Source organism: Falco peregrinus, unplaced genomic scaffold (assembly GCF_023634155.1).
Source record: "Falco peregrinus isolate bFalPer1 unplaced genomic scaffold, bFalPer1.pri scaffold_24, whole genome shotgun sequence".
NCBI classification, from domain to species: domain Eukaryota; kingdom Metazoa; phylum Chordata; class Aves; order Falconiformes; family Falconidae; genus Falco; species Falco peregrinus.
The window spans coordinates 4,293,278-4,364,155 of record NW_026599593.1 but is presented as its reverse complement, the minus strand read 5'-3'; the positions used below and the strand labels follow the sequence as shown (position 1 = coordinate 4,364,155).

The following is a 70,878-nucleotide window of genomic DNA, read 5'->3' as shown; positions in this document are numbered from 1 at the left end:
GCAGAGATGGCCCCACCTCGCGCGCTGCTTCTGCCAGCCTGGGGAGCTTTGGTGCCAGGCGAAGGTGGGAGAGCAAACTGCCCCGTGCTCATGCCGACTGCTCCTGGTGCCTCTTTGCAGTGCGCTCCCCCCGTGTCCAGGCAGCTCCCCCAGGATGAAGGAGGCAGGCAGGCAGGAGCCGGCTTCTCCAGCCAAACCCACCTCTACACTCCCATCCTCAGACGACTGCCAGAAAGCGCTGCAGGTGCGTGCCTTGCTGTAGCTGCCGTGCTGCTGGGGACTCGGCAGAAGCCTCTTTGTGCAGAGAGCCAGCCTGAAAGGACCCCTGGACGTGCGCTCCTTGTCGGCTGTCTGTCACCTCCTTCAGATCTTCCTTGCCCCCTGGGTTGTCACAAAACACTTTCTCCTGGCCCAGGGGCTATGGGAGATGCCCAAGTCCTTTCTCGGCTGTTCACAGTGGAGGGCTTTGGTCGCAGCTGTGTTTGCCAGGAGCCTAGAATGACCCCAGAGCCCCCGATGTGTTAGGGGCAAAGCCCTGCCAACCGACCAGCTGAGGCAAGGGGCGGCAACACGGGTCAGACCCGAAGGACACCCGTTCCAGGCGCTGAGACTAATCCTGCCTTCTGCTGCCTTGCCATCCCCTCCAGGAGGTCTGGCAGCTGCCTGCAGAGTGGGAGCAAGTGAGGCCCAAGTGACAAGAGCAGCTCGAGCAAGCAAAGGCAGAGTGGGCGGCGTGGGGAGCCTGGTCTGCGGGGAAGGACCGACAGCAACCCCAGGTACGGGCAGCGATTGACACCGCTGAGAGCAGCAGCCACCCTCTCCTTCGGGGCACCCAGGGCGGCAGGTCTCCAGAGCGGGGGAGCAGGACAGACACCCAGCTGCAGGGCAGGGGTTTGCCTTCTCATGCACATGAGGGAGAGAGTGGCAGCAGGATGCAAGCGGCAAAATCGGCCGTGATAAGAAGCACGCAGTGCTGGGTCTCCCGGCTGCCAGGTCCTGCTGCAGGCTGCTTTCAAGAGGTCCTCTGGGAAACAGCACCTGTGGATGCCGTCTGCTTTGCTGAGAGCGTCTGCTCCTTGGCAGGCCCTCGGCACTGGAGGCACTCGGACTCCCCACCCTCCAGCCCAGCCCAGGAGAGAGGCGGTCGAGGAGAGGTGGAGAAAGGCTCCAACCCCTCTCCCAGCCGAGCAGAAGACCGCAGCAACCTCTAGGCCTGGGGGAAACCTGCATGAGGGAGGAAGTAGGCATTTCCTCCTCCCCTTAAGCTTTGAGTGTTGTTCTGTAGAAGGAAGAGAGTTGCCTTATTGCCCCAGGATGGGGTAGGGGAGCCCGGAGGCAGCGGTGCCTGAGCCTGGGACAGGGTTCTCCAGCCTGGAGGCCAAAGCTGTTGGTGGGACTCTTCCCTCCAGCCTCCTGCCTGGTCCCTGCAGGGGGCAGGGGACCCGTGCTGGGGCAGCAAACACTGCTGTAAAGCCTAAAGGTGTCCCCAGGGGCTGCTCCCAGCTCTGCCTGGGAGCTGCTGCCGTCAGATTCACCCACTAGCAAGCAGTTCCTGGTGCAGGAGTGACAACTGCAGGGAGGAGAACAGGTCTGGGTGTCTAATACCAAGGTCTCCAACATCAGCTGAGCAGCGTTTATTTTGATGGTTTGGGTTTTTTTTTCTCCCCAGGAGTTTCCATAGTACCCCAAAGCCATTTTCTGTCAGAAAAGGTGCAGGCACGTGCACGAGACACGGGTGTTTCTCCGTGTTGTAACTGGGAGCAAAGGCGGCTTTTCTTTTTGTTCCAGCTGGAAGGGGAGCACAGAGCGTCAGCCCCAGGGAGGCAGCCCTGCTCCCTCGTCCTGGCTGTGGGTGTGAGCCCGTGCACGCTCCACCTCTGGAGGAAAGGCACTGAAGAAGAGCAGCCTGGGAGGGACCTCCCAGAGCCGGCTGGGGAGAGGGCTGGTCACCCCGCGGCCCATGGCGACTGCCGGGAGCAGCTCGGCGTGGCCAGTGGCCTCTGGGCACGGGCCTGCGGGCCTCCCCTGCGTTGCTGTAGGCGGGCACCGGAGCGTCCCCAGGCCTGGGCGCCCTGTGTGGGAGCCATGCGTGGGGACAAGGCCCCGGGCGGTGGCAGCCAGAGCTGCTGCACGCACACAGGACTGAGCTCTGCAGAGGCTGCTGGCACCGGGGGGATGTGGGAGGTGCGGGCTCGGGCCTGCTGGGGCGTCTGTGAGGGGCAAGCAGGGGCTGCCCCACGCCGGGCACAGCCGCGCACAGCCAGTCCCCGCCAGGCTCCACAGCATCCACAGCCAGGGCTTTGTGATGCAGGCGGCGCAGCGTGCCCAGAGGTCATTGTGATGCGGGTCCCCACGGTGACCCCGCGGGTATTTAAGGAGCCAGAGCCCTGGGTGCCCACTCCCAGGAGAGCCACTCCCTCAGGAGGCAGCATCTCCCCTGGGTGACCATGGCCGGTCGTCGGCAGGCGCCGCCGAAGATGCCCACGCATGAGGAGGCAAACGCCCCCCCCCAGCCCAACAGCAGGCTGCATCACGAGGTACTGTAGTCAGGCACAGTGTCCAGGGCATGTGTGACAGGGAGATGGCTTGTACTGTCCGTGTCATCCCGCTGACAGCCCCTCCATCCCCTGCCTGTGCTCTTCTTCTCCCCGTGTAAGTGGCCTCCCAGCACAGAGGTGACGCACAGCCCTCCTCTGGCTGCAGAGACCATAAACCTAACCGACCCGACACATGGCACTGCATATTCTGCCACTAAATCATGTCCCTAAGCGCCTGTGTTTCCCCCGGCACCCAGTTACAGATGCTTAGGTCTCCTTTTGCCCTTAATGTTTTTATAGGGTGCGCCAAGGTTCTTGTCTGAGGAGGAAAACTGGGAACATGATGATATAGAGCTGTGCCGAGCGGGAATCATCATCTACAGCATCTGGGTCAACCCGTCATTCCTGGAGTTCTGCCAGGAGCCCCGTGGTGGTTTTCAGGAGAGGCAGCCAGATAACACGTGGCCCTGCTCCGAGCCCAGGGATGAGCCCGAGGATGAGCCAGGTACATCCTTGCGTGTAGCGCTGGCCCGGCAAGGGAAGGCTTAGCCCAGGTGTCCCAGCAATGTGCACCCAGGCCAAAGCAGAAGGACTGCGTGCATGGGGGCTGGCCGTTCCCTGGCCACCACTCCCTGGGGAAAGCTCTCGGTGGCGGGGAGCAGGCAGGATCTTGCCCGGTACCTGCCCAGCCCCCTGCCTACACTTGTCTTCCTTCCACAGGCATGGCTGCCCTCCCGCATGCCCCAGCTCGACAGCGACGGCCCTCCCTCTTCCGCAGGGCGCTCAGGGCTCTGCGCAAGGCTTTCTGCTGTACTTGCATCAGGCCACAGCGAGAGCAGCAGCGCCGTGCTGGCAGAAGGGTCCCCAGAGATGGCAGCTGGCCCTGATCCTGTGCGGTACCCAGAGGGTGTGGCACAGGGAGGCACGCGAGGCATGGGTGCATGGACGGCGCCCAACACGTTCAGCTGCCACGAGGACATTGTGCTGCCAGACTCCTCTCCACCCTGGACACTTTCTGAGGTCAATAAAAGCTGAGCACACTCCCCCAGTGGTTGTCTGTGCCTGGTCCATCCTGGGAGAAAGACGTGTGCAGGCAAGTTCTGAGTGGGGAAGTTCTGGCCGCAAGAGGAGACAACTTGGTGGAGTGTGCATGTGTGATGCACTGTGAGCGTGCAAGTACTCTGCTGTATGTAATGTGTACCCTCGAGTAACTTGGTGAGCACTCCCCCGTGCTCCCAGCGCTGTCATAAAGAATGCCCGCCTTCTGAAACTTCACATCAAGTCTGAGAGGGTTTTTCACCGTGACCGCCTTTACGGGATCATTTTCTGGTGACCCAGGTGAGACTCCGCTATTGAGCGTCGGTGGAGCTGCGGATCACAGCAATTCCAGCCGGCAGTGAGGGACTCTTGGGGAAGACCTCTGATTCCCGGACCAATGACTCCAAAGCAACGTTCCCCCGGTAAGATGTCAGGCATTCCTGGTGGTCTGGGATACCTGCCCCTAAGCAGAGGCAAAAGCCCTGCTGGGTTGGGTTATTGAGGGCTCTCCTGGAAACAATGTGTCTGGTAAAATTTCTGCCTGGCATACTCAAGTATATTAATGTTGTGTGTGTGTGTGTGTGTGTGTCTAGTAGAGTGCACTCTGAACATCTGAAAATACTTCTACACATGTGTATGATAAAATGTTCAGGACACTAAAAGGAAACGGGCCCTGGTCAGTGTACACGGCCGTGGTATTTTACAGCAGTCTCCCCTGGGATGTGTTTTGGGACACTGGGAAGAATCAAGGGGTAGTTCTGAGGGAAATGTAACTAAAAGCACCCTAGTGCAATACTGTACTCAGGGGTGGTCTCTGTATAAACTGGGTGACGGGGGAAAATGGCAGTTTGCATTATTGTATGATGTTACCGCTGATGTTGTTTTGAAGGCAGGAAAGGAAAAGGGACAGAGTTTGATACGCTGATCTTTCTTCCACTGTAAAGACCCATTCTGAATGGCAAAACCAGTGTGGTATAAATTTACCTCCCTGAGATCCTTTTCTCTTGGCTTTGGGAAAGGATAAGAAGAGGTCATTGAAAAGGGTCTGCTCTGCTTGTAGTATCAGACAGAGGCGTTTAAAATTGTAACGACTACAAGAAAGAAGGAGGTTTAGAGACAATGGTTTAGAGTTAATGGTTGAAGCCCAGCAGAGACGGGGAGAGAGTTCTGATGCTGATATTAGTGATGTGAGCAGGGTAAGAGAAAGTGGTGGCAGGCGAGCTGACGAGGCTGGTGGCAGGGAAAGTGGCTGTGAAGAGGGAGAAGGTTTTAGCCCAGCCGCAGGGTGGGAGCGGGCCAGACCAGGGGAAGCGATACAGACTCCCCTGTGCCAGGCTGTGGGAAACGAAGGACCCATTATGGTGAGGGTCCCATTTTCAGTAACGGAGTTGAAGAATTGCAAAGCAACCGCAGGAAATTACCGAGACGACCCTGAGAAGGCGGCTGGTGTTTTTGAAATAATGGTGGTTAAAACACAGGATGATCCAGAGTGTAAGGATATAGCGGCAGTACTGCAGGTTTTATTTGATAGTAGTGAGAAGGAGATGATTTGTCAAGCCGCTAGAATACATGTGGAAGCTGAGGTTAAAACAGGAACTGTGGAGCATCATTTCCCCTCTGTTGGTCCAAACTGGGACCTGCATGTTAACGGACCCAGGCAACTTTGGACTCGGTATCAGAAAGGGATTCTATTTGGCATTCAAAATGCTGTGGCTAAGGCAATAACCATGTCCGAATGGTACGAGGCTAGGCACGATAGCCAAGAGCCCCCCCCAGATCTGCAGAACAGAATGAAGGAGGTAGCCTGCAACTCTACAAGTATTGACCCTGAATCTTAAGAGGGATGAGATCAATCAGCCCCTCTATTGGTGGGCCAATCCTGCGATGGTATTGGAAGAAAATTACAAAAGCTACAAGGAAGTGATTGCTCGAGATAGGGGAAAGCTGTTGGGTGTTGCTTGGATTGCATATTGACACAGAGAGAGTCAAAAGGAAAGAGTAAATTGTCGCTTGTTGGCGGTATCAGAGTAAAATGGTAGGGTGAGGGGAAGGTCCTGAGGACAGGGCAGAGCCCCCAGAGGGGGACTGCGGCCCAGCCCTCGTTTGGGTGATAATCAGTGTGCACAGTGCAAAAGGGATGGGCGTTCGGAAGAAGACCATCTGCTTAAGGATTGGAGTCCCTCTGCCCCCTTGCTCCCAGTAAGCGAGGAATGAGGGGGAGCGGAGGAGTGCAGGAGCGGTCTGCAAACTAGGACCATGCGCGGCAATCGGTTAGCTGAGGGGAATGTGCTCGAGCTTGTCTAGACAGCAATTAACATGATGAGGCATGTTTGCAGAGCACAGGGGAGTGGGAGACGGATGGCGCCAAGGATGGCGCCAAGGAAAGGTAACACCTTGCTGTTAATTGATGAAAGTGTCCTTTGTAGTTAACCACCAATCAGGGATTGCCTAGTATGTAATTCTTAGCTTAAAGAACCAATCTGTTTAAAGCACGCAGCTTCTGAAAACATATATAAACTCGTGATTGTGTACACTAAATCGACATTTGCTTGCATCAAGCCGCGTCCCGTCTCTTCATTCGCCGCAGAGGAGTCTCTCCCCAGAGAAACCTCTGTTTAAAGTGGAGCTGGGAAGTGAAGAAGTTGAGCTTTGGGTAGATCCTGGGGCTACTTTCTCTGTTCAGAAGACTTTAGAGGGGAACTAAGCAATAAGAATATAAGCATTGCTGGTACGACAGAGACCCATGAAACTTGGCCATTTTTGAAACCTTTAACAATGAAGCTGGGAAAACAGTGGGTTACTCATCAGTTTTTATACTAGCCAAATTCTCCAGAAGCGTTGTTTAGGGAGAGATCTACTCCAAAAAATTGGAAGCAGAAATCTGATTTTAAAACGAGGAAATAGAAATCTGAATTCCAGAAACTTTTTGTGTCGAGAGGCAGCAGCTTTGTTATTACAGGCTATGCTGCCTTGAAAGGAGAAAGATACGCCCGGAGGTCAGAGATGCTGTGATTCCTATTGTACGAGCCGGAGAGGTTCCTGGAAAATCCCACAGGTCAAAACCTGTAAGGACTGACTTAAAGCCTGGATCATCCCCGCTGAGAATGAAACAGTGTCGCCCGAAGCTGGAAGCTAGGAGTGGGTCGGTAGCGATAATTCAGAAATTCTTGAAGTACAGCCTGTTGGTGGGGTGTGTGTCGAAACCCAACACCCCTGTTTTGCCAGTGAAAAAGGCCAAGGGTTAAGATTGCTGTTTGGTGCAGGATTTAAGAGCAGTAAATCACATACCTCAAGGTATTTATCCTGCAGTAGCACATCCATACGGATACTAAACCACCCTTACAGGGGAACAGGGATGGTTTACAGTTTTTGATGTGAAGGATGCCTTTTTCTGTGTTCCCCTGGGCACTGACAGTCAGAAGCCTTTTGCTTTTGAATGCACAAACCCAGAAAGAGGAAGGAAAAGGCAATACACTTGGGCGGTTATACCACAAGGCTTTCAAAATACCCCAACAATCTTTGGGAATCAATTGGCAAAGCAGTTTGACATTTGGAGAACAGAAAATGATCAGGGAAGAGTTCTGCGATCCTAGGATGATATTCTGGTTGCAGCAGGGACTTGGGAGCTGTGTCTTTCCCTGACGATAAGCCTTCTAAATGTCTTGAGAATTAGTGGATATGGAATTATCCAGGAGTCACTTCCACGTTTGGTGTTTGAAGTGCTGGAAGGCCAGAGACAGTTGGGATCTCAACAGAAGGAGGCTATTCGCTGCCTCGTGGAACCTCAAACTCTCGAGGAACTATGAAGATTTCTCGGCATGGTGGGATGGTGTCGGCTTTGGGTAGGCAATTGTGTTTTATGTGTGAAAGCTCAGCACGAGCTACTGAAAACCTCCTGCCATGGGTCTATTGGCGGGACAGAGGAGGGTAAAGCCACTTTCAAGCGTCTGAAGTGAGCTCTGGTGGAGGCCCCCACGTGGGGATTACCTGACGTGACAAAGACCTTTGCACTTTTTAAGTGTGAGAGGAAAGGCATTGCCTTCGGAGTTCTGGCACATTGTTTAGGGCCTCAGGGGCGGGCTGTAGCTTGCTCCTGCAAAGAGCTGGATGGGGTGAGCTCAGGATGGCCTGGATGCCCTAAAGCAGGAGAAGCACCTGTGCTACTGATGCAGGAGGCCCCTAAGTTCACCATGGGGCAGGAGGTGACCATCCATGTACCACCCATGGTCGTCACGGCACTAGAAGATAAAGGAGGGCATTGGTTGGCCCCTAGCATAATGTTAAACTCTCAAGTGTCATGTGGGGAGGGGGTCCTCCCATTTTGGGATGGGGAGGGGTCTGTTTCTGGGGCTCCGTTTCCTTGACAGTGCAGATCTGAGGGCTGCCCTGCTGCTAAGGACTTCCATCGAGGGGGAGCTTCTGCGTGACAACTGCATGAGAGTGACCTGCTGGAGGGTCCCCTTGGGGGGTCCTGATGTCCCAGGAGTGCTCTGTGGGGGGTCCTTCTGCTTCCAAGCTGTCCCTAATGTCACTAGGGTGTCCCTGGGGGGGTCCTAATGTCCCCGGGAGTGTCCCTGGTGTCCCACGGATGTCTCCAGGGACGTCCTAGTGTTCTCAGGTGTCCCTATAGGCATTTGGGTGTCCCAGTGTGTCTTGGGGGGGTCCTGGTGTCCCAGGGGGAGTTCCTAATGCCCCTACAGTTTCCCTGGATGCAGGTCGTGTGTTTCCAGGGGGGTCCTAAATGTTCCAGTGTTGTCACTGAGGTGGTCCTGGCATCCCCAGGCCATTCTAGATGTCCCAGTGGTGTGTCTCAATGGGTCCTTGTGTATCACAATGTGTCCCTGGTGGGGGTCATTAATGTCACAGTGGTGTCCCTGGAGGGGTCCTGATGTCCCCAGGCCATTCTAGATGTCCCAGTGGTGTCTGTCAGTGGGTGCATGTGACCTAATGTGTCCTTCTGGGGGTCCTTAACGTTCTAGCGGTGTCCTCGGGGGAGTCCCTGATGTCCTAATGGTGTCCCTGGGGGGTTCGTGGGTGGGGGTGGGGGGCGGTCCTGGTGTCCCAGTGTGTCCCTGGGACATTCTGGGGTGTCCCTGGGCGTGGTCCTGGTGTCCCCATGGAGGGGAGTGGGTAGTCCGTTATGTCCAGGATGGGGTTCCTGGGAAGTTCATAATTTTACAGTGGTGTCCCTGGAGGGGTCCTGATGTCCTAAAAGCTATTCTAATGATGTCCCAGTGGTGTCTCCCAGTATGTCCTTGTGTGGCAAGGTGTCCCTGTGGGGGTCCTTAATGTCCTAGTGGTGTCACTGGGGCGGTCCTGGTGTCCCTGATGTCCCAGTGATGTCCCCAGGAATGTCCTTGTGTCCCCAGTATGTCCCTTGTGCACTTCTGGTCCTGTGGGGGTCCTGGTGTCCCGGGAGGAGTCCTTAATGCCCCTATATTGTCCCTGGGGTAGGGCTTGTGTTAAAGGGGGGTCCTTAATGTCCCAGTGCTGTCCCTGGTAGGGGTCCTGGTGTCCCCGGGCAAGGTGAGGGGGTGGTCCCTGATGTCCCAGGGGGCGTCCCTGGGAAATTCCTAAATGTCACAGTGGTGTCCCTGGAGGGGTCCGGATATTACCAGGCCATTCTATATATCGCCGTGGTGTCTCCCCATGTGTTCTTGTGTCCCAGTGTGTCCCGGTGGGTGTCTTTAATGTCCCAGTGACATCCCTTTGGGAGTCCTGGTGTCCCCCCGGAAGTCCCTAACATCATAATATTGTCCCTGCCTGTGTGCTGGTGTCCCCAGTGTGTCACTGCAGAGCTCCTGTTTCCCTGGGGATGTCCTCAGTGAGCACAGCCTCTCCTGCCTGATCTCTGCCTGCCCTCACCCTCGCTGCACTCTGCGACCGAGACCTGCAGCCGCTGAAAAGCTCACCCTCACCCAGCCCGACGGCCAAGGCCGAGAAAGGTGGAGCGCTGCTGCTCCTCCCAGGGAGGATTCACAGCGGGCCTCTCTCAGGGAAGTCCCTCAGCAGCTCTCCTGCTCTTGCTTCGTGGTCAACCAGGGGCGAAAGCGTGCCCAGATCTAGTCTGAGAAAGCTTTTGGCACGTGATAGAGTTTCGCTCTTCCCTGTGGTCAGCCTTTGCGTCGTTTTCCTGGGCAGGGGGTCCTGGTCACAGGACTCGGGACCTTTGCTACGGTCCAAGAGCGATTCCAAGGTGAGGAAGAGGTGTACGCGGTTTGAAGACCTGTCTCCCAGCTGGACATTGGTGAGTTAACTCTGCGGGAGCTTGTGTTCCCCACAGAGGTTATCCCTGGTGAGAAGGCAACAGACACCATCCACTTTCCCGCGCCCTGTTTGGGACTGGGGTGCATGCTCTCTGCCCTTCAGAAAGGGCGCAGAGAAGCTGGGATTTCAGAATTTCTCTGGAGAGAATTCCCTCCAAAGTTAGGCGGACAGCTTGAGCTCCTCCCAAAATCACCACTCCCCAAGAGCCGTTTCCATGAACGACCTTTTCTCTGGCATTCCGTTTCTAATTTTACATGGAAATTCAGCCCGCTCTGCCAGTGACGATGTTCCACCTGTCTGGTGTTGGGGGAAGATTGCTAATAAAACCCATGCATGGCTGCATGGCCACGAGGAAGAGGGGTGCCGTGCCTCACACGAGAGTCGTGAGGATTAGTGCTGGGAAGCTGCAGAGGGTAGGGGTCACCCTTCAAGCCCGTGTCATCGTTTCCTGCCCAGGTTTCGCTTTACGGTGGTCAGCAGAGCAGTGGCCAAGGCTTTGTCCGCCTGGGCCAAGAAGGCTGCAGCAAAGTCCAGGCTCAGACAAGGTGTGGGAACAGGTCTCCGCTGCCCAGCTGAGGCCCTGCCCCGCGCTGGGTGACCACAGCTCCGTCAAAAGGCACTCCCCAGGGGGCTGCTCTGCTGAGTTTCCTCCTTTGCCAGGTGCAGAGGCGCATCGTGGCAAGCTGCTGCAGAGACGGAGGAAGCTTTCCCTTGCTGCACTGCCAAGTCAGGGGCCAGGCACAAGACAGAAAGACTTGGGCAAGAAGACTTCTGAGAGGTGAGACCCTGGTGGGAAGGGATGAAAGGGATCCTGCACCCGTGGAGGAGAGACCTCCCCTCCGGACACTCCGGCTGCAGGGACGCGGCAAGGTCCCTGACACGTGCCGCATGGCTCTTATGTGCTTGTTTCCCCTGTTGTGGGCCCCTCCCTGGGGAAGGTGGCGGATGCTGAGTGCACCCCACGTCCCTGTGGTTCCCTCACGCAAGAGCTGAGGTGCAGACCTCCCCCGTCCATCTGAGGGGGCTCAGGAAAGGCTCCCCGCTGCCAGCAGAAATGGCCCCACCTCGCGCGCTGCTTCTGCCAGCCTGGGGAGCTTTGGTGCCAGGCGAAGGTGGGAGAGCAAACTGCCCCGTGCTCATGCCGACTGCTCCTGGTGCCTCTTTGCAGTGCGCTCCCCCCGTGTCCAGGCAGCTCCCCCAGGATGAAGGAGGCAGGCAGGCAGGAGCCGGCTTCTCCAGCCAAACCCACCTCTACACTCCCATCCTCAGACGACTGCCAGAAAGCGCTGCAGGTGCGTGCCTTGCTGTAGCTGCCGTGCTGCTGGGGACTCGGCAGAAGCCTCTTTGTGCAGAGAGCCAGCCTGAAAGGACCCCTGGACGTGCGCTCCTTGTCGGCTGTCTGTCACCTCCTTCAGATCTTCCTTGCCCCCTGGGTTGTCACAAAACACTTTCTCCTGGCCCAGGGGCTATGGGAGATGCCCAAGTCCTTTCTCGGCTGTTCACAGTGGAGGGCTTTGGTCGCAGCTGTGTTTGCCAGGAGCCTAGAATGACCCCAGAGCCCCCGATGTGTTAGGGGCAAAGCCCTGCCAACCGACCAGCTGAGGCAAGGGGCGGCAACACGGGTCAGACCCGAAGGACACCCGTTCCAGGCGCTGAGACTAATCCTGCCTTCTGCTGCCTTGCCATCCCCTCCAGGAGGTCTGGCAGCTGCCTGCAGAGTGGGAGCAAGTGAGGCCCAAGTGACAAGAGCAGCTCGAGCAAGCAAAGGCAGAGTGGGCGGCGTGGGGAGCCTGGTCTGCGGGGAAGGACCGACAGCAACCCCAGGTACGGGCAGCGATTGACACCGCTGAGAGCAGCAGCCACCCTCTCCTTCGGGGCACCCAGGGCGGCAGGTCTCCAGAGCGGGGGAGCAGGACAGACACCCAGCTGCAGGGCAGGGGTTTGCCTTCTCATGCACATGAGGGAGAGAGTGGCAGCAGGATGCAAGCGGCAAAATCGGCCGTGATAAGAAGCACGCAGTGCTGGGTCTCCCGGCTGCCAGGTCCTGCTGCAGGCTGCTTTCAAGAGGTCCTCTGGGAAACAGCACCTGTGGATGCCGTCTGCTTTGCTGAGAGCGTCTGCTCCTTGGCAGGCCCTCGGCACTGGAGGTGCTTGGACTCCCCACCCTCCAGCCCAGCCCAGGAGAGAGGCGGTCGAGGAGAGGTGGAGAAAGGCTCCAACCCCTCTCCCAGCCGAGCAGAAGACCGCAGCAACCTCTAGGCCTGGGGGAAACCTGCATGAGGGAGGAAGTAGGCATTTCCTCCTCCCCTTAAGCTTTGAGTGTTGTTCTGTAGAAGGAAGAGAGTTGCCTTATTGCCCCAGGATGGGGTAGGGGAGCCCGGAGGCAGCGGTGCCTGAGCCTGGGACAGGGTTCTCCAGCCTGGAGGCCAAAGCTGTTGGTGGGACTCTTCCCTCCAGCCTCCTGCCTGGTCCCTGCAGGGGGCAGGGGACCCGTGCTGGGGCAGCAAACACTGCTGTAAAGCCTAAAGGTGTCCCCAGGGGCTGCTCCCAGCTCTGCCTGGGAGCTGCTGCCGTCAGATTCACCCACTAGCAAGCAGTTCCTGGTGCAGGAGTGACAACTGCAGGGAGGAGAACAGGTCTGGGTGTCTAATACCAAGGTCTCCAACATCAGCTGAGCAGCGTTTATTTTGATGGTTTGGGTTTTTTTTTCTCCCCAGGAGTTTCCATAGTACCCCAAAGCCATTTTCTGTCAGAAAAGGTGCAGGCACGTGCACGAGACACGGGTGTTTCTCCGTGTTGTAACTGGGAGCAAAGGCGGCTTTTCTTTTTGTTCCAGCTGGAAGGGGAGCACAGAGCGTCAGCCCCAGGGAGGCAGCCCTGCTCCCTCGTCCTGGCTGTGGGTGTGAGCCCGTGCACGCTCCACCTCTGGAGGAAAGGCACTGAAGAAGAGCAGCCTGGGAGGGACCTCCCAGAGCCGGCTGGGGAGAGGGCTGGTCACCCCGCGGCCCATGGCGACTGCCGGGAGCAGCTCGGCGTGGCCAGTGGCCTCTGGGCACGGGCCTGCGGGCCTCCCCTGCGTTGCTGTAGGCGGGCACCGGAGCGTCCCCAGGCCTGGGCGCCCTGTGTGGGAGCCATGCGTGGGGACAAGGCCCCGGGCGGTGGCAGCCAGAGCTGCTGCACGCACACAGGACTGAGCTCTGCAGAGGCTGCTGGCACCGGGGGGATGTGGGAGGTGCGGGCTCGGGCCTGCTGGGGCGTCTGTGAGGGGCAAGCAGGGGCTGCCCCACGCCGGGCACAGCCGCGCACAGCCAGTCCCCGCCAGGCTCCACAGCATCCACAGCCAGGGCTTTGTGATGCAGGCGGCGCAGCGTGCCCAGAGGTCATTGTGATGCGGGTCCCCACGGTGACCCCGCGGGTATTTAAGGAGCCAGAGCCCTGGGTGCCCACTCCCAGGAGAGCCACTCCCTCAGGAGGCAGCATCTCCCCTGGGTGACCATGGCCGGTCGTCGGCAGGCGCCGCCGAAGATGCCCACGCATGAGGAGGCAAACGCCCCCCCCCAGCCCAACAGCAGGCTGCCGGGCCTGCAGAACCGGCGCCAGGTGAGGGACGGGGCAGGAGGGGGAGGCCGGTGGTGGGACGGGGCCACGCGGAGCTGCCTTAGTGCCAGGGCCGGGCTTGCCGCCACTGTGGGGGCCGCTGTGCCAAGGCAGCCGCCTCCAGTCCTTGACTTCTCCTCCTCCTGCCCGCAGATGGGCCACAGGCGGCCGCTGGCAGCGCCGCAGGACAGCCAGGGACAGGCTTCGTCCCCCCATGGGAACAGGCTGCGACGGCTCCCCTGCCCACAGAGCTCGCAGGCCGCTGGGAGCCGACGCGCACAGGTAGGGAGCCCGAGGGAGCCCGGGACAAACGTCTTCCCGAGTCCAGGCGCTGCCGACAGGCAGGCGGGAGCTGCAGGAGGGGACGGGAGGGCCTGGTCACCTAGCAAGCTGAGCCCCCCAAGCCGTGCCTGCAGGCTGCCCGGGCATGCTGGGGATGCTCCCAGGAGTCACTGTGGGCCATGGCCGGAGCAGTGCGCTCCCCAGCCAGCTCTGGGAGCCGAGCGGCAACTCCCTGTGGGGCCGAGTGCTGCCCTGGGGGCTGGCAGGGGAGCCAGCACAGGGGCTTTTCCAGCTGGGACACGGGGGCACGGGCGAAGGGCCACAGTCACGCAGCCTCTCTCCTCGCCTTCTCTTGCAGACGGACAGCCCAGCGTGCAGGGTGGCAATGCCCTCCATCAGGGTGAGGCGGGAGGAGACAGCCCGTCTGCCAGCAAGGCAGGCAGCAGCACCACAGAAGGTGCACGCAGCTCGGGCACCAGGAGCTGCCAGCACTTGCTGCAAGCTCCTGCCTCTGCCAGCAGCAGCCTCTGCAGCTTCTGCCCAGGGCAGGGGAAAGGCCAGCAGCACTGCAACCAGCAGACACCGACAGCTTGTCCCATCTACTCGGGGCATCCCTGGTGAGCAGGGGAAAGCCACCAGTGCGCAGAGCAGGAGGCATGCCCCACACAGCCCTGCAGCCAATGCCGCAGCTGGGAAGGAGACAAAGAGGTGCCTTTTGAGGAAGGACCCGGACAAGGTTTGCACTGGGAGCCACCGACCCAGCCAGCAGACAGCGGCACAGTGGCACTGGGAACACAGGCTGGGTGCGGCGAAGATGGCAAGAACAGAGGAGGTCCGGGCGGCCCAGAGTGGCGAGGCCTCTGCAGGTCAGCACGTGCGTGACGCACGTAAAAGCACCGGTGCTGCTGGCAGACTTTCTGTGCCAGTTTCCCTGGGCAGGCGGGATGTGGCTTCAGGGCAGCAGGGACAAGTGGAAGAGCGCCACCCCAAAACACAGCTGTCTCTCATAAAGACCAAGTGCAAAGGCAAGTCGCTGCGGGAGCACCAAGAGGCTCTTAAGGAGCATGTGGCCATGCCGTCAGTGAAGACGGAGGATCAGATGGCCACCATCACCACAGCCAGCAGACACCAACAGCTTGACTCATCTACTCGGGGCATCCCTGGTGAGCAGGGGAAAGCCACCAGTGCGCAGAGCAGGAGCCATGCCCCACGCAGCCCTGCAGCCAATGCCACAGCTGTCTGCCAGCCCACCCGCACCCGCTGCCTCCAGAACCAACTGCAGCAGGAGATGGCACTGTCCACCCAACCCATCCTGCAGCGGTTCAAGCGCGAGCTGCCTGCCTCCCCCTGCACGGCCCAGCCCGAGGGCTCTCCTGGCCACCAGGGCCATCAGGGGACGCAGAGCTCCTGCTCCTCTGGCAGAAACAGGCCCCACACCTTGGCGGCCCTGCAGGAAAGGCCAACAGAAAGCCACAGTGCTGGGCCACAAGCCACGTGCCAGGCTGTGAGAGGTGCTCAGCTCCGGGTGATGGAGCGGGAGGACTTGATGCTGCCTGGCAGCGCATGCAGCCATCTCCTGGAGCAGAGCAGACGCCTGCAGCGTCTTCTGAAAGACCTGGAGAGGCAACAGAGTGCCCTTGAGATGGAGAGCCACCTCCTGGGAAAGGACGGTTCTCCAAGAGCGTGCAAGGAGGCAGGGAGACTGCAGCAGAAGAATGCTCAACTAGCTGCCCTCACCTTGCGGCTGGGAGAGCGAGCCAGGCAGCTGCAGGTGACCATCCATCGCCTGGTCAATGCTCGCGGGCCACTGCCCATCCAGCGTTCCGCTGAGCACCTGTGCCCGCCATTGCTTCCTCAGCCGAGGGGTGGAGAAATGGGAGAGCCCAGCAGAGCTCTGCTGGCACGGGACAAGCGGCATGACTTGGCACAGAAGGCAGCTGAGGGGCTGGAGGCCCGAGCAGCCGCAGATGAAGAGGGATCCTCTGATGTGAGCACCCCCGGGCAAGCTTGTGAGGAGTTGCAGGTGCAGCTCGCCAAGGTGACAAATGAAAACACCCACCTGGCTGAAGAAAACGCTCGCCTGCGTGGGCAGATGGCTTTGACAGAACAGGTTCAGGCTGAAAATGCCAACCTGAAAGGGCAGCTAGCGCGACTGGCAGAGGAGCGAGACTCTGCCATCCAAGCAACCATCTGTCTTTTTACCCAACTGGAAGCGGCCAAGCGCGAGCTGACAGCCATGAGGGACAGGGCAGAAAGGAGTCGACAGCTGGAGAGGGAACATGAGGAGACAAAGCTGGCCCACAGGGAGCACAGAGAACCCCTGCGAGCGTTTCCAGCCCCGCTGAAGGAACTGAGTGATCGGTTTGAGAAGCTAAAGAAATGCTGCCAGCAGCTGTTTCAGGAACTGGAATGGCTGGGAGGAGAAAGATCCAACAGCACCGTTTCCGAGCCGCAGCAGGCTAACCTGGGAGCAGACAAGGAGTCCGTCCTGCTGGAGGCTATGAGAAAACAACCGGCAGAGCTTCGAGCATTCATCGCTCGTTACAGCTATGATCCTTTCGATGGTCCCAACGAGCGGCCTGAGCTGGAGCTTCCGCTAGTTGCTGGACAATACGTTTACATCTTTGGAGACGTGGATGGAGACGGTTGGTACGTGGGAGAGCTGACCGACGGCACAAGGGGATTGATCCCCTCTAATCTCGTTGAGGAAGTTCCAGGTGACGGGCGACCTGATGACACCACAGTCTCCCCAGAGACAAGTGATTGGTGGCAGGGCATAGATGACGTCTGTCCTGTCTTCTCATAGAGCTTCTCATTAAACCTCTTTTAATGACCTCCCTGTGTAATCTCACTCCCTGTCCTGTTTGTCTGTGAGCTGAAGGGACTCTGTGCCTGCTATGGGGGACGTGGCGGGGGTGGACTGAGTGCCAGCTACTGGAGTCAAGGCCAGGCCGTAGGCAGCTCTGGCTTGTGGTGCCAGCTACTGGTGTGCGTCCCAGTGCAGCCAGTGGAGTGAGGGGGGGTCCGAGTGCAGCTACTGGAGCCAGTGGGGATCTCAGCCATCAGGCACTAGGGGTGCGTCCTGAGAAACCACAGGGTATTTGCACTACAGTAGCATGTGCAGTAAAGAAAACTGGTCTTGCAGTTTGATCCAACGCTGCATCTGCAAACAAAACGAGGCGGAGGCATGAGGAACATGGATGGAAACCTTACCTGCCACACCAAAGTTACGCCACGGAAACTCTTCCCTTTTTGTCACCTTCCTCGGGTTTGGTAAATCTTTTGCCGAGTCTGAAGCAAAGGCCCATTGCCTCTTCTTCCTGTTTCTAACGGCTAACGTCTGGGTTTCACAGGCTGCTTTGTTGTGCGGCACCGCTTACACCCCAGAGTTGCCTTCATAAATGCATCCTTGTACTAGGAAAGGAAAATCGCCTGTCATGCCAGTCATACCACTGTACTACCCTACCCGCAGGGCAACAGACCGCCCTGCTTGTAAGAGGATTTAATACAGGAAATAATCCTCAAGTATCTGGGTGTTTTAACAGTTTAATCACGTGCTTGCAGTCTGACTGCTGACACAATCTAACAAGAAAAAATATTAAGGGGGCTAAATCTGTGTTTCAAAAAAAGTGGGGTTTCTCTTTCCCTTCCTGAGAAAACTTGCTCCCTCTACGTTTCTGCCCTGTCATTTCATCTAGCAGCTTTGAAGAAGGGTTTCCCGGCCAGCTATTTTGATGTCATGGCGAGCTCTGAGATGTTTGAGTTTGTTCCTTTCACGCCCCCAGAACTTGGAGTCCTGTGGCTACAACAGCATCTCTGCTGCTGTACAAAAGCAGGGCCCTTGCCAGGTCCTCACGATAACGCACTTGATGGGCAAGGTGAACACGTTATTTTACACAGCTTCAGAAATCTCACTGGATTGTTGCCTGCGAAAAGCCACTTTCCTTTTGGCATTTGAGACACCTTTGAACACTGACCATAGAGCCCTGTGGCAACCTCTAGGCCTGGGGGAAACCTGCATTAGGGAGGAAATGCCTTAAGAGGAAACTCCCCTTAAGCTTTGAGTGTTGTTCTGTAGAAGGAAGAGAGTTGCCTTATTGCCCCAGGATGGGGTAGGGGAGCCCGGAGGCAGCGGTGCCTGAGCCTGGGACAGGGTTCTCCAGCCTGGAGGCCAAAGCTGTTGGTGGGACTCTTCCCTCCAGCCTCCTGCCTGGTCCCTGCAGGGGGCAGGGGACCCGTGCTGGGGCAGCAAACACTGCTGTAAAGCCTAAAGGTGTCCCCAGGGGCTGCTCCCAGCTCTGCCTGGGAGCTGCTGCCGTCAGATTCACCCACTAGCAAGCAGTTCCTGGTGCAGGAGTGACAACTGCAGGGAGGAGAACAGGTCTGGGTGTCTAATACCAAGGTCTCCAACATCAGCTGAGCAGCGTTTATTTTAATGGTTTGGGTTTTTTTTTCTCCCCAGGAGTTTCCATAGTACCCCAAAGCCATTTTCTGTCAGAAAAGGTGCAGGCACGTGCACGAGACACGGGTGTTTCTCCGTGTTGTAACTGGGAACAAAGGCGGCTTTTCTTTTCATTCCACTTGACACTGGGTAAGACAAACCTTTGATCTGACCCAGCAGAGCTGTTTTGATGCTCTTGTACGAACACTGGAGGAATTTGCTCCCCCTCTGCTCCTATAGAGAGGAACAGAGCGGTCTCTGCGCACGCCCACTATTCTGTCACAAGCTTGCTCTAAAACACATGGTACCAACAGCCGCTGAAAGCCTGAGTGCTTCCGGATTCAGGGATGAGGAAGAAAACTGTGCTGGAGCCTGATGTGAGGAGTACAGGCACAGAAGCCTCCTCTGGAGAGTTCTGCACCATAGCATGACCCCAGGTTCTGGACAAGCAAGGGGTTAAGTTAACCTTCCCTCTCCCGAGTTTGGGAGGAGGAGACTAGTTAAAGAGTAGTTCTAACAGAAAGAGGGAATCTGTCAAACAAAACGCTCAACAGTCCCTGAATTGCTCTTCAATTGCTCAAAAAACGAGGCCAGTTATTTAACCAGTTACAGTCCAGGACCAACATCAGGATTCTCACAAATATACAAAACCTCCCTCCCAAACAACTACGTGGTTCATGCGCTTAATTCCCCCAGTTCTTGACAAGGAGGTTCGGGTCACGGACTCCAAAGGCCTTCAACAAGGGACAACCTGTCATTCTAAAAATGCAATTCAAAAATTCTCGAAACTGACAACATTTAAAGTGCGGTCAACGCTTAATATATTGAGTGGGCACCAATTAAGGAGTGCTGCCAACTCTATGCACTAGCACAGGGATGTGCTCTTCCCTACACAGTACGGAGCAGAACAGTCTAGTCTAGGCTTGAGCTATGCAGAGGCTTGATCAGAATACACAGCCCTTTCTAGAAAGATACCCAAGAGGAAGATGACTAATCTTTATAACGCTGGCTGAAAGCAACAATGGGAGGTTTGCACCAGCTGATGATTTCCGATCTAGAAACTTCAGTGAAGGCGTCAAGCTACCGATAGAGCAATAAAACAGTAGCCTCAATGCATACACAAAAATGAGATTTTGAGTGCCTACATGCAAGGTAGGTCTCATGCAGCAGAAACAGATGCAGTCAAACTCCTGAGCTTACTTTGTTTTCAAAATAAGACCAAAAAAAAGCAGAGCATGCATTTGCTGCCTTAACAGAGTAACATCTAGAATGCCCCTCACTCCTCATGAGACTTACAATTTTACATACCGGGAAGACCAGCTACAGGTAGACTGAAGTACAATTACAACTTGTTGTACACCACAAGGTATAAGCCAATGAAGATGCTTTATACCAGTCAAATGTCAATAAACTATACTTTCCACAGAAAACAGAGCTTAACAACTATTTACCAGAAACAATCTAAGCGTGTATCTAAATTTAAGCAAAAATCTGCCTCCAGTGGCAATTCTCAAAATACTCTTCTTTGTTGGAGATTAAAGATGGTATGTTACAACCTAAAAAAGCATCCACTTCATCACCACGAATACACCTGCACTACGCATGTTTCCCATGCAAATGAACACCCTAACTTGGCCAACAGGCTGACACATGTCATGCTCATTAACATGGGATACTTTTTCATTCCGTCTTCTTTTTTATATCTTGCTTTAACAAGCAAACCCTTCACTGTCCATTAAAAGCTTAATTAAAGAAGCCTTCGGTTCTTAAGCAGGCAACAATATTGAAAAGCTATCGGTCCAGACCCTAGCATTACTATCAAATATAGTTAGCTCAAGAAAGATGTTGGTTTACCTCCCTTTACCCCTTACCTGCTCTGGACTGAACAATTCTTCCTGAAAAATCATGAGGGAGAACTCAGCTGCGCGGTGATGTGGTTCTTTGCTCCGTTCTTCATCTGCTTCCTGTGTGGTCAGAAGTTCTTGTAGTATTTTAGCAGCAGCAGCAGTTTCTATAGACAGAGTGGTATCGGCAGCACAAAGAATGTCAGAAGGCTGTAATGGAGACAAATTCAGTGTTCGATCTGCTGCCACCAGAAATGACGTGTCTGAAGTTACAGGAGCGAGACATTCCAGCTGGCTTTCCTCAGTTGAAGAAGGTGTGTAACTATTAACAGGCAGTGCCTGATTTCCATTAAGCTCCAGGATTGAATTCTGGCTCTCTACAGGTGCCACTCCCACCTTTTCAGCTTTGCATGATGAATGCACCTCAGCGGCAACCTGAAACATGGCTTCAAGACTGACTTCTGCCTTCTTGTTTTCTTCAGATGTATTACATAGCCAGTCAGACGGCATCAGTTCAGCTTCATAAGATGACTGCATTGGAGGATTCTGGAAAAAACAAAATACAGTGAACTTTTGTATAAAAAATTACCATGACAGGATGTGTATTGATTCTGTCTATCCATTTATCCAAAAGCTTGAAAGATTGTCTGTTATTCTCAGTTAAAATAGCAAGTTTAACCAGAAGAAAAAAAAACCTGCTACTTTGTCTTGGTTTTCATTAACCACCTTACTCTTGGCACGCTTCCTTTCTTCTATTCATGGTCTATCCTGGAGAGAAGGTTACTTACCAGGAGCTGGTGTATGCCTGCAGATGCATTGTCTGCACACCCTTTGCACCGCAGGTGTTAAATATACCCAAGCATTCAAATCAGAGACTTCTGGTCTTAGTAGGACCTGTGGGGGTACATTAGAACCACCCTCTTCACGTGCCACATACGTAATAGAAAATGAGAGAGAAAATCCACCCGCCTTCAGTTCCTTCTGAAACTCAAGCATTCCTGTTGTTGTAGTATAAATAAATCAGTATAAACCACAACATTTTTAAGCAAAAGAAAAAGGTCCATATGCTGTAAATGTGCATATGGACAACACAACTTGAGGAACTCACTGCTTCTTAACCAATAATATAATTTTCCTCCTCAAGTGATTGTCCCTATATAGGCACATCTACACAAGGGGTGCCCCCCAGGGATGCCCCAGTCCCAGGAGGAGTGGGAGTTCAAATACCGATGACAGCAAATACTGTAAAACTGCCCTGCCTGTCACAGCCTCACATCTGGACTCTCCTGTCATGACAGGGTCCCACAAAGGCACAACTCAAAGTCTGCATCAATCTGCATAAAAACCTGACAGAATTTCAGGTCAGAAACCCTTCTTGTAGAACCTACAGAGACTGCCTTTGCCATCACAGATCAGGTCTGAACACTACTAAAATTTTTCACTGTAATGACATCACAGGATGACAGGACACAATCAGCAATCCAGTGATGATTTTTTTAGTAGAATTCATATCTATCGAATAACCTTTAAAACAGAACAAAGACAATGAAAGAGTTTTTCAAAAGCAGCAAGTCCCACCCAAGTGAAATAATAGATGACATTTTAACAGCCAGTGTCTGTACTGCTACTTCTTCCGGAGGTGACTCTGTCAAAGGACACTAGAAGGGTCATTTCTTCTGACAAATACAAGTCATACAATGATGTTGAACAGAAACTCAGGTCTATTTAAAATACAGCCTTCTTTTGGAAGAGATCCAGTATGAAGGATTAGTCCTTAGTGCCTGACTATCCTTAGACCTTCTAGCTGAGGTCATGGTTAATGAAAAGCTACTTCCAGAGACGAGTAAATTAGAGAACAGGAAGCTGCAGGATCACCTACTAGGAAAGCCGTATCAGATCAAATGCCAGTGAAGGACTTGGCCTCTCCCTGATGGAGATACCACAAAGAGATGAGATCCCGTCTTCTGGGTGTGTGAAGGCAAGTCCTGGCGTGGATTCGTGTAGATGTGCCAGTTTGTAGATAGCCACAAACTGTGGAGGGTGGGGGGAAACGGAGGGGGAAATAAAACCTGGAATTTGAGAAATTTCGGTTAAGCTAAATCTTTTCATTAAAGGCTAAGCCACCTTTATGTTTTTATGAGATAGGTTCAAACACTATTCCTCTCATTTGATTTTTTTTTCAGTTCTATTTTTTTAAAATGTTAACAAGGTGTTTCATTTCTGTTGCACTGCTTGTTTACTGTCGTAAGTAGTCAGGATTTTAAGATCTGGGTTACCAAACCGTCCAGGAATAAGATCATCCCTGCCAAAACCCAACCAACCAACCCACCCACCCACCCATACTGAATCTGGTAAACCAGTGAGACTGGTTTATTTTGTAATCAAGTGATTAAGTGAGACTGACAATTGTGGCAGAAATAATTTAGAAAAAAGAAAGGAGCCAAGACTTTTGTACTTTCTAGTTTTCAGTGCATAAAAAAATACAACATAAAGAAGCTAGGCAAGAAAAAAAATTTAGATACAAAAATAGTATGAGCAGAATGAAATATTCTACACCAGGAGTCCTCAAACTATGGCCTGTGGACTGGATATGGCCCCCCGGGGTCCTCAACCCGCTCCCCCGTATTTACAGAAGCCCCACACCACCACCACCCCCCCGCTGGGGGTTGGGGGGGGAAACCAAGCAGCCGCAGATGACTGCCGGCCACCTAATCCGCGCGCCGGCCCCCTGTTTAGAAAGTTTGAGGACCCCTGTTCTGCGCAATACGTTTGACTGATCTTTAAGGTTTAAAACCTTAACCTGGAAAAACATGAGACCAAGGCCTAGGATACTACTTCTTAACAAGGTCTCAGTGCTTTAATACCATTGTACAAGTTTTGCTTAATTGAAAAAACAAAAATGAAACTTAGCCTCACACCGACTAGTATTGGACAAATGTTTTTCTCCTCGCCCTTTCACCTCAACAGAAAGGCTATCCAGAAAGTCACCAGGGGACACGCAAAATCTGGAGGAAGGACACGAATAGCAAACAGAAACTCCTTTTGCTTTAAAGGTCCATCTTCCTTCTAGACTGGACACTTTCTAATTCTCACTTGAGATATGCACATGGCAGAGTATTGTAGAAAAATATTTGAAAGTCTCACTTTAAAATCCATTTTTGAAAAGCAAATGCAGAACTTTTTTTCCATACCTGTTGGATAGCAGGCTTGTGAGTACGGCACTGAAGATGCAGAGCTGCTACAATTTGCAATGGATGCGGCAACGCTTTGAGTCCCTTGCTGAAGTGGCGGAAGAGAAGCCACAGGCTGGAGCGTGTACGTGGCTCCCGTTGGAAGCGTCTGGAGTACCGGAAAGGCAGCCCCTTTATCTGGAAAAGCTGGGGAAGCCCCTTGCCCTGGCAGCAACCCAAGTGGTCCCTGCTGGATTCCAAGTGGAAGGGACTGGAGTCGGATCTAATCTTTGTGCTGGTGAAGTGCTGGGGGCTCGGCACGAGGTTGCCGTGTAGGAGTAAGGAGGGAAAACACCTTGACCGTAAAGTTGATGAAACTGTCCTCCAGTCAGCAGTCCTGCAGTGGGTACAAAATAAAGTGAAACAAGTGTTAAGGAAAGGAGTTTTCACAGGCAAAGAAAGGCAATATGAGGAGCCAAGGCTCTACAACATGATTTGGGAAGGCTACCTTTGCTCCAGCATACTTAACCCAGAAAGGAGACTGTACTCTTAGACCCGAGCATGCAGGAACTGCTGTGTGGCACACGAGTGAAGCACCAACACGGAGGTGTCTGCGTAGCATTCAATCTCCTTCAACTGGCAGTAACGAGTTACCCATATTTAGAAATGTGCCATACATCGGAAAGTGTAGTAACTTACTAAACCAAACAAAAGCAATTTTGAAAGTACTGTGTCTTAAATCAGACAATACATTTTTAAAAAGGGACATCATAAAGCAAGATTTTACCAAACTCCTCTACTGACAGCTCACAAACAGCTAAGGGAAGGGCAATGTCAAAATCCTCCAAAGGACTTTGCAAGTACTTTATGACAAGTCATTATTTGTTCAAGAAAAAAAATTCAAAGCCAGTTTTTCCTCAGTCAGCTCAACTAGTTCAGTGCAGACTAAAATATCCCAGACTTTGCCATTTTGTTATTTCCTAGATAGTCTTTTCATTCTTCTCTATTATTTTACAGTTTCCTCTCTCAGACAGTTACTGTTTCATGAAATGGTATTTGCTTTTATACCATGACAGCCCAATTTCTGTTTTGGTGGCTTTCTTGAAACACTGACAGTAACACCCCGAACGCCTGTGCTCATTGATTTCTCCAAGAACTACTGCATTTGTGACTCCCCTGCAGGATTGCATTTAGCCATGAGAATTACGAGTTTCAGGATGGTTCACGTCAATAGGGTTGATCTAGAAGCCAGGCTTTCTCAGACCTGTAGTTTCCAATTCTCACTCAAAAGGATTTTTTTTTAAAAATAGCCTCACATTTACCTCTGGCACTCCTCTGACGGAAGCTAATTCAAGAAATCAGTAACATACAGTCATTATTCTGCAAGTTCACATTTAACCATTAAGAATCACTAAATAAATACCAGCTGACCCTGAAGATTTGCTAAGACTTAACGTATAGGACTGTTTATTCCCTGTTCAGTACTTTCACCATTTATAAACAGGGAAGGAACAGGGGTATGAAAATCCTTTTGTTTATATTTTACCTTTGGATAGGGACATGAAGACTATCTAGTTCTAACACATAAACAAGACACCACAGGATGCCAAGTTACCCACCTCCAGTTGCTGTCCAGGAATTGCTCCTGAATGTTTAACACAGCGTTACATGCTGCAAGACACTGGGAACAGACTGACGCTTTGCAAACACAAGTATCTCTTATCTATCAAATCACCTCACATTTACAGCAAAGACGTGTCCCTAAATAGTCAGTACAGAGCGCACAGTGCATTGTCAGCCTGTCAGAACTTGACCGCATAGAAACCCCAATGTTTTCCTTGTTCTGTCTTTCTAGAAAACGAGACTCCTAGAGCAAAAACTCTGAAACTGCAGCCATCAAAACAGAGGACAAAAAATGAACAGGTCATCTCTTTCTAATAATTTCCTTTACCAGTGGTCTGCATTACATCAGACAAACCACATGTCATTGAAGTCTGCAATGACTCATCTTAGCGTTAACAACGTTCACATCAAATCATTAATTTAAATGCTTCCTAGCCTCCCTACCGAAATAAGTTCCATCCCTTCTCCGATGCTTCATTTTGTTGTCTTGGTATTGCACGTGCAGTTCCACACACATCACGGAAAACACCACTTGAATTAGATGACAGTTCCTACCCTGACACAGTAACCAAGAGCATGGTGATACCCTACTCTGCTCTAAATGCCAGCCAGTGCTGCAGAGAGCAGTACCGTCAGCTGCTTCTCCCCTTCTCCTGGTTGCACAGTCCTGCCGCTCCTCCTACACCGCGCCTTACAGCTCTGCACCCATGGGGTGCATCACCCGGGTCCAAGAGCCAGCCACAAAAAGGCTGTTAAAGTCTTCTCTGATCATTGCACTGAACCAACACGTTGCTGTATCAGCTGCAAGGAAGATGACAGTTAACACGCCACCAAGGGAATGGGAAGCCGGAGTGCTCTTCTGGCAGCAGCCCACAGTTAGAGCAGCCCAAGAGCACTGCAAAGCGAGATATTCACATCTGCCTTACACAGCGCCAGCTACAAAGCTTTCGGGCCGATACAAAATCTGTGGAATAATCCTGAGGGCTCAGACTTGTCTTGGGAAAACTCAGATCCTCTCAAAGAGCGTTAGAAAGAAAGAAAACATGCTCTAGGGCTTTTCAGCAGTATTATTTTCTAATTAGCTCTCACCTACTCATGCAATCCGTTTTAAAAACTATGTAGCTTGTGAATTCTCTTTCAGGAGACAACTGACAAAAATCTTACTACCAGGCCTTGCCTCCTTTGCACAAAACTAACAGGATGCTCTAGTGATCACTTCACATGACTCACTGTCTCGCACACATTTAATGACAGCTTATTAAGCACGCCTACTGATGGGCATCCTTACCGACGGGCAAGAAGCAGTAACGTTCATCTGGTAGAGCTGTGCCAGCTCCACAGAGATCGGGCAAGGGTGTTCTTAGTGTAGTACGCAATGGAGACTGTACTATAGTCTACAGGCAGCCTGAAATACATGTGAACCATGCTACTCATGCTTACTGGCAGCAGATCTACCTGCATAAACGACAACAGCTTCCCTACACCAGGTGAACTGAGATGCCACCGGCAAGGACAGGTAACCCTTCTCCCTCAGGGGAGTGCTGATTTTCAAATCCCATGCCGGCGCCCAGCAGCTCGCACTCACAGCGCGGCTGGTTGATGACCAGCCCCCGGCCGGAGGCGCCCCAGCGAACGGAGCGGCAGCGCGGGCTGTTGACCAGCCGCCGCAGCCTGGCGGGGAAGGTGTCGGCACTGACGGGGCCGGGCTGCTGCGACGCGTCCGTGTCGGTAGGTGGCACCAACGCCGCGCTCAACCGCCGCCCCGCTCCTCCGCTTCCCCCGCGGCCCCCGGCCCTCAGCCCCGCCGCGGCGCTGGTCCGCGCAGCGCCCCGGTCCCTCGGCACGGCACGGCCGCCCCCGGCCACCCCCGCCTCAGCCCCGCGGCCCCCCTCAGCTCGCCGGTGCCCTCAGCCCCGCCAGTGCCCTCAGCTCCCCGGTGCCCTCAGCCCCGCCGCCCCCCTCAGCTCCCCGGTGCCCTCAGCCCCGCCGCCCCCCTCAGCTCCCCGGTGCCCTCAGCCCCCCCGTCCATTCAGCTCCCCAAGTCCCCTCAGCCGGGCCATGTCCCTCAGCCCCCACCATGTCCCGCAGCCATCCCGCTCCGCCCCGCCGGTCCCCTCACCCCGCCGGCCCTTCAGCTCCGCTGCCACCAGCATCTCCCGTAGCTTCCGTGAGCGACCGGGCGGCTGAGGCCCGGGGCCGAAAGTCGCCGCTCGGGGCGGCCCCGCCGCCAGCCCGGAGCCGTCCCGGCGGCAGCCTGGAGGTCCTTGAACCACGGCGCGGGCGGGCGCCGGGCCGTGGAAAGCGGCTGCAGGCGGGGCAGAGCGGGGAGCACGCGTTCCGCAGCCCCGCACCCCGCCATGGCTGCCCGCCGCACCGGGACCGCGCGCGGGAAAGGGGGCGGGGCCGCAGGGCCACGTGACACATCGCATCCCAGGGAGGGGCGGTCTCGGCAGGGGCGGGGCGGTCTCGGCAGGGGCGGGGCGATCTCGGGAGGGGCGGGGCGATCTCGGGAGGGGCGGGGCGATCTCGGGAGGGGAGGGCCGATCTTGGGAGGGGAGGGGCGATCTCGGGAGGGGAGGGGCGATCTCGGGAGGGGCGGGGCGATCTCGGGAGGGGAGGGGCGGGGCGGGGGCGGGTTCTGCTGAGCAGCCGGACCTGCCCGGGCCGCTGCGCTGTCGCGGGGTGCGGGCGGCGGGATGGAGGGGACAGAGCGGGGCGCGGGCGGCGGGGGCTGGGGAGCTGCTCCATGTGCCGGGGGTGCACCGGGCTGGTGCTTACCCCGCCGGGAGGAATGCTGCCGGCAGAGCAGGTGTTGCAAAGTGTCGGCTTAAAAACCACTGGCAGTTCACAAAAGGAAAAGCAAATTTGTAAGGAGCGCAGAGGAACGCGGAACAAATCGGGAATTGTGTCACATTTGCCCTAAAACCCCCCAGACCTGTGCAGTTCTGATCCCCACGCCAGAACAGATCAGGTGGGGTTAAAATGGGGCAGAGAAAATCAGCAGCGAGGGTAAGAACTAGCTTCAGCGGAAGGAAATACTGAAGAAGGAATCTTCAGAGGGGCGGTTATTGTGTAAAAACATAGGTAGTAAAGTTGTAGTTAGTGTAAAGGAGGCAAGCACGACGAATGGAGGTTTTCAAATAGGAGAAATCAAATCAGGTACTTAATCACAGGGACCAGGGAAACTAATTGCCACAGGATGTTTTGGGTACCACAATGTTACTTGGCTAAGGGAAGGTGTTGGGGGGTGTGCGTGTGTGTGAAGAAAAAAGCGAGAAAAAAAGAAAAAGAACAAGATTAGCTATATTCACAAAGACCAGAACTCTTAAGCGGCACCTTTGTCACTGCGAGTGCTTGCACTGTGCGCTGGCACAGCTCTGAGGCGGTGCCTGAGCTGCACTGGTGCAGATCTGCCCTCTCCTCTGCCTTGTGCTGTCAGCTGTGACTGCAGGCAGACTGCAGGAACCAGCAGAACCATCCTTAGCGCTGCAGAACAGGAATCTGCTATGAACTGAAAGGCAAAGAAGAGCAGGGAGCCGGGGAAGGAAGAGTGCGGTGATCTCTCTCTCTGCTTGCATCTTGCCCACAGGTCACCAGCAGTGGCGGAAGAAAATGACACTCCTCTGTCTTGGCTGCCCTCAAAGCAAGACAGTAGTGAGAAGACTGAGCACCTGTGTGTTTCGTGACCTCAAATACATTATCTTGGAGTTGTCGTAAGATTTCTTAGCAAGAAGGTACAAACCCAAACCTCTTCTTTAACTAAAGTCGTCCTTATTGCTTTGGTTTACAGCACAGCCCCTAACCACCAAGGCAAGTAAAAGCGCAGTAAGTACCAGAAAGGGGGCAAAATTGAATAAACTGATGGGAAACTGTTCCTATTTTTAAACTGAAAGTAATATCCCTCTGCTCTTCCGCATAGCTGAAGTGAGGAAAATGATGTTTGGGCGGGGTTGCTAACAGTTTCACACTTCAAATTAAACCAGAAGCAGAAATTTTGTCAATGTTGTCATCAAAGCTAAAATCCAGCACCACAGAAGGATGCTGCTTTACCCAAGGAATTAATGGCCTACGATTCTACTAAGCGCATGCTGTCGTCTTCCCAAAAGGCTTTGCATATTTTTCCCTTTGGTAATAATTTATTAAGAATTATGTTGCTCAGTGTAAACAGCTAAAACTTAAGTAAATCATACTGAATGCAAATCTGAAAAATCCAGAAAAATGTCCACTTCACAAAAAATTCTTCTCGGCATTCCTGAGGTTGTCTTTTGCATTAGTTCAGTGAAATGAATCTGGGTTTCTCTCCCCCTGTGCAGCGAGAGTGCCAGAAGACCATGACTACCTGATGGTGGGACAGGTGAGGTTTTTAGTGTATCATCCGTAACTCAGGGCAGAGCCAGCAATACGTAGTCCATAACTGAAATGCAGAGCATGATTCCCTAGAACCAACACACAGAAACATCGGTCCCTTTGGTACCACTGGCCATTCTTGACTTCAGCCACAAGAGCGGATTCATTTGCCACTTCTTGGTCAGTGGGTTAAATTTGGTGCTGAGGACTTTAATCGTTACTTTGCTGTCAAAGATTGTTATTAGCCAAAGGTGATGGGAGCTGCAAGAAGAAATAGCTTATTACTAATTTGTGTTATGGACTCAGTGCTTTCCTTCTTTTTCACCCATGTGAACTCAAATTGCTGTTAGCCCGCACGCCCCTATTTGCCATGTACCATGGCAGTTACTCTCTGGTGTGTGCCTCTCTCACAGCTGTGCCTTTCTCTGCAGCTAGCTTTCTTCCTCCTTCCCTGCTGCGGGACACCAGCGATGTGTCCATTGTACAGACGAGAAGGTGGGCCTTTGCCAGAAATTCATAATCCTCTTCTCCTGCCAGTGCTTAACCTCCATTCCAACCTTTTGTAATAACCTCCTAGTTTTCTGTGTTTCCCTTGCTTATACATATATATATAGTAAAAACCCCTACCAACTGAACGATGTAAATTACACATTTTGCAAACTGATTCTGCAGAGCTGAACAAAAATGGTATTGTTAGCTTGTCTACTGTATGTCAGGGCAAGGACGGCTGCATTTCCATGCGGTGTGCTGACCCTGACTACCATCCAAGGACATACTACTGTTAGTAAAGGCAGCACTTAATCCCTGGAAGGTCTTACCAGGTTAAGTGGAGGATTTTTCATCACCTGGAAAATTTAAATCGATGTGTGCTTTTGTTCAGCTACCAGTTAGTTGAGGAAGTGACCAGTTTACATTATCAAGCCTGTAATTTGAAGAAGGCCAGACACGCTACATACAGTCACCCTTCCTGGGCTGAAAAAGTCCACCTCTAAATGCATAAGAGGAATGTACATATATACTATAAAGCTGGAAAATAACTGCTCTTACCATGATTATATGCATGTTAGATCTGTGAGTGGTAAGAAGTGTTGCTGTAATTAGTTTCAGTTTTGTTAGGAAGATAACAAAGAACAGTTGAAAAACATTCCCTAGAGAATTACCATTTTGGAAGAAAAGTGATTTTTCTTACTTTTTTTTTTCTAGTTAAAGAAATAATCAGCTAGTACAGAAGGATGGATATTATTTTCTTATTGATGTATAGCAGTACAAACCTTTGAGCTCCAGACCTCTTGTAACACAGCTAAGGCAGAGTCTCATACTACTACATTTTAATTTGTTCTGAGTCAACATAAGTAAACGTTGAGTATTTCTATCCATGTCATCTTAGTTAGGAAGGAAAGAAGGACCTAGATGCTTTGCTAATAAGTCAGATAAGGCGAAACTCAAAACTGTTTTCAGATTTGACAAATTTTGACAAATAATCTCTATTTTTAATTACGGATGGGATTAGGTCCGGAAGCACAAGCACAGTACAGGACAACCAACTTTCCTACTCAGCTGACTCATCTGAAACTATGGAACATGACAATTTTAGAACGGAAGCCTAAGAACATATCATCAGCCCATTTTTCTCAGTTCTGTTTTAAGTGATCTTTGAAAAGCATAGTTAACCTCTGTTTCATGTGTTAATACCATATTAAATTGCCTTATTGCTTTGTGATGTAGAGAAACTTTGGTGTTGACTTCTCTGATTCATTTCAAGAATTTTTTTTTTCTTGTAAGCTTGAAAAAAGGATATTCCACTGAAATAAGTTGATTGCAAGCAGTTTCAGTAATTGAATCCCTAGATAGTTGTCTTTATGCTGGGAGGTTTTGTCCCACTTCTAATGGATTTTTAATGCTGACACAGTTTAATTTAAAACTGTTGCCATAAAACATGTTAGAATTCTCTATTTTTGTGGCAGGATCTTTTTTTTCTTTTAATTAAAAAAAAAAACTTTTTAAAAGCTGAGGTTTAAGATGATATTATTACACTAATAAATACTGTAAAATATATTTATGAAAAAGTCTTTAACTAGGCACGGCTTCACTTGGGCAGTGAACTCGGGGAGCTCCAGGACTACTGTAAGGAGCAGGTGGTGTTTGTCCTGAGCCCCTGAACAAGCGAGATGTGAGCAGCGCCATCCGGACAATTGATACTGTGCGCAGCTGTGTCATGGTGGTCACTCCACCGCGCTCGGGCGTCTGAGCGATGCCCCGGCGTGTGTGAACCTTATGCAGCATGAGATAGCGCGCGCCTGCACTTAGCCTAAACTTAGAAATTGACATACATACACCAGACATGTAAGGTATTTTTGGTTTTTGCCGAGTATAAACGCGGGCAAGCTGCGGGCCCGGGCGAGAAGCCTCACGGATGCGTGGACACACCATGTAGAAATTGTCCCAGTTCCCGAGAGACTCGTGGCACCGGCTGCAAGGGGGCTCCCAGCCGAAGGGCGGGCCTGGATGACGTTCAGGTGTTAATTGGTGATGTATCCTTCTCTTAGACTCTGTCATGCTTTGCAGTAACGATTTGATGCTTCGCTCCTGTTGCTCTTCTATCATATTGTGCATCGGAACCAGTACTCTTTCCTTTTATCATACTGCATGCCATTTTCCTGTATTACACTGCAATCTAATAAATGGCCTTCATTCTTATAGTTGACTTGGAATTCATTTGTGCTTGGTATGCAGTCAATCAGCAAAACAGAGAGCTCGTGGCATGGGTGCTGTGACCAGTCAGAGGAGCGCCCGGCTCCGCTGCTCTGGCCTGTGTGGAGCTGCTGGGGCGGGAGGTGGGGGGAGACATGTGGGGGTGCACGGCAGGGGGTACCCATGGGGAGGCAGATGCAGGAGGGGCCACAGAAGACACAGGAGGAAGCCTGTGGAAGGGGACGCTGTTGGGGCCGCATTCTGGGCTGGAGGTGCTCCGTGGCTCATGAGTCGAGATAAGGATGGAGCGATCACGCAGCAGGTACTATCGCGGGCAAAACAGACTCAGCTTGGGGAAATTAGTTCAGTTTACTACCACTCAAATCAGAGCAGGATAATGAGAAATAAACCCAAATCTGAAACACCTTCCTGCCAGCCCTCACTTCTCTCGGGCTTAACTTTACTCCCAATTTCCCTGTCTCCTCCCGCCGGGGGAGGGAGAAGGGCAGCTGCGGTCAGTTCATCACATGTTGTTTATGCTGCCGCTTCTTTCTCAGGGGGAGGACCCCTCACACCCTTCCCCAGCTCCAGTGGGGGTCCCTTGTGGGATCACAAGTCCTGCCAGCAAACCTGCTCCAGCGTGGGCTCCCCTCTCCACGGGTATGCAGGTCTTGTCGGAAGCCTGCTCCAGCGTGGACTTCCTGTGGGGTCACAGCCTCCTTCAGGCATCCTGCTCTGGCGTGGGGTCCTCCCAGGATGCAGGTGTACAGAATGTGGTGTCATGACAACGTGATGATGCAACAATGTGCGCTTGTTCTGTATAGCATCTTGCTGGGAGACCGGCCGTGGTGGCCACAGTTGGGTGCCTCTGGAGCAAGGGGTGCCAGCGCAGGATCAGAGCTCCAGGAGAGCTCTTGGAAGGAGCCATGGAGCACCGTCTCTCTGGTGGTGCGCGAAATGTAGATGCACAGCTGAGTGCACTGAGGAAGAGGGGAGAGGTGAGCAACCAGCCGATGGGGAGGGCTCAGCCTGGGAGCCTGGAACATGCAGGCCTGCCCCAGGGGCTCAGGAAGTGCCTGGGGAGCTGACAAGGATGGAAAGCTGGGTGGAAGCAGGGAGGGTCTGCAGGCAGCCTTGCCTCTCTGCCCAGCGTGGCTTACGGCTAAGCAGGCGGGAGGGGTTGCTGCAAAAGGACACAGACATGGGTTGCAGAAGGGATGGGAGCTGTGGGGAGGGGGGCAAGGAAGCAGAGAGCAGCTTTTGACTGGGCTGCTCTTGGCGCTCCCCGTGGTTGGAGTCTTCCAAGAACCTTGCGAGCGCTGTGCAGCAGGCTTACGGAGATAGTGCCTCAGTGCCCGTGTCTCCCTCTTTCTAGCTCGGCAACAGGAGACAGCCACTGGCAGAAGGAGCTACTAGGCTGCTGAACCTCCCACTTGGGGTCAAGATCCCCGTGTCGCCTAGCTCCAGGCCTGTCTTCTACAGGACAAAGCTGGGGGAAAAGGTAAAGTAAGTAGAAAGGGGTAGAAAAGCTCTCTGCTTTGATGGTGTCCCCACCATTCCAAGAAGTCCTTGTGGCCACCTACTCGACAGCGAGCGCTGTAGCCCTTCCACGTGGCAGCACTGGAGAGTAGAGGGAAGCTCCTGACTCCCTGGTGTGGTGATCAAGAGGAGGACTTGTGGGTTTTCTGGACCGGTTTCCGGCACTGTGAAAGTGTGTGGCCCGGGCCCTGTCTGCAGTGTGTCCAGGTCTTTCCCCCAGCCCAGCCCAGCCCAGCCTGGCCCCCACAGTCTGGCTGTGGTGCTCTCCGTGCATTCAGAAGGATGGAGCAGAGCGCTGGTCTTCAAGTGACCTTTACCTTTTCACAAGCACCGCCTGGCACCTTTCAGCTGTACTCTCCTGCCTCCTTTACACTCTGGAAAATCTCTCCTACAGCTTCACCAGCCCTCTGGTTATTTCAATCTGGGAGATCCGTACTGCCGCCTACTGAGCACAGAATACAAGAGCCTGCATGACCCGCACCTGCGGGCCTACCACCAGCGCCAGGACAACCTGCAGAGGCTGAAGAGAGAGGGTTACATCACCAGTGACAGCAAAGTAGGTCTGGACATGGGGCTGATAAAAGCAGCCCCCCTCAAGCAGGCTTCCCAGAGTGCTTGCTGCAGCTGCCTGTTGCTGGTGGGGAGCACAGGGCTGTGGGGCTCGTTTCCCTGGGAGCAGAAGCAGCGCCAGCATCCCTCTGGCAAGTCCCACTCCGGCTCTTCTCAGGCCGCCTTGCACTGCCTGAGTGTTGAGGAGGCAGCTGGTGCGAGGCCTGGCGCTGCGGCTAGGAGCACCGCTCAGCCATGGCGTGGTGGAAGAGTCAGGGGCCCTGCCGCCGGGAAGGGGAGGGGAGGGTGAGCAGAGGAGCATCTCCCCTCCTGCTGGGTTTGGGCTGTTTTGGGGAAGGCAGTCTGCGTAGCTGGCTGGCAAATTCTTGAGGGATGTCTCCCCTCATCTCTCCATAGGTGGTTTGCACTCTGAAGGAGTTCAATGATTACAGGCAGTATCTGACCACACTCAAGCTGGAGGCAGAGAAGATGTTCATCCGAGAGGAGGTAGAGCAAAGCGGAGTGTTTGTGGATGCCGCTCAGCGGCACGGTGCCGAGGGCTGGGGCTTTACTTGTGGCACCTTGGGGAGGCGGTCAGTGCGGGAGAGGTGAGGGCTGTGCTGCCGGGCTGGGCTCTGCAGCGGGCTGAGCTAGTGCAGGGCGCAGGCAGGAAAGTCACATGTAAGCATGCAGAGCCCCGAGGGCCGCGTTTCTCTTCTGCCCTCCTTGCGTGGCTGGAGCAGAGCGCTGCCCTGGGCCTGTGGGATGCCTTAGCACACGCGGGCAGGAGTGCTCATCCAGGCAACAGCAAGCCACAACTTGGTGTCACCTTTCAGAAAAAGCTTTGGGAAGACCTGGCCAAATTAGAGGGTACCTCCAAACCGCCAGGACGGACTGATGTTTCTTGCCTGCGAGAGTGGTTGCTGCAGGAGCAAAGAAGGAGTTTGCCAGCTGCAAAGAAGAGGCAGAGGTAAGAAAAGGCCAAGTAACGCTTGCTCTTGAAGGGGGCCCGTGATCCCCGATCAAAGTCCTGGAGCCTCACGTTCCAGTAAACGCACGAAGCCCAGCGGTGGAAGGAGCCTGTGCTGGCTGCGAACCCATCGGCGGGGTCTGTGTTTGGAGCCTTGGACAGGCAGCTGTAAGCTGCTGCAGGGACTGCTGGAGCAGCGCAACACGTAGCAGGATGACAGGAGTGGCTGAGCAGAAAATGGCCTGTGCAAGACGGACAGAGCGGCTCCTTCTCAGATGCCTGCCTTTCTCTTGACAGGCATCTCACCGTGATCGAGAAGCGGATTGAAGGACTGGAGGCTCTTGAGAAAGAGCGACGCCGCCTCCAGCAACTTGAGGGCCAAGAACAGCAGCAGCAGGGAAAGAGGAGACAACCAGGCAGCCAGAGCAGCTCCAAAAAGCCTGCCAGCAAAGGGAGGCCAGTGAGTAGGAGCTGGGTGGATGCCGGGGGCTGCCTCTGCTGTGCAGCAGTGCGTTGGTAGCTGGGCCTTGGGAGAAGGTGCTGCCACGCACACAGGTGCTCGGGGCTTGCAAGCAGTGCTTGGCTGCTGAGGAGGTGGCAACTGGCTGGTGTGCCATGTGTCCTCACCTGAGGGTGGCTGTCAGATCCTGGGTCTGCTCTGCCAGCCCACTGGGTTGTAACCCGTTCCTTGCCTCGCCGGGGACTAGCTCGTCTCCCTCCTTCTATTATTTCTTTTCCCCTGTGCGTCTTGGATATGAGGCACTAGCCCTTTGTGATGCAAAAGTGTGCCTGGGCACTCTGAGTGGTCCCGTCTGTGCACAGACTCACATTTAGCATGAACCTGTGAGCTGCACTCAATGGGCTTAGCGTCCATGGTGCTGGTTTCACATGCGGGTGAAAACTCTGGTTTTCATCCAAAGACTTCTGCATCCAAAGGTGCAGCACCCCTGAACCTGACAGTGCCGGTGATGGGACATTTGTGAGTTGGTTTTCTCTTCAAGGAGGTCTTTGATCAGCTTAGTGGAGAGCCTGCTGTTGCCCAGTTCTCCTTAGCAGGGTGCCCGTTAAAAGCTGCCTGGCTCCATGCCCTGCAAGAGCCTCTCTGGAAGCGTTTCTGCATAGTGTGGGGTGGTATCTGTGCCAGGGTGAAGGCTTCGGCTCCTTCTGCCATGGCAGTCAAGCTGTCAAGCTGCAAAAGAGCATTTGATGGGAGAGGACAACTTTGGGCTGCTGCCAGGCTCTGTTCTTGACTCGTGACTTCTTCCCCACTTTGCGTGAGGCTGGCAGCCTGCGGTGGACTTTCAGAGCGCCTCCTGTCCCAAGAACACTTCCTTGGGCTGGCAGCTTACAGCCAGGTCATGCAAGGAAAAGGATCATTTCCTTCTGTGCTCTCAAAACCTGCGTGTGCCAGGTGGCATGCAGAGAAACCAGATTTTTTCAAGCTTGACTGCTAGGGACTTGTCTGGACGTGGGTCTTGGGAGGAAGCGGAAAGCAAACCGAGGTGAAGGAACACACTGACTCATCAGCTGTTCCCCATTTTAGCGTTCCAAGCCTGCCGGACAAAAAGCATCTAAGAGCACACCGCCTAGGCTGCTGAACTATGGTGGCAGAAGACCAGGAGCTTCAAGAGATGGCTGAGACCGTGGTCCAGGAAGTGCTGAAGCGGGTGAAGTGAAGCTGTGCAGGAATTGTTCCTGAATGTTTAACAGAGTTACATGGGACTTTCAGGGACTGCTAGCACTACACAAATCTGGCTTGAGTGCTTGGGCAATCGGAATTAGTTCAGACTTGATTTCTTTTTGAAATAACACGGCTGATTATCATTCCTTATTACAAATAAAAGCAGTCCTAAGTAGTTTGCTTTAAAGGTCGGAAAGTTTTTCTTCTTTTTTCTTGCACGTTTATTTCCTCCATTTCCTGTTACCTCTTGCTTCAGTTCCACAAGGAAATACTGACAGCTTAATAACCATGGTAATAGCAATAATCAAACAGCAGGGCTGCTATTAAAAAAAAAAAACAAAATGAGGTGAGGGCAGGAAAAAAAAAAAATCACTGAAATCCAACATGTAGCCTCAGTTCACATCTATGATAAAGCAGCGGGGAAGTATTGAGCTAATGGTTGTGAGCTGCCAGCACTGCTGCTGCAGAAGATAGCAGGAGGTCTCTCAAAAGACTCGTTCCTACCCAAGGATACTGACTCATCACACTAATCCAAACCCCACTTAAGAGAACCCAAATGAAAAATGGGTAAGAAGTTGTACCCGAGCTCCCTGTTTTGTAACCAACTGTGATGAGAGTGTAATGCAAACCTCTGAAACCCCAATTTCAGAAACCTGGTGAGATACACCATCATCAGCCACCATGTCTGGGTATAACCACCTATGCCCCCTTGCCATTCCACACAGCAATTCTCCGTAGCTTTTCCTGGAGAGCAAACTGCAGCCAACCAACCAGTTAGTTACCGGCCTGGTCTGCCCGTGTTCCAGGCAGGGGCACCTAACACTTTCAGCAGCTCAGGTGCGTACTGTACAAGCCCAGCAGCTGGCCTCCAAGACCCAGAAACTCCACCTGTCTTAATCTCTCCTAAACTTAAAAGCGATGCTCTCTGCAAGACCCAGTAAGGAACAGCACAAGGTTTAAGCTTCCTTGTCCGAGAGTGCCAGCTTTTCCTTCTGAGACCACAAAGCACCGTCTGGATCCAACAGAAACGGGGCTGGTAACCAGCTTGCTGACTGCTAGTGCGCCGATACGGTTCGCTGTCTTCGGGACTGGTCCAGCAGTTTCGTATAGGCTTTGCCACTCCTATCTAGCAGCACACAGCGGGACCAAACAGCCTAAAACGCCCCGCAAACCACGCTTCAACAGCATCACACTGAATTCCTGCAACTGGTGGAAGGTATTGAGTGGAACGATAGGAAATACACCATGCAATAGTTCTATTTTTTGTGAGGAACAATAAAAATGCTTAGTCAGCCAGGGCTGATGAATTTTACCGCTTTTGAGGATTTGTGCAAGTGGTTACTGATGGATGATCAATACACCAGCAGGGCAGGATGCTCAATACTGCAGCTTGCCACATCCCCCAGCAGACGTTTGGGGAAGTATATGCCCCAGAACACACAAAAGGCAAACTGATTATTCCCCACAGCTCAGCAAGAACCGCAGGCAAACTGCTGTCTTCTGTACCACCTGCACAGCCCGTCACCACGTTCCAGGAGAAATGACCTATGCTATGCTAAGACTCAGAAATCTCTAGAAGTCCCGTTGATCCACGCGGTACGATAGCTGCGTTACCCTGCTCAGAGACAGCCGGTTACTGACCTGGTGGAACTGATACAGGGCACTGCTCGCCTTTGGCCTTCTCACGCAGAGGATCGCCTTCCCGCAGTCTGCCCAGATGCTCGGCAGCTTTTTGCTGGGGGTTTCCAGGAAACAAAGCAACCACTAGCAAGTGGCCTAAAGCTCTTCTGACTCCACACAGTGCCCATGGACTTGCTTCTCCAAACAACTGAGTTTTACTAGACCCTTTGGACACTGTATATTATCCTTCAATCTAGCCACAACACCACCTTTGACAACTCCTTTGGAATGATTTACTACCCCATTGATCTCGGCCTTCTGAGATAAGCTATTTAGTTGTGACTGCCCATCGCTCAGACGGATCCTCGCGTCCTGGATGAAAAAAGCAGCTCACGATCAAAGTGAGAGGACAAAGATGCATGGTGTGAAAAATAAATACTACAATATCGACGGCATAACTGGCCGTTGGCTATTTATAGCCTTACACTAACATGTTATCCAGGCCATAACCTGCCCATCTTGGATAAGCTTATTTTTTTAAAAAACTCATGAATAAAAGACAAAGGTTGAAATTTGCAAGACAGGAAACTGGATGATCAAGCTCGGGTAGGTCAACCCTTTTTCAACACACATAAGCATAACTTGCTTCGCTTGTCCTCTGGGAGGGGGAAAAAAGTATATGCGTTATGCTGTAATAGAAAAGGAAGCCCTTGCATTCTTACTAAAGATCTTCTGATATCTGATAAGCCAGGCCCCCCAAATAAGGTGCAGTTTCCACTAGAATTGCATAACGCATTTACAGGAAGTACTGGAGTTATCTTTAATAAGAGATCTCTGAGGCGGGGCCCATTCCAAAAAGTCACCTTAGTTTTTCTCGTTCATCAAATGAAACTCAGGACTGCAGGAAGCTGTCCGGGACAAAGAAGTGGAGCTGCTTCTCAGTATTTTCATAATATTAAAGAATCTCTTTTTGTCCAGGCAAGAGCATTCTTCCAATACAAATGCAGGCTCATTAACTAAAAGTGATTCTGGTGAAGTCAAGCAAAAAAACACTCCACTGATGAGGACACCCACTATGCTGCTACCCTGAAACCTAACCTGAATTACAAAACTACCCGTTTAACATTCAGTGGTTCTTTGAAATAGGTATTTGTAAACCACATCACTTTCACTTTATCAAGCAGATCAATTTTCAAATTTATATCCTTAATTTCACAAGTGTACAAACCTGCAGTTCATTCATACAGTCTCCTTCGCTTTCACCTCCTTTCAGTAGGCTACGCTCACCTGGAGAAAGCTGTCGTGGGTGCACGCTGAAGCAGCAGGACCAGCACAGCCAGCCAGAGGATCTGTGTGGGCTGCTGCTGAACAGCTCTGTGGTGTGGCTGCAAGAATTCAAACCCAGCTATCAGACTGCCGGAACCTGTGTCTGCTGTGCAGTTCTATTGCTTACTTTGATTAAACATTTCAATAATCACACAGTAAGCGCAATTCCAGAAATTTATTGCTACCTTCCAAGTGATTTTAAGACCAATTTCTTAATCTCAAAAATACTTATTTTAAGATATGTATAGATATATTAAAAATATATATTGTAAAATTGGTAAAACACACATACATACAGAAACTTCATAATCAGAGTCTTTTGTGTCTTAATATCACCTTTTTGATTTGGCTGCTTGAGTTTCTTGTCACAATACACCACAGAAAGCGTATTCACATAGCTGAGCCTAGGTGTTCATACACACATACACACTTGTGACCATGTGAATTTTAAGACTTACAAAGAAAATGAATTCTCTTAACCCAGAGTGTGTCATTCCGAAGAATATCATGACTACTCCTGAACTACCACTCACCAGAAAGGTTTTCATATGTAAATGAACCCTACAGGCACAGATGTATGCCAAAGGTGCGATTGGACTTGCACTGCCAGGTGGCACCAATAACTAATGATGTCTCACATGGTCTCCATGACTGATTTTTCATTATTAGACACTCTCAGATAATGAAGCTTCAACGCATTTCTTTCACCCGATTCTACTACTGTCAAAGGTTTTGCAGATAGCCGAAAGTAAACAGAACTAAATCCTTAAACTAATTATGGTCTAAGGCTAGTGGGGAAAAAAAGACTTAGATGAGCATATTTTATTTTACTGACTTTTCAATAAGAATCATAATGAAAAACCAGGGAAATTTTTTTGTCACGGAAGTTAACAAACAAGTTTGAATACACATAAAAAAAAATCTTTTCAGAAAGTTCTACTTTGATTTCATTTAATGGGACTTCAAAAGTGAAATGAAAAGAGTCAAGAATAAGATTGAACATACATTCTTCAGTTCTCTCACTTACTAAATACGTATCTTAAGGTTAACTATCACTTTCCAAACAAACTAATCTTGCTGCTATGCTCTCATGATGAAGGAAACCACTTTTTCATGTGGACATATGAAGAAACACGCTTTCAGCATTCTGTATGTTATAATAGACAGAAGAAAGGATAACAGAGAGATTAAGAGATACACAGGCACAGAAGTAAAACCACTGAGACAGTCCTAGAGCGAGAGTGAAAATTAAAAGATTTATCATAACCAGTGAAACGTCACTCACACTCTCAGGAACGCTGATTAATTCACTGGAGTTTTCGAATGCCTCAGATTCCCTAAGTTTCTGTATTTTAGTTTTGATTACACCTTGCAAAGTTTGGTATGTTTTCACCGCGTTCTCACACCCACCTCCCACCCCAGAAGATTCTACCTGAGCAACATAGCCAAGTTATCCTTTAAACTTAAAGCAACGAGCGTCATCCAGTGAGAGATCTCCATATTCATGTCTAAATCTACCCTGGTCTCCCTCAGCTCCCCTACAGGCAGTACTTCAAAACAGGCACTTCCAGGACACCAGTAATCTCACCCCAAGACAAACTCTAAACCGAGCAACATGAATCATACCCGAGACGCCCCTTTCCTTCCCTTGACTACGGAAGAGGGCTGGGGCCTTAGCTGAGACAGAGAAACTACAATTCATCATGATGAGTTTCAGCCTATGCTCTGTAACCAATAGAAACGCAAAGCGGGGACCACCTCCCACCTCCCACCTTAATGAAGCAAGTATTCTGGATGAGGCTTGGAGCAACCTGGACTAATAGAAGGTGTCCCTGCCCACGGCAGGGGGGGGGGGAACTTGCTGATCTGTAAGGTCCCTTCCAACCCAAACCATTCTGTGATTCTCAGGACACCTGCTCCTGGGAGAAGACTTGATAGTTAGCAGCTGGTGAGGCAGGCTCCACACTTTGGCCACCACAGTAATCTCTGCATAAGGGGCACAAGGCAGAAATTGCCTGTCTCTTAAACATTTAAGTGTGTCTACAAGAAACGCCCAGCTCCTCAGAACCCTTCCTTGACAAAAATGGCGTTATGGAAACTAGTGATTATTGTCCGAATTGTTCTCAGCAGAGGTCTCAGAAGAGATGCACAAAAGATGTAATGATTTCACTGTGTAGGATTTCTAAACAGGGATAGCTAGCTGTCTCTGTGAAGGTGCGGCTGCCAAAGGAGGAGCAGGCAGAAGGAAAGAATAATAACTGAGCTTTAGTTTGTTCAAGGAAAGGGTCACTGTTCTGAATTTCAGAAGTTTTAGGGAAATTGAACAAAAACACCACAAAACAACAACAAACAGACCACCACTCCCCAGAAAATAACCCATCATATGATTTTTCCAATTCAAAGTATGGGCAAGGAAAAGAACAGTAATTTGTTTCAACTCCTCTTCTGAAGAATAAAAACACTTAAGTGAGACTGATTTATTTTGTAATCAAGTGATTAAGTGAGACTGACAATTGTGGCAGAAATAATTTAGAAAAAAGAAAGGAGCCAAGACACTTGTACTTTCTAGTCTTCAGTGCATAAAAAAAAATACAACATAAAGAAGCTAAGCAGGAAAAAAAAAAGATACAAAAATAGTATGAGCAGAATGAAATATTCTACACCAGGAGTCCTCAAACTACGACCCGCGGGCCAGATATGGCCCCCCAGGGTCCTCAATCTGCCTCCCCGTATTTACAGAACCCCCCACACCACCACTTCCCTGCCGGGGGTTGAGGGGGGAAACCAAGCAGCCGCAGATGACTTCCTGCCAGCTAATCTGCATGCCGGCCCCCTCTTTAAAAAGTTTGAGGACCCCTGTTCTACACAATGCTTTTGACTGATCTTTGAGTTTAAAACCTTAACCTGGAAAAACATGAGACCAAGGTTTAGGATACTACTTCTTAACAAGGTCTCAGTGCTTCAATATCATTGTCCAAGTTTTGCTTAGTTAAAAAAAAACAAAAAAGGAAGTTAGCCTCACACCGACTAGTTTTGGACAAATGTTTTTCTCCTTGCCCTTTAACCTCAACAGAAAGGCTATCCAGGAAATCACCAGGGAACACACAAAATCTGGAGGAAGGACACAAATACCAAGCAGAAAATTCTTTTTGCTTTAAAGGTCCATCTTCTTTTTAGACTGGACACTTTCTAATTCTCACTTGAGATATACACATGGCAGAGTATTGTAGAAAAATATTTGAAAGTCTCACTTTAAAATCTATTTTTGAAAAGCAAATGCAGAAATTTATTTTCATACCTGTTGGATAGCAGGCTTGTGAGTACGGCACTGAAGATGCAGAGCTGCTACAATTTGCAATGGATGCGGCAACGCTTTGAGTCCCTTGCTGAAGTGGCGGAAGAGAAGCCACAGGCTGGAGTGTGTACGTGGCTCCCGTTGGAAGCGTCTGGAGTACCGGAAAGGCAGCCCCTTTATCTGGAAAAGCTGGGGAAGCCCCTTGCCCTGGCAGCAACCCAAGTGGCCCCTGCTGGATCCAAGTGGAAGGGACTGGAGTCGGATCTAATCTTTGTGCCGGTGAAGTGCTGGGGGCTTGGCACGAGGTTGCCGTGTAGGAGTAAGGAGGGAAAACACCTTGACCGTAAAGTTGATGAAACTGTCCTCCAGTCAGCAGTCCTGCAGTGGGTACAAAATAAAGCGAAACAAGTGTTAAGGAAAGGAGTTTTCACAGGCAAAGAAAGGCAATATGAGGAGCCAAGGCTCTACAACATGATTTGGGAAGACTGCCTTTGCTCCAGCATACTTAACCCAGAAAGGAGACTGTACTCTTAGACCCGAGCATGCAGGAACTGCTGTGTGGCACACAAGTGAAGCGCCAACACAGGTGTCTGCGTAACATTCAATCTCCTTAAACTGGCAGTAACGAGTTACCCATATCTAGAAACGTGCTATAAATCAAAATGTGTAGTAACTCACTAAACCAAACAAAAGCAATTTTGAAAGTACTGTGTGTTAAATCAGACAATACATTTTTAAAAAGGGACATCATAAAGCAAGATTTTACCAAACTCCACTACTGACAGCTCACAAACAGCTAAGGGAAGGGTAATGTCAAAATCCTCCAAAGGACTTTGCAAGTACTTTGTGACAAGTCATTTATTTGGTTAAGAAAAAAATTTCAAAGCCAATTTTTTCTCAGTCAGCTCAACTAGTTCAGTGCAGACTAAAATATCCTAGACTTTGCCATTTTGTTATTTCCTAGATAGTCCTTTCATTCTTCTCTATTATTTTATAGTTTCCTCTCTCAGACAGTTACTGTTTCATGAAATGGTATTTGCTTTTATACCATGACAGCTCAATTTCTGTTTTGGTGATTTTGTTGAAACACTGACAGTAACACCCCGAACGCCTGTGCTCATTGATTTCTCTAAGAACTACTGCATTTGTGACTCCCCTGCAGGATTGCATTTAGCCATGAGAATTACAAGTTTCACGATGGTTCATGTCAATAGGGTTGATCTAGAAGCCAGGCTTTCTCAGACCTGTAGTTTCCAATTCTCACTCAAAAGGACTTCTTTTAAAAATAGCCTCACATTTACCTCTGGCACTCCTCTGACGGAAGCTAATTCAAGAAATCAGTAACATACAGTCATTATTCTGCAAGTTCACATTTAACCATTAAGAATCACTAAATAAATACCAGCTGACCCTGAAAATTTGCTAAGACTTAACGTATAGGACTGTTTATTTCCTGTTCAGTACTTTCACCATTTATAAAAAGAGAAGGAACAGGGGTATGAAAATCCTTTTGTTTATATTTTACCTTTGGATAGGGACATGAAGACTATCTAGTTCTAACACATAAACAAGACACCACAGGATGCCAAGTTACCAACCTCCCGTTGCTGTACAGGAATTCCTCCTGAATGTTTAACACAGCGTTACATGCTGCAAGACACTGGGAACAGACTGACATTTTGTAAACAAAAGTATCTCTTATCTATCAAATTACCTCACATTTACAGCGAAGACGTGCCCTTAAATAGCGGTCCAAGCCTGCCAGACAAGAAGCGTCTAAGAGCACACCGCCTAGGCTGCTGTGAACTAAAAAGAAAGATGTGCCCCTAAATAGTCAGTACAGAGCGCACTGCATTGTCGGCCTGTCAAAACTTGACTGCATAGAAACCCCAATGTTTTCCTTGTTCTGTCTTTCTAGAAAATGAGACTCCTAGAGCTAAAACTCTGAAACTGCAGCCATCAAAACAGAGGGCAAAAAATGAAAAAGTCATCTCTTTCTAATAATTTCCTTTACCAGTGGTCTGCATGGTCATCAGACAAACCACATGTCATTGAAGTCTGCAATGACTCATCTTAGCATTAACAACGTTCACATCAAATCACTAATTTAAATGCTTCCTAGCCTCCCTACTAAGTTCCATCCTTCTCAAGTGCTTCATTTTGTTTCTTGGTATTGCACGTGCAGTTCCACACACATCACGGAAAACACCACTTGAATTAGATGACAGTTCCTACCCTGACACAGTAACCAAGAGCATGGTGATACCCTACTCTGCTCTAAATGCCAGCCGGTGCTGCAGAGAGCAGTACCGTCAACTGCTTCTCCCCTTCTCCTGGTTGCACAGTCCTGCCGCTCCTCCTACACCGCGCCTTACAGCTCTGCACCCATGGGGTGCATCACCCGGGTCCAAGAGCCAGCCACAAAAAGGCTGTTAAAGTCTTCTCCGATCGTTGCGCTGAACCAACACGTTGCTGTATCAGCTGCAAGGAAGATGACAGTTAACACGCCACCAAGGGAATGGGAAGCCGGAGTGCTCTTCTGGCGGCAGCCCACAGTTAGAGCAGCCCAAGAGCACTGCAAAGCGAGATATTCACATCTGCCTTACACAGCGCCAGCTACAAAGCTTTCGGGCCGATACAAAATGTGTGGAATAATCCTGAGGGCTCAGACTTGTCTTGGGAAAACTCAGATCCTCTCAAAGAGCGTTAGAAAGAAAGAAAACATGTTCTAGGGCTTTTCAGCAGTATTATTTTCTAATTAGCTCTCACCTACTCATGCAATCCGTTTTAAAAACTGCATAGCTTGTGAATTCTTTTTCAGGAGACAACTGACAAAAATCTTACTACCAGGTCTTGTCTCCTTTGCACAAAACTAACAGGATGCTCTAGTGATCACTTCACATGACTCACTGTTTCACACACATTTAATGACAGCTTATTAAGCACGCCTACTGATGGGCATCCTTACTGATGGGCAAGAAGCAGTAACGTTCATCTGGTAGAGCTGTGCCAGCTCCACAGAGATCGGGCAAGGGTGTTCTTAGTGTAGTACGCAATGGAGACTGTACTATAGTCTACAGGCAGCCTGAAATACATGTGAACCATGCTACTCATGCTTACTGGCAGCAGATCTACCTGCATAAACAACGACAGCTTCCCTACACCAGGGATGTTCCCTACAACTGAGATGCCACCGGCAAGGACAGGTAACCCTTCTCCCTCAGGGGAGTGTTGATTTTCAAAACCCTTGCCACCCAGCGCTTCTCAAAAACCCACCAAGGCCCCACACGGCCCACTCCGACTCACCAGGCCCGTTGGCATTGCTGAGCATCGAGGGCAGAAGCAGCGGTTGCCCAGCCAGTGGCATGCCAAGCAATGTGACTGGGTGACGGGGCCGGGCTGCTGCGACGCGTCCATGTCGGTAGGTGGCACCAACCGCCGCGCTCTCAACCGCCGCCCGCGCGGCCTCCGCTTCCCCCTGCCCCGTGCCGAACGGCACGTGCCCCGCTTGCGAGATACTGCCCGCCATGCGCGGCCCCTGACCCTCAGCCCCTCCGCGGTGCTGGTCCGCGCAGCGCCCCGGTCCCTCGGCACCCCTCAGCCCCGCCATCCCCCTCACTCCCCCCGTCCATTCAGCTCCCCAATTCCCCTCAGCCGGGCCATGTCCCTCAGCCCCCGCCATGTCCCTCAGCCATCCCCTCCGCCCTGCAGCGAATGAAGAGACGGGACACAGCTTGATGCAAGCAAATGTCAATTTATTGTACAGAAGCGGGAGTTTCTATACACTTTCAGAAGCTGCGCGTTTTAAACAGATTGGTTCTTGAAGCTAAGCCTTGCATACTAGGCAATCCCTGATTGGTGGTTAACTACCAGCAATTAACAGCAAGGTGTTACCTCTCCTTGGCGCCATCCTTGGCGCCATCCGTCTCCCACTCCCCTGTGCTCTGTAAACATGTCTCATCATGTTAATTGTTGTCTAGACAAGCTCGAGCACATTCCCCTCAGCTAACTGATTGCCGCGCATGGTCCTAGTTTCCAACCTGCATCTCTCCCTTCCTGTTGCACAAAAAGAACCTTTGAAACCGAACGAGTAAAAACAAGGTATAAGTAATAGAACAAATAAAAAAGCAACTAAGATGTTGCAGAATGGCTGTGTGATCACGGCCATGACTCCCTTAAAGATCTTTGTGAAACAAAGTTAGCGTAAGTTAGCTGAAGCAGGCCTTGCAGCTATGCTGAGGCATGCTGATAAGGAAGCTGAGAAAAACACTGACCTTGTGCCTAATGTTGTAAATAACTTTGAGGAATTTGCGTAGACAAGAGAGCAAAAAAAATATGTAGCTAGCTATCCGCAGAAACCGCAAGTAGGAGTACGTATGAAAATGTAACCCTTTAGAGCTTAGCCAATCAGCAGATGACTAGTAGGCATAATTAACTGGAACTGTATATAAGACATAATCGCACCGTAATAAATCGAAGCTTGCTTTATCACTCATATTGAGTTTGCCCACTTGACTTCCCTCGCTGTCGACACTAAGACATATTATCAATGTCAAAATAACCCACTGTCTCTGTTCCGTACAATTTTGCAATTTCCCCTTTTTGTTTTTGAACAGCTAGTACCAGGTTTGCCATGTTCTGCAGGGCCCTTGCAAACATGACAGCAACCAAGGTAACAGCAAACAAACAATACTGCCAATTGAGTGAATGGATGCCAAAAAGGCTGACATTTTCTCAGATTTTGTTAACATGTTGCTGCAATGGGGCGCCTAAAATCCACGCAGCACATACCATCAAAATCCTCACAGCCATGTCCTTGAACCAACACCAAAAAGCAGTGGCAATTTTGACTCACATTCTTAACTGCCTACCAAACGAGGTGATTTAACTCTTTAATGCTTTCCCTGCTGTTACTCTGGATAAGAGAAGAACGGCTGCGACACGTTCCCATCATAGCCTCCTACTACATTAGCATCTACAGAAAGACAATTATTGACATTCAAAGTGTAAAGAATATCAGCTTCTTTTGGATTAACATTATACATAGGTGGAAGGGCACACCAAACAAGAATTGGTTCAGTCAAAAAGTTTGAAACATAGCATGCCTTCTCTGAACAATACCTCTGGGGTCATTCCCTTCATTCCCTCTCTTTTTTATGCAAAGAGAAACACTTTTACCGTAACAGAGAAGCCCCTATTTACATCTGAGCCCGGACACAAACCACAGCTGTATGCTCCACCAGGCTCAGGGCAGAAATCATTCATGTAGTTACATAGCTACATATCACTACAAGCAGGCAGACACCTCTTTATCACTAGATAACCATGTTCATCTTTCCTACTCTCCTTCACAATACCTAGCTGTTCTCTCATCTCTTGTTAGGTCAAATATTCTCCAGCTTCCTCTCCTACATCTCTCTTCAGAGATTCTCTATCCCCTTTTTTGCTTGTTAATTGCGACGAGGCAAAGGCTGTGTGTAGCTGGGTGACCATGACCTGCTTTATGTTACAATCAACTAAACACTGAATACAGGAAAAAAGGCATGGAGATATAAGGCAAACATCAATAAGGTGGTTAAAGATAATTATAATAAATCCTGTAATACTTTTGAGTCATGGCCCAAAGTTTCCCAGCCGTGAGAAGAGACCAAAGGCATCCCGCCCCTGGCTCTGCTGCAGATATTTGTTTTAAGGCTTTTAAGTTTTGTATACTTTTGTAAATTAATTCACAGTGGTCACTCAGATTCACGTAACACATCCTATAAAAGCCTTCACACTTGTGTCCCTGTGCTAATAATAAAAATCAATAGCAACTCGGTTCTGTAGCAACATATGATGGACAGAATCAACATCTGTTAATAAGCCAGAAAAAAAAAAAAAGAACAGTATTTGTAGTATTACTTTGTTTAGCAAGCTAGCAGCCTAATTTACTAAGCAAGTTAAGAGCGTGTACTATTCTTACAGAAGAGATTAGAGAAGCAAAAATCTGTTATGCTGCATTCCAGAACTCAGCCTGAGAATTACAGTCTGCTGTGAGTTCTGCGTTACAATCATTTGACACATGTTGGGGTTGCGATTATGAAAGTTGCCCATTTACAATTTTCATTGGCATTATCACAGCTAGTTGTTTTAAAAGTAACCCTTGAGCCTCCTGATGTTCGACTTGTTGCAAAATATTCTGAAGCCAATCAATAAAGTTAGTATTAAAGTTAGTGACTCTCTAGGACCCTGCAAGACTGTGGCAAGACTCCCGCAACCTGACTGCCTTAATAGCCATCTCATTCATTTGCAAACAGTTGTCCCTGGGATACCTTGCCTGAGTCACAGAATCGGCACAATTATTTGCTCCAGACAACTGCTCATAGTTAACAGCAATTCCCCGATTAAGGTTTTCAGTCAAGGCCACTACACATAGCTCACAAAAATCAGATAACCACATCATAAACTGTATCAGTTAGTACCATACAAAGCAGTAACTTCCAATCATGCAGTGTGAGCGTATAAGGCTCTGCCATCACTTCAAGAAGGGACATAGCAAATGTATTATGAATCCTCCCTTCCCGCACTGCTTTGCTTAACCCTTTAACAGCCTCGTATTGCACAGGCTGCCACTCTGCAGGTTGATTTGTCTGACAAAATACTGAACATGCCCTAGCGACTCCCAAAACCCATCACTTAAGTGTTTCCCACTTGCATTCCTGCCACCAATCCCTCAGACCCCCTTTCACCCTCCCCAAAAATACAATCAATGCATCAGGAGAGACAAGGGGGTGGGGGAAAGGTCTAGCTCCTTTTCCAGATCTATAGGACCTGGATCAAAAGGTTTATCAGTGTCAATGAAATCATTTTCCGAGTTGTCCTGTTCCCATGCTTGGTCCTGTGTTGTGAGGGTCGCTGCAATCAGTGACAGAAGCTTTGGGGGCAGAGGAGGTGTGGATGGAATCGCCATCGCTGACTGTGTCTTGAGAAGAGTTGCGCTGTCGGTGGAATTTACAGCTTCAAAGTCCCTAAGTTTCTTGGCTGCTCACCTGTCTTGATGCAGGTTGTCCGCCTGGTGCGGCCAGCCAGACGATCATTCAGCCAAGACGTCTCCTCCGGAACACAGCCCTCTTCCATGAGCTGTCTTTTTTCCGTCCTTATTCTTCCAAGGCTTCAGAACACCACCATAGGGGTCACCATTTGAGGAGACTGAGGCACGGACTCTCTGATCTGACTAGAAGACCCTTCATGAGTCTATATATGTCTCTTTCTGGGGACGAAGCCTGATTCCCCGTTACGGATTTCCCACTGCTCACCTCTCAACTCCGGAGGGATTTATGGCCGGCCGGCTCCCGCTTCCTTTCAGCAGATCATTCAAAGTTCTGTGGGATTCGCTGCATGTCGCTCAGATAGGCGATTCGAGAGCCCTTCATGTCAGATCCTTAAACGCATCACGTCGGGGTCACCAATTTGCGGCGAATGAAGAGACGGGACACAGCTTGATGCAAGCAAATGTCAATTTATTGTACAGAAGCGGGAGTTTCTATGCACTTTCAGAAGCTGCGCGTTTGAAACAGATTGGTTCTTGAAGCTAAGCCTTGCATACTAGGCAATCCCTGATTGGTGGATAACTACCAGCAATTAGCAGCAAGGTGTTACCTCTCCTTGGCGCCATCCTTGGCATCATCCGTCTCCCACTCCCCTGTTCTCTGTAAACATGTCTCATCACGTTAATTGTTGTCTAGACAAGCTCAAGCACATTCTCCTCAGCTAACTGATTGCCACGCATGGTCCTAGTTTCCAGCCCGCTCCTGCACCACCCCGCTGGTCCTCTCACCCCGCCAACCCCTCAGCTCTGCTGCCACCAGCATCTCCCGTAGCTTCTGTGAGCGACCGAGTAGCTGAGGCCCAGCGCCAAAAGCTGCCGCTCGGGGCGGCCCCGCCGCCAGCCCGGAGCCGTCCCGGCGGCAGCCTGGAGGTCCTTGAACCACGGCGCGGGCGGGCGCCGGGCCGTGGAAAGCGGCTGCAGGCGGGGCAGAGCGGGGAGCACGCGTTCCGCAGCCCCGCACCCCGCCATGGCTGCCCGCCGCACCGGGACCGCGCGCGGGAAAGGCGGCGGGGCCGCAGGGCCACGTGACACATCGCATCCCAGGGAGGGGCGGTCTCGGCAGGGGCGGGGCGATCTCGGGAGGGGAGGGGCGATCTCGGGAGGGGCGGGGCGATCTCGGGAGGGGAGGGGCGGGGCGGGGGCGGGTTCTGCTGAGCAGCCGGACCTGCCCGGGCCGCTGCGCTGTCGCGGGGTGCGGGCGGCGGGGACGGAGGGGACGGGGGGGACAGAGGGGGACGCGGGCGGCGGGGGGCTGGGGAGCTGCTCCATGTGCCGGGGGCACCCCGGGCTGGTGCTTACCCCGCCGGGAGGAATGCAGCCGGCAGAGCAGGTGTTGCAAAGTGTCGGCTTAAAAACCACTGGCAGTTCACAAAAGGAAAAGCAAATTTGTAAGGAGCGCAGAGGAACGCGGAACAAATCGGGAATTGTGTCACATTTGCCCTAAACCCCCCCAGACCTGTGCAGCTCTGATCCCCACGCCAGAACAGATCAGGTGGGGTTAAAATGGGGCAGAGAAAATCAGCAGCGAGGGTAAGAACTAGCTTCAGCGGAAGGAAATACTGAAGAAGGAATCTTCAGAGGGGCGGTTATTGTGTAAAAACATAGGTAGTAAAGTTGTAGTTAGTGTAAAGGAGGCAAGCACGACTAATGGAGGATTTCAAATAGGAGAAATCAAATCAGGTACTTAATCACAGGGAAACCGGGGAACTAATTGCCACAGGATGTTTTGGGTACCACAATGTTACTTGGCTAAGGGAAGGTGTTGGGGGGTGTGCGTGTGTGTGAAGAAAAAAGCGAGAAAAAAAGAAAAAGAACAAGATTAGCTATATTCACAAAGACCAGAACTCTTAAGCGGCACCTTTGTCACTGCGAGTGCTTGCACTGTGCGCTGGCACAGCTCTGAGGCGGTGCCTGAGCTGCACTGGTGCAGATCTGCCCTCTCCTCAGCCTTGTGCTGTCAGCTGTGACTGCAGGCAGACTGCAGGAACCAGCAGAACCATCCTTAGCGCTGCAGAACAGGAATCTGCTATGAACCGAAAGGCAAAGAAGAGCAGGGAGCCGGGGAAGGAAGAGTGTGGTGATCTCTCTCTGCTTGCATCTTGCCCACAGGTCACCAGCAGTGGCGGAAGAAAATGACATTCCTCTGTCTTGGCTGCCCTCAAAGCAAGACAGTAGTGAGAAGACTGAGCACCCATGTGTTTCGTGACCTCAAATACATTATCTTGGAGTTGTCGTAAGATTTCTTAGCAAGAAGGTACAAAACCAAACCTCTTCTTTAACTAAAGTCGTCCTTATTGCTTTGGTTTACAGCACAGCCCCTAACCACCAAGGCAAGTAAAAGCGCAGTAAGTTCCAGAAAGGGGGCAAAATTGAATAAACTGATGGGAAACTGTTCCTATTTTTAAACTGAAAGTAATATCCCTCTGCTCTTCCGCATAGCTGAAGTGAGGAAAATGATGTTTGGGCGGGGTTGCTAACAGTTTCACCCTTCAAATTAAACCAGAAGCAGAAATTTTGTCAATGTTGTCATCAAAGCTAAATCCAGCACCACAGAAGGATGTTGCTTTACCCAAGGAATTAATGGCCTGCGATTCTAGTAAGCTCATGCTGTCGTCTTCCCAAGAGGCTTTGCATTTTTTTTCCCCTCGGTAATAATTTATTAAGAATTATGTTGCTCAGTGTAAACAGCTAAAACTTAAGTAAAGCAAATCTGAAAAATCCAGAAAAATGTCCACTTCACAAAAAATTCTTCTCGGCATTCCTGAGGTTGTCTTTTGCATTACTTCAGTGAAATGAATCTGGGTTTCTCTCCCCCTGTGCAGCGAGAGTGCCAGAAGACCATGACTACCTGATGGTGGGACAGGTGAGGTTTTTAGTGTATCATCCGTAACTCAGGGCAGAGCCAGCAATACGTAGTCCATAACTGAAATGCAGAGCATGATTCCCTAGAACCAACACACAGAAACATCGGTCCCTTTGGTACCACTGGCCATTCTTGACTTCAGCCACAAGAGCGGATTCATTTGCCACTTCTTGGTCAGTGGGTTAAATTTGGTGCTGAGGACTTTAATCGTTACTTTGCTGTCAAAGATTGTTATTTGCCAAAGGTGATGGGAGCTGCAAGAAGAAATAGCTTATTACTAATTTGTGTTATGGACTCAGTGCTTTCCTTCTTTTTCACCCATGTGAACTCAAATTGCTGTTAGCCCGCACGCCCCTGTTTGCCATGTACCATGGCAGTTACTCTCTGGTGTGTGCCTCTCTCACAGCTGTGCCTTTCTCTGCAGCTAGCTTTCTTCCTCCTTCCCTGCTGCGGGACACCAGCGATGTGTCCATTGTACAGACGAGAAGGTGGGCCTTTGCCAGAAATTCATAATCCTCTTCTCCTGCCAGTGCTTAATCTCCATTCCAACCTTTTGTAATAACCTCCTAGTTTTCTGTGTTTCCCTTGCTTATACATATATATATAGTAAAAACCCCTACCAACTGAACGATGTAAATTACACATTTTGCAGATGTGCAAATTCTGATTCTGCAGAGCTGAACAAAAATGGTATTGTTAGCTTGTCTACTGTATGTCAGGGCAAGGACGGCTGCATTTCCATGCGGTGTGCTGACCCTGACTACCATCCAAGGACATACTACTGTTAGTAAAGGCAGCACTTAATCCCTGGAAGGTCTTACCAGGTTAAGTGGAGGATTCTTCATCACCTGGAAAATTTAAATCAATGTGTGCTTTTGTTCAGCTACCAGTTAGTTGAGGAAGCGACCAGTTTACATTATCAAGCCTGTAATTTGAAGAAGGCCAGACACGCTACGTACAGTCACCCTTCCTGGGCTGAAAAAGTCCACCTCTAAATGCATAAGAGGAATGTACATATATACTATAAAGCTGGAAAATAACTGTTCTTACCATGATTATATGCATGTTAGATTTGTGAGTTGTAAGAAGTGTTGCTGTAATTAGTTTCAGTTTTGTTAGGAAGGTAACAAAGAACAGTTGAAAAACATTCCCTAGAGAATTACCATTTTGGAAGAAAAGTGATTTTTCTTACTTTTTTTTTTCTAGTTAAAGAAATAATCAGCTAGTACAGAAGGATGGATATTATTTTCTTATTGATGTATAGCAGTACAAACCTTTGAGCTCCAGACCTCTTGTAACACAGCTAAGGCAGAGTCTCATACTACTACATTTTAATTTGTTCTGAGTCAACATAAGTAAACGTTGAGTATTTCTATCCATGTCATCTTAGTTAGGAAGGAAAGAAGGACCTAGATGCTTTGCTAATAAGTCAGATAAGGCGAAACTCAAAACTGTTTTCAGATTTGACAAATTTTGACAAATAATCTCTATTTTTAATTACGGATGGGATTAGGTCCGGAAGCACAAGCACAGTACAGGACAACCAACTTTCCTACTCAGGGGACTCATCTGAAACTATGGAACATGACAATTTTAGAACGGAAGCCTAAGAACATATCATCAGCCCATTTTTCTCAGTTCTGTTTTAAGTGATCTTTGAAAAGCATAGTTAACCTCTGTTTCATGTGTTAATACCATATTAAATTGCCTTATTGCTTTGTGATGTAGAGAAACTTTGGTGTTGACTTCTCTGATTCATTTCAAGAATTTTTTTTTTCTTGTAAGCTTGAAAAAAGGATATTCCACTGAAATAAGTTGATTGCAAGCAGTTTCAGTAATTGAATCCCTAGATAGTTGTCTTTATGCTGGGAGGTTTTGTCCCACTTCTAATGGAATTTTGATGCTGACACAGTTTAATTTAAAACTGTTGCCATAAAACATGTTAGAATTCTCTATTTTTGTGGCAGGATCTTTTTTTTCTTTTAATTAAAAAAAAAAAACTTTTTAAAAGCTGAGGTTTAAGATGATATTATTACACTAATAAATACTGTAAAATATATTTATGAAAAAGTCTTTAACTAGGCACGGCTTCACTTGGGCAGTGAACTCGGGGAGCTCCAGGACTACTGTAAGGAGCAGGTGGTGTTTGTCCTGAGCCCCTGAACAAGCGAGATGTGAGCAGCGCCACCCGGACAATTGATACTGTGCGCAGCTGTGTCATGGTGGTCACTCCACCGCGCTCGGGCGTCTGAGCGATGCCCCGGCGTGTGTGAACCTTATGCAGCATGAGATAGCGCGCGCCTGCACTTAGCCTAAACTTAGAAATTGACATACATACACCAGACATGTAAGGTATTTTTGGTTTTTGCCGAGTATAAACGCGGGCAAGCTGCGGGCCCGGGCGAGAAGCCTCACGGATGCGTGGACACACCACGTAGAAATTGTCCCAGTTCCCGAGAGACTCGTGGCACCGGCTGCAAGGGGGCTCCCAGCCGAAGGGCGGGCCTGGATGACGTTCAGGTGTTAATTGGTGATGTATCCTTCTCTTAGACTCTGTCATGCTTTGCAGTAACGATTTGATGCTTCGCTCCTGTTGCTCTTCTGTCATATTGTGCATCGGAACCAGTACTCTTTCCTTTTATCATACTGCATGCCATTTTCCTGTATTACACTGCAATCTAATAAATGGCCTTCATTCTTATAGTTGACTTGGAATTCATTTGTGCTTGGTATGCAGTCAATCAGCAAAACAGAGAGCTCGTGGCATGGGTGCTGTGACCAGTCAGAGGAGCGCCCGGCTCCGCTGCTCTGGCCTGTGTGGAGCTGCTGGGGCGGGAGGTGGGGGGAGACATGTGGGGGTGCACGGCAGGGGGTACCCATGGGGAGGCAGATGCAGGAGGGGCCACAGAAGACACAGGAGGAAGCCTGTGGAAGGGGACGCTGTTGGGGCCGCATTCTGGGCTGGAGGTGCTCCGTGGCTCATGAGTCGAGATAAGGATGGAGCGATCACGCAGCAGGTACTATCGCGGGCAAAACAGACTCAGCTTGGGGAAATTAGTTCAGTTTACTACCACTCAAATCAGAGCAGGATAATGAGAAATAAACCCAAATCTGAAACACCTTCCTGCCAGCCCTCACTTCTCTCGGGCTTAACTTTACTCCCAATTTCCCTGTCTCCTCCCGCCGGGGGAGGGAGAAGGGCAGCTGCGGTCAGTTCATCACATGTTGTTTATGCTGCCGCTTCTTTCTCAGGGGGAGGACCCCTCACACCCTTCCCCAGCTCCAGTGGGGGTCCCTTGTGGGATCACAAGTCCTGCCAGCAAACCTGCTCCAGCGTGGGCTCCCCTCTCCACGGGTATGCAGGTCTTGTCGGAAGCCTGCTCCAGCGTGGACTTCCTGTGGGGTCACAGCCTCCTTCAGGCATCCTGCTCTGGCGTGGGGTCCTCCCAGGATGCAGGTGTACAGAATGTGGTGTCATGACAACGTGATGATGCAACAATGTGCGCTTGTTCTGTATAGCATCTTGCTGGGAGACCGGCCGTGGTGGCCACAGTTGGGTGCCTCTGGAGCAAGGGGTGCCAGCGCAGGATCAGAGCTCCAGGAGAGCTCTTGGAAGGAGCCATGGAGCACCGTCTCTCTGGTGGTGCGCGAAATGTAGATGCACAGCTGAGTGCACTGAGGAAGAGGGGAGAGGTGAGCAACCAGCCGATGGGGAGGGCTCAGCCTGGGAGCCTGGAACATGCAGGCCTGCCCCAGGGGCTCAGGAAGTGCCTGGGGAGCTGACAAGGATGGAAAGCTGGGTGGAAGCAGGGAGGGTCTGCAGGCAGCCTTGCCTCTCTGCCCAGCGTGGCTTACGGCTAAGCAGGCGGGAGGGGTTGCTGCAAAAGGACACAGACATGGGTTGCAGAAGGGATGGGAGCTGTGGGGAGGGGGGCAAGGAAGCAGAGAGCGGCTTTTGACTGGGCTGCTCTTGGCGCTCCCCGTGGTTGGAGTCTTCCAAGAACCTTGCGAGCGCTGTGCAGCAGGCTTACGGAGATAGTGCCTCAGTGCCCGTGTCTCCCTCTTTCTAGCTCGGCAACAGGAGACAGCCACTGGCAGAAGGAGCTACTAGGCTGCTGAACCTCCCACTTGGGGTCAAGATCCCCGTGTCGCCTAGCTCCAGGCCTGTCTTCTACAGGACAAAGCTGGGGGAAAAGGTAAAGTAAGTAGAAAGGGGTAGAAAAGCTCTCTGCTTTGATGGTGTCCCCACCATTCCAAGAAGTCCTTGTGGCCACCTACTCGACAGCGAGCGCTGTAGCCCTTCCACGTGGCAGCACTGGAGAGTAGAGGGAAGCTCCTGACTCCCTGGTGTGGTGATCAAGAGGAGGACTTGTGGGTTTTCTGGACCGGTTTCCGGCACTGTGAAAGTGTGTGGCCCGGGCCCTGTCTGCAGTGTGTCCAGGTCTTTCCCCCAGCCCAGCCCAGCCCAGCCTGGCCCCCACAGTCTGGCTGTGGTGCTCTCCGTGCATTCAGAAGGATGGAGCAGAGCGCTGGTCTTCAAGTGACCTTTACCTTTTCACAAGCACCGCCTGGCACCTTTTAGCTGTGGTCTCCTGCCTCCTTTACACTCTGGAAAATCTCTCCTACAGCTTCACCAGCCCTCTGGTTATTTCAATCTGGGAGATCCGTACTGCCGCCTACTGAGCACAGAATACAAGAGCCTGCATGACCCGCACCTGCGGGCCTACCACCAGCGCCAGGACAACCTGCAGAGGCTGAAGAGAGAGGGTTACATCACCAGTGACAGCAAAGTAGGTCTGGACATGGGGCTGATAAAAGCAGCCCCCCTCAAGCAGGCTTCCCAGAGTGCTTGCTGCAGCTGCCTGTTGCTGGTGGGGAGCACAGGGCTGTGGGGCTCGTTTCCCTGGGAGCAGAAGCAGCGCCAGCATCCCTCTGGCAAGTCCCACTCCGGCTCTTCTCAGGCCGCCTTGCACTGCCTGAGTGTTGAGGAGGCAGCTGGTGCGAGGCCTGGCGCTGCGGCTAGGAGCACCGCTCAGCCATGGCGTGGTGGAAGAGTCAGGGGCCCTGCCGCCGGGAAGGGGAGGGGAGGGTGAGCAGAGGAGCATCTCCCCTCCTGCTGGGTTTGGGCTGTTTTGGGGAAGGCAGTCTGCGTAGCTGGCTGGCAAATTCTTGAGGGATGTCTCCCCTCATCTCTCCATAGGTGGTTTGCACTCTGAAGGAGTTCAATGATTACAGGCAGTATCTGACCACACTCAAGCTGGAGGCAGAGAAGATGTTCATCCGAGAGGAGGTAGAGCAAAGTGGAGTGTTCGTGGATGCCGCTCAGCGGCACGGTGCCGAGGGCTGGGGCTTTACTTGTGGCACCTTGGGGAGGCGGTCAGTGCAGGAGAGGTGAGGGCTGTGCTGCCGGGCTGGGCTCTGCAGCGGGCTGAGCTAGTGCAGGGCGCAGGCAGGAAAGTCACATGTAAGCATGCAGAGCCCCGAGGGCCGCGTTTCTCTTCTGCCCTCCTTGCGTGGCTGGAGCAGAGCGCTGCCCTGGGCCTGTGGGATGCCTTAGCACACGCGGGCAGGAGTGCTCATCCAGGCAACAGCAAGCCACAACTTGGTGTCACCTTTCAGAAAAAGCTTTGGGAAGACCTGGCCAAATTAGAGGGTACCTCCAAACCGCCAGGACGGACTGATGTTTCTTGCCTGCGAGAGTGGTTGCTGCAGGAGCAAAGAAGGAGTTTGCCAGCTGCAAAGAAGAGGCAGAGGTAAGAAAAGGCCAAGTAACGCTTGCTCTTGAAGGGGGCCCGTGATCCCCGATCAAAGTCCTGGAGCCTCACGTTCCAGTAAACGCACGAAGCCCAGCGGTGGAAGGAGCCTGTGCTGGCTGCGAACCCATCGGCGGGGTCTGTGTTTGGAGCCTTGGACAGGCAGCTGTAAGCTGCTGCAGGGACTGCTGGAGCAGCGCAACACGTAGCAGGATGACAGGAGTGGCTGAGCAGAAAATGGCCTGTGCAAGACGGACAGAGCGGCTCCTTCTCAGATGCCTGCCTTTCTCTTGACAGGCATCTCACCGTGATCGAGAAGCGGATTGAAGGACTGGAGGCTCTTGAGAAAGAGCGACGCCGCCTCCAGCAGCTTGAGGGCCAAGAACAGCAGCAGCAGGGAAAGAGGAGACAACCAGGCAGCCAGAGCAGCTCCAAAAAGCCTGCCAGCAAAGGGAGGCCAGTGAGTAGGAGCTGGGTGGATGCCGGGGGCTGCCTCTGCTGTGCAGCAGTGCGTTGGTAGCTGGGCCTTGGGAGAAGGTGCTGCCACGCACACAGGTGCTCGGGGCTTGCAAGCAGTGCTTGGCTGCTGAGGAGGTGGCAACTGGCTGGTGTGCCATGTGTCCTCACCTGAGGGTGGCTGTCAGATCCTGGGTCTGCTCTGCCAGCCCACTGGGTTGTAACCCGTTCCTTGCCTCGCCGGGGACTAGCTCGTCTCCCTCCTTCTATTATTTCTTTTCCCCTGTGCGTCTTGGATATGAGGCACTAGCCCTTTGTGATGCAAAAGTGTGCCTGGGCACTCTGAGTGGTCCCGTCTGTGCACAGACTCACATTTAGCATGAACCTGTGAGCTGCACTCAATGGGCTTAGCGTCCATGGTGCTGGTTTCACATGCGGGTGAAAACTCTGGTTTTCATCCAAAGACTTCTGCATCCAAAGGTGCAGCACCCCTGAACCTGACAGTGCCGGTGATGGGACATTTGTGAGTTGGTTTTCTCTTCAAGGAGGTCTTTGATCAGCTTAGTGGAGAGCCTGCTGTTGCCCGGTTCTCCTTAGCAGGGTGCCCGTTAAAAGCTGCCTGGCTCCATGCCCTGCAAGAGCCTCTCTGGAAGCGTTTCTGCATAGTGTGGGGTGGTATCTGTGCCAGGGTGAAGGCTTCGGCTCCTTCTGCCATGGCAGTCGAGCTGTCAAGCTGCAAAAGAGCATTTGATGGGAGAGGACAACTTTGGGCTGCTGCCAGGCTCTGTTCTTGACTCGTGACTTCTTCCCCACTTTGCGTGAGGCTGGCAGCCTGCGGTGGACTTTCAGAGCGCCTCCTGTCCCAAGAACACTTCCTTGGGCTGGCAGCTTACAGCCAGGTCATGCAAGGAAAAGGATCATTTCCTTCTGTGCTCTCAAAACCTGCGTGTGCCAGGTGGCATGCAGAGAAACCAGATTTTTTCAAGCTTGACTGCTAGGGACTTGTCTGGACGTGGGTCTTGGGAGGAAGCGGAAAGCAAACCGAGGTGAAGGAACACACTGACTCATCAGCTGTTCCCCATTTTAGCGTTCCAAGCCTGCCGGACAAAAAGCATCTAAGAGCACACCGCCTAGGCTGCTGAACTATGGTGGCAGAAGACCAGGAGCTTCAAGAGATGGCTGAGACCGTGGTCCAGGAAGTGCTGAAGCGGGTGAAGTGAAGCTGTGCAGGAATTGTTCCTGAATGTTTAACAGAGTTACATGGGACTTTCAGGGACTGCTAGCACTACACAAATCTGGCTTGAGTGCTTGGGCAATCGGAATTAGTTCAGACTTGATTTCTTTTTGAAATAACACGGCTGATTATCATTCCTTATTACAAATAAAAGCAGTCCTAAGTAGTTTGCTTTAAAGGTCGGAAAGTTTTTCTTCTTTTTTCTTGCACGTTTATTTCCTCCATTTCCTGTTACCTCTTGCTTCAGTTCCACAAGGAAATACTGACAGCTTAATAACCATGGTAATAGCAATAATCAAACAGCAGGGCTGCTATTAAAAAAAAAAAACAAAATGAGGTGAGGGCAGGAAAAAAAAAAAATCACTGAAATCCAACATGTAGCCTCAGTTCACTTCTATGATAAAGCAGCGGGGAAGTATTGAGCTAATGGTTGTGAGCTGCCAGCACTGCTGCTGCAGAAGATAGCAGGAGGTCTCTCAAAAGACTCGTTCCTACCCAAGGATACTGACTCATCACACTAATCCAAACCCCACTTAAGAGAACCCAAATGAAAAATGGGTAAGAAGTTGTACCCGAGCTCCCTGTTTTGTAACCAACTGTGATGAGAGTGTAATGCAAACCTCTGAAACCCCAATTTCAGAAACCTGGTGAGATACACCATCATCAGCCACCATGTCTGGGTATAACCACCTATGCCCCCTTGCCATTCCACACAGCAATTCTCTGTAGCTTTTCCTGGAGAGCAAACTGCAGCCAACCAACCAGTTAGTTACCGGCCTGGTCTGCCCGTGTTCCAGGCAGGGGCACCTAACACTTTCAGCAGCTCAGGTGCGTACTGTACAAGCCCAGCAGCTGGCCTCCAAGACCCAGAAACTCCACCTGTCTTAATCTCTCCTAAACTTAAAAGCGATGCTCTCTGCAAGACCCAGTAAGGAACAGCACAAGGTTTAAGCTTCCTTGTCCGAGAGTGCCAGCTTTTCCTTCTGAGACCACAAAGCACCGTCTGGATCCAACAGAAACGGGGCTGGTAACCAGCTTGCTGACTGCTAGTGCGCTGATACGGTTCGCTGTCTTCGGGACTGGTCCAGCAGTTTCGTATAGGCTTTGCCACTCCTATCTAGCAGCACACAGCGGGACCAAACAGCCTAAAACGCCCCGCAAACCACGCTTCAACAGCATCACACTGAATTCCTGCAACTGGTGGAAGGTATTGAGTGGAACGATAGGAAATACACCATGCAATAGTTCTATTTTTTGTGAGGAACAATAAAAATGCTTAGTCAGCCAGGGCTGATGAATTTTACCGCTTTTGAGGATTTGTGCAAGTGGTTACTGATGGATGATCAATACACCAGCAGGGCAGGATGCTCAATACTGCAGCTTGCCACATCCCCCAGCAGACGTTTGGGGAAGTATATGCCCCAGAACACACAAAAGGCAAACTGATTATTCCCCACAGCTCAGCAAGAACCGCAGGCAAACTGCTGTCTTCTGTACCACCTGCACAGCCTGTCACCACGTTCCAGGAGAAATGACCTATGCTATGCTAAGACTCAGAAATCTCTAGAAGTCCCGTTGATCCACGCGGTACGATAGCTGCGTTACCCTGCTCAGAGACAGCCGGTTACTGACCTGGTGGAACTGATACAGGGCACTGCTCGCCTTTGGCCTTCTCACGCAGAGGATCGCCTTCCCGCAGTCTGCCCAGATGCTCGGCAGCTTTTTGCTGGGGGTTTCCAGGAAACAAAGCAACCACTAGCAAGTGGCCTAAAGCTCTTCTGACTCCACACAGTGCCCATGGACTTGCTTCTCCAAACAACTGAGTTTTACTAGACCCTTTGGACACTGTATATTATCCTTCAATCTAGCCACAACACCACCTCTGACAACTCCTTTGGAATGATTTACTACCCCATTGATCTCGGCCTTCTGAGATAAGCTATTTAGTTGTGACTGCCCATCGCTCAGACGGATCCTCGCGTCCTGGATGAAAAAAGCAGCTCACGATCAAAGTGAGAGGACAAAGATGCACGGTGTGAAAAATAAATACTACAATATCGACGGCATAACTGGCCGTTGGCTATTTATAGCCTTACACTAACATGTTATCCAGGCCATAACTTGCCCATCTTGGATAAGCTTATTTTTTTAAAAAACTCATGAATAAAAGACAAAGGTTGAAATTTGCAAGACAGGAAACTGGATGATCAAGCTCGGGTAGGTCAACCCTTTTTCAACACACATAAGCATAACTTGCTTCGCTTGTCCTCTGGGAGGGGGAAAAAAGTATATGCGTTATGCTGTAATAGAAAAGGAAGCCCTTGCATTCTTACTAAAGATCTTCTGATATCTGATAAGCCAGGCCCCCCAAATAAGGTGCAGTTTCCACTAGAATTGCATAACGCATTTACAGGAAGTACTGGAGTTATCTTTAATAAGAGATCTCTGAGGCGGGGCCCATTCCAAAAAGTCACCTTAGTTTTTCTCGTTCATCAAATGAAACTCAGGACTGCAGGAAGCTGTCCGGGACAAAGAAGTGGAGCTGCTTCTCAGTATTTTCATAATATTAAAGAATCTCTTTTTGTCCAGGCAAGAGCATTCTTCCAATACAAATGCAGGCTCATTAACTAAAAGTGATTCTGGTGAAGTCAAGCAAAAAAACACTCCACTGATGAGGACACCCACTATGCTGCTACCCTGAAACCTAACCTGAATTACAAAACTACCCGTTTAACATTCAGTGGTTCTTTGAAATAGGTATTTGTAAACCACATCACTTTCACTTTATCAAGCAGATCAATTTTCAAATTTATATCCTTAATTTCACAAGTGTACAAACCTGCAGTTCATTCATACAGTCTCCTTCGCTTTCACCTCCTTTCAGTAGGCTACGCTCACCTGGACAAAGCTGTCGTGGGTGCACGCTGAAGCAGTAGGACCAGCACAGCCAGCCAGAGGATCTGTGTGGGCTGCTGCTGAACAGCTCTGTGGTGTGGCTGCAAGAATTCAAACCCAGCTATCAGACTGCCGGAACCTGTGTCTGCTGTGCAGTTCTATTGCTTACTTTGATTAAACATTTCAATAATCACACAGTAAGCGCAATTCCAGAAATTTATTGCTACCTTCCAAGTGATTTTAAGACCAATTTCTTAATCTTAAAAATACTTATTTTAAGATATGTATAGATATATTAAAAATATATATTGTAAAATTGGTAAAACACACATACATACAGAAACTTCATAATCAGAGTCTTTTGTGTCTTAATATCACCTTTTTGATTTGGCTGCTTGAGTTTCTTGTCACAATACACCACAGAAAGCGTATTCACATAGCTGAGCCTAGGTGTTCATACACACATACACACTTGTGACCATGTGAATTTTAAGACTTACAAAGAAAATGAATTCTCTTAACCCAGAGTGTGTCATTCCGAAGAATATCATGACTACTCCTGAACTACCACTCACCAGAAAGGTTTTCATATGTAAATGAACCCTACAGGCACAGATGTATGCCAAAGGTGCGATTGGACTTGCACTGCCAGGTGGCACCAATAACTAATAATGTCTCACATGGTCTCCATGACTGATTTTTCATTATTAGACACTCTCAGATAATGAAGCTTCAACGCATTTCTTTCACCCGATTCTACTACTGTCAAAGGTTTTGCAGATAGCCGAAAGTAAACAGAACTAAATCCTTAAACTAATTATGGTCTAAGGCTAGTGGGGAAAAAAAGACTTAGATGAGCATATTTTATTTTACTGACTTTTCAATAAGAATCATAATGAAAAACCAGGGAAATTTTTTTGTCACGGAAGTTAACAAACAAGTTTGAATACACATAAAAAAAAATCTTTTCAGAAAGTTCTACTTTGATTTCATTTAATGGGACTTCAAAAGTGAAATGAAAAGAGTCAAGAATAAGATTGAACATACATTCTTCAGTTCTCTCACTTACTAAATACGTATCTTAAGGTTAACTATCACTTTCCAAACAAACTAATCTTGCTGCTGTGCTCTCATGATGAAGGAAACCACTTTTTCATGTGGACATATGAAGAAACACGCTTTCAGCATTCTGTATGTTATAATAGACAGAAGAAAGGATAACAGAGAGATTAAGAGATACACAGGCACAGAAGTAAAACCACTGAGACAGTCCTAGAGCGAGAGTGAAAATTAAAAGATTTATCATAACCAGTGAAACGTCACTCACACTCTCAGGAACGCTGATTAATTCACTGGAGTTTTCGAATGCCTCAGATTCCCTAAGTTTCTGTATTTTAGTTTTGATTACACCTTGCAAAGTTTGGTATGTTTTCACCGCGTTCTCACACCCACCTCCCACCCCAGAAGATTCTACCTGAGCAACATAGCCAAGTTATCCTTTAAACTTAAAGCAACGAGCGTCATCCAGTGAGAGATCTCCATATTCATGTCTAAATCTACCCTGGTCTCCCTCAGCTCCCCTACAGGCAGTACTTCAAAACAGGCACTTCCAGGACACCAGTAATCTCACCCCAAGACAAACTCTAAACCGAGCAACATGAATCATACCCGAGACGCCCCTTTCCTTCCCTTGACTACGGAAGAGGGCTGGGGCCTTAGCTGAGACAGAGACAACTACAATTCGTCATGATGAGTTTCAGCCTATGCTCTGTAACCAATAGAAACGCAAAGCGGGGACCACCTCCCACCTCCCACCTTAATGAAGCAAGTATTCTGGATGAGGCTTGGAGCAACCTGGACTAATAGAAGGTGTCCCTGCCCACGGCAGGGGGGGGGGAACTTGCTGATCTTTAAGGTCCCTTCCAACCCAAACCATTCTGTGATTCTCAGGACACCTGCTCCTGGGAGAAGACTTGATAGTTAGCAGCTGGTGAGGCAGGCTCCACACTTTGGCCACCACAGTAATCTCTGCATAAGGGGCACAAGGCAGAAATTGCCTGTCTCTTAAACATTTAAGTGTGTCTACAAGAAACGCCCAGCTCCTCAGAACCCTTCCTTGACAAAAATGGCGTTATGGAAACTAGTGATTATTGTCCGAATTGTTCTCAGCAGAGGTCTCAGAAGAGATGCACAAAAGATGTAATGATTTCACTGTGTAGGATTTCTAAACAGGGATAGCTAGCTGTCTCTGTGAAGGTGCGGCTGCCAAAGGAGGAGCAGGCAGAAGGAAAGAATAATAACTGAGCTTTAGTTTGTTCAAGGAAAGGGTCACTGTTCTGAATTTCAGAAGTTTTAGGGAAATTGAACAAAAACACCACAAAACAACAACAAACAGACCACCACTCCCCAGAAAATAACCCATCATATGATTTTTCCAATTCAAAGTATGGGCAAGGAAAAGAACAGTAATTTGTTTCAACTCCTCTTCTGAAGAATAAAAACACTTAAGTGAGACTGATTTATTTTGTAATCAAGTGATTAAGTGAGACTGACAATTGTGGCAGAAATAATTTAGAAAAAAGAAAGGAGCCAAGACACTTGTACTTTCTAGTCTTCAGTGCATAAAAAAAAATACAACATAAAGAAGCTAAGCAGGAAAAAAAAAAGATACAAAAATAGTATGAGCAGAATGAAATATTCTACACCAGGAGTCCTCAAACTACGACCCGCGGGCCAGATATGGCCCCCCAGGGTCCTCAATCTGCCTCCCCGTATTTACAGAACCCCCCACACCACCACTTCCCTGCCGGGGGTTGAGGGGGGAAACCAAGCAGCCGCAGATGACTTCCTGCCAGCTAATCTGCATGCCGGCCCCCTCTTTAAAAAGTTTGAGGACCCCTGTTCTACACAATGCTTTTGACTGATCTTTGAGTTTAAAACCTTAACCTGGAAAAACATGAGACCAAGGTTTAGGATACTACTTCTTAACAAGGTCTCAGCGCTTCAATATCATTGTCCAAGTTTTGCTTAGTTAAAAAAAAACAAAAAAGGAAGTTAGCCTCACACCGACTAGTTTTGGACAAATGTTTTTCTCCTTGCCCTTTAACCTCAACAGAAAGGCTATCCAGGAAATCACCAGGGAACACACAAAATCTGGAGGAAGGACACAAATACCAAGCAGAAAATTCTTTTTGCTTTAAAGGTCCATCTTCTTTTTAGACTGGACACTTTCTAATTCTCACTTGAGATATACACATGGCAGAGTATTGTAGAAAAATATTTGAAAGTCTCACTTTAAAATCTATTTTTGAAAAGCAAATGCAGAAATTTATTTTCATACCTGTTGGATAGCAGGCTTGTGAGTACGGCACTGAAGATGCAGAGCTGCTACAATTTGCAATGGATGCGGCAACGCTTTGAGTCCCTTGCTGAAGTGGCGGAAGAGAAGCCACAGGCTGGAGTGTGTACGTGGCTCCCGTTGGAAGCGTCTGGAGTACCGGAAAGGCAGCCCCTTTATCTGGAAAAGCTGGGGAAGCCCCTTGCCCTGGCAGCAACCCAAGTGGCCCCTGCTGGATCCAAGTGGAAGGGACTGGAGTCGGATCTAATCTTTGTGCCGGTGAAGTGCTGGGGGCTTGGCACGAGGTTGCCGTGTAGGAGTAAGGAGGGAAAACACCTTGACCGTAAAGTTGATGAAACTGTCCTCCAGTCAGCAGTCCTGCAGTGGGTACAAAATAAAGCAAAACAAGTGTTAAGGAAAGGAGTTTTCACAGGCAAAGAAAGGCAATATGAGGAGCCAAGGCTCTACAACATGATTTGGGAAGACTGCCTTTGCTCCAGCATACTTAACCCAGAAAGGAGACTGTACTCTTAGACCCGAGCATGCAGGAACTGCTGTGTGGCACACAAGTGAAGCGCCAACACAGGTGTCTGCGTAACATTCAATCTCCTTAAACTGGCAGTAACGAGTTACCCATATTTAGAAACGTGCTATAAATCAAAATGTGTAGTAACTCACTAAACCAAACAAAAGCAATTTTGAAAGTACTGTGTGTTAAATCAGACAATACATTTTTAAAAAGGGACATCATAAAGCAAGATTTTACCAAACTCCACTACTGACAGCTCACAAACAGCTAAGGGAAGGGTAATGTCAAAATCCTCCAAAGGACTTTGCAAGTACTTTGTGACAAGTCATTTATTTGGTTAAGAAAAAAATTTCAAAGCCAATTTTTTCTCAGTCAGCTCAACTAGTTCAGTGCAGACTAAAATATCCTAGACTTTGCCATTTTGTTATTTCCTAGATAGTCCTTTCATTCTTCTCTATTATTTTATAGTTTCCTCTCTCAGACAGTTACTGTTTCATGAAATGGTATTTGCTTTTATACCATGACAGCTCAATTTCTGTTTTGGTGATTTTGTTGAAACACTGACAGTAACACCCCGAACGCCTGTGCTCATTGATTTCTCTAAGAACTACTGCATTTGTGACTCCCCTGCAGGATTGCATTTAGCCATGAGAATTACAAGTTTCACGATGGTTCATGTCAATAGGGTTGATCTAGAAGCCAGGCTTTCTCAGACCTGTAGTTTCCAATTCTCACTCAAAAGGACTTCTTTTAAAAATAGCCTCACATTTACCTCTGGCACTCCTCTGACGGAAGCTAATTCAAGAAATCTGTAACATACAGTCATTATTCTGCAAGTTCACATTTAACCATTAAGAATCACTAAATAAATACCAGCTGACCCTGAAAATTTGCTAAGACTTAACGTATAGGACTGTTTATTTCCTGTTCAGTACTTTCACCATTTATAAAAAGAGAAGGAACAGGGGTATGAAAATCCTTTTGTTTATATTTTACCTTTGGATAGGGACATGAAGACTATCTAGTTCTAACACATAAACAAGACACCACAGGATGCCAAGTTACCCACCTCCCGTTGCTGTACAGGAATTCCTCCTGAATGTTTAACACAGCGTTACATGCTGCAAGACACTGGGAACAGACTGACATTTTGTAAACAAAAGTATCTCTTATCTGTCAAATTACCTCACATTTACAGCGAAGACGTGCCCTTAAATAGCGGTCCAAGCCTGCCAGACAAGAAGCGTCTAAGAGCACACCACCTAGGCTGCTGTGAACTAAAAAGAAAGATGTGCCCCTAAATAGTCAGTACAGAGCGCACTGCATTGTCGGCCTGTCAAAACTTGACTGCATAGAAACCCCAATGTTTTCCTTGTTCTGTCTTTCTAGAAAATGAGACTCCTAGAGCTAAAACTCTGAAACTGCAGCCATCAAAACAGAGGGCAAAAAATGAAAAAGTCATCTCTTTCTAATAATTTCCTTTACCAGTGGTCTGCATGGTCATCAGACAAACCACATGTCATTGAAGTCTGCAATGACTCATCTTAGCATTAACAACGTTCACATCAAATCACTAATTTAAATGCTTCCTAGCCTCCCTACTAAGTTCCATCCTTCTCAAGTGCTTCATTTTGTTTCTTGGTATTGCACGTGCAGTTCCACACACATCACGGAAAACACCACTTGAATTAGATGACAGTTCCTACCCTGACACAGTAACCAAGAGCATGGTGATACCCTACTCTGCTCTAAATGCCAGCCGGTGCTGCAGAGAGCAGTACCGTCAACTGCTTCTCCCCTTCTCCTGGTTGCACAGTCCTGCCGCTCCTCCTACACCGCGCCTTACAGCTCTGCACCCATGGGGTGCATCACCCGGGTCCAAGAGCCAGCCACAAAAAGGCTGTTAAAGTCTTCTCCGATCGTTGCGCTGAACCAACACGTTGCTGTATCAGCTGCAAGGAAGATGACAGTTAACACGCCACCAAGGGAATGGGAAGCCGGAGTGCTCTTCTGGCGGCAGCCCACAGTTAGAGCAGCCCAAGAGCACTGCAAAGCGAGATATTCACATCTGCCTTACACAGCGCCAGCTACAAAGCTTTCGGGCCGATACAAAATGTGTGGAATAATCCTGAGGGCTCAGACTTGTCTTGGGAAAACTCAGATCCTCTCAAAGAGCGTTAGAAAGAAAGAAAACATGTTCTAGGGCTTTTCAGCAGTATTATTTTCTAATTAGCTCTCACCTACTCATGCAATCCGTTTTAAAAACTGCATAGCTTGTGAATTCTTTTTCAGGAGACAACTGACAAAAATCTTACTACCAGGTCTTGTCTCCTTTGCACAAAACTAACAGGATGCTCTAGTGATCACTTCACATGACTCACTGTTTCACACACATTTAATGACAGCTTATTAAGCACGCCTACTGATGGGCATCCTTACTGATGGGCAAGAAGCAGTAACGTTCATCTGGTAGAGCTGTGCCAGCTCCACAGAGATCGGGCAAGGGTGTTCTTAGTGTAGTACGCAATGGAGACTGTACTATAGTCTACAGGCAGCCTGAAATACATGTGAACCATGCTACTCATGCTTACTGGCAGCAGATCTACCTGCATAAACAACGACAGCTTCCCTACACCAGGGATGTTCCCTACAACTGAGATGCCACCGGCAAGGACAGGTAACCCTTCTCCCTCAGGGGAGTGTTGATTTTCAAAACCCTTGCCACCCAGCGCTTCTCAAAAACCCACCAAGGCCCCACACGGCCCACTCCGACTCACCAGGCCCGTTGGCATTGCTGAGCATCGAGGGCAGAAGCAGCGGTTGCCCAGCCAGTGGCATGCCAAGCAATGTGACTGGGTGACGGGGCCGGGCTGCTGCGACGCGTCCATGTCGGTAGGTGGCACCAACCGCCGCGCTCTCAACCGCCGCCCGCGCGGCCTCCGCTTCCCCCTGCCCCGTGCCGAACGGCACGTGCCCCGCTTGCGAGATACTGCCCGCCATGCGCGGCCCCTGACCCTCAGCCCCTCCGCGGTGCTGGTCCACGCAGCGCCCCGGTCCCTCGGCACCCCTCAGCCCCGCCATCCCCCTCACTCCCCCCGTCCATTCAGCTCCCCAATTCCCCTCAGCCGGGCCATGTCCCTCAGCCCCCGCCATGTCCCTCAGCCATCCCCTCCGCCCTGCAGCGAATGAAGAGACGGGACACAGCTTGATGCAAGCAAATGTCAATTTATTGTACAGAAGCGGGAGTTTCTATACACTTTCAGAAGCTGCGCGTTTTAAACAGATTGGTTCTTGAAGCTAAGCCTTGCATACTAGGCAATCCCTGATTGGTGGTTAACTACCAGCAATTAACAGCAAGGTGTTACCTCTCCTTGGCGCCATCCTTGGCGCCATCCGTCTCCCACTCCCCTGTGCTCTGTAAACATGTCTCATCATGTTAATTGTTGTCTAGACAAGCTCGAGCACATTCCCCTCAGCTAACTGATTGCCGCGCATGGTCCTAGTTTCCAACCTGCATCTCTCCCTTCCTGTTGCACAAAAAGAACCTTTGAAACCGAACGAGTAAAAACAAGGTATAAGTAATAGAACAAATAAAAAAGCAACTAAGATGTTGCAGAATGGCTGTGTGATCACGGCCATGACTCCCTTAAAGATCTTTGTGAAACAAAGTTAGCGTAAGTTAGCTGAAGCAGGCCTTGCAGCTATGCTGAGGCATGCTGATAAGGAAGCTGAGAAAAACACTGACCTTGTGCCTAATGTTGTAAATAACTTTGAGGAATTTGCGTAGACAAGAGAGCAAAAAAAATATGTAGCTAGCTATCCGCAGAAACCGCAAGTAGGAGTACGTATGAAAATGTAACCCTTTAGAGCTTAGCCAATCAGCAGATGACTAGTAGGCATAATTAAC

The 70,878-nt window shown here is 50.2% G+C and overlaps 1 protein-coding gene across 1 annotated transcript; it reads right to left on the bottom strand.

Annotated features, from left to right (window-relative positions):
* Positions 1-19,152: 19,152 nt before the first annotated feature.
* Positions 19,153-69,971, bottom strand: LOC129783304 (heat shock factor protein 5-like). Its single transcript, XM_055793304.1, has 5 exons — positions 69,749-69,971; positions 66,446-66,820; positions 63,109-63,206; positions 20,034-20,552; positions 19,153-19,242 (listed from the first exon to the last, which is right to left on the bottom strand). The coding sequence occupies exons 1-5, from the start codon at positions 69,969-69,971 to the stop codon at positions 19,153-19,155; spliced, it is 1,305 nt and encodes a 434-aa protein (XP_055649279.1).
* Positions 69,972-70,878: the final 907 nt, after the last annotated feature.

Coding starts and splice junctions, on each gene's coding strand:
- LOC129783304 (XM_055793304.1), bottom strand. CDS start 69,971: ATGGCGGGCAGTATCTCGCAAGCGGGGCACGTGCCGTTCGGCACGGGG. Junction 66,821..69,748: donor CAGCAATGCCAACGGGCCTG/GTGAGTCGGAGT, acceptor TACCCACTGCAG/GACTGCTGACTGGAGGACAG. Junction 19,243..20,033: donor AATTGTTCAGTCCAGAGCAG/GTAAGGGGTAAA, acceptor CTCTATCGGTAG/CTTGACGCCTTCACTGAAGT.